General features: G+C 38.4%; 2 protein-coding genes across 2 annotated transcripts; both read right to left on the bottom strand.

Moving 5' to 3' along the window:
• Nucleotides 1-10,520: 10,520 nt before the first annotated feature.
• Nucleotides 10,521-14,279, bottom strand: LOC148823763 (uncharacterized). The gene is made up of 4 exons (XM_088928126.1): nucleotides 14,016-14,279; nucleotides 11,923-12,354; nucleotides 11,591-11,657; nucleotides 10,521-10,612 (listed from the first exon to the last, which is right to left on the bottom strand). The coding sequence occupies exons 1-4, from the start codon at nucleotides 14,277-14,279 to the stop codon at nucleotides 10,521-10,523; spliced, it is 855 nt and encodes a 284-aa protein (XP_088784252.1).
• A 12,674-nt stretch (nucleotides 14,280-26,953) lies between these two features.
• LOC148823762 (deoxyribonuclease-2-alpha-like) lies at nucleotides 26,954-66,105 on the bottom strand. The gene is made up of 8 exons (XM_088928125.1): nucleotides 65,878-66,105; nucleotides 65,116-65,337; nucleotides 63,671-63,735; nucleotides 62,631-62,727; nucleotides 44,733-44,817; nucleotides 29,963-30,127; nucleotides 29,206-29,397; nucleotides 26,954-27,291 (listed from the first exon to the last, which is right to left on the bottom strand). The coding sequence occupies exons 1-8, from the start codon at nucleotides 66,103-66,105 to the stop codon at nucleotides 26,954-26,956; spliced, it is 1,392 nt and encodes a 463-aa protein (XP_088784251.1).
• Between the last annotated feature and the right edge of the window lie 5,984 nt (nucleotides 66,106-72,089).

The following is a 72,089-nucleotide window of genomic DNA, read 5'->3' as shown; positions in this document are numbered from 1 at the left end:
GGCAAAGTTTTTACCATTATGGGCTTGGGTTTCACTGCTATCCTGCTGACAGATTAATTTGAAAATCAAATTGGATTACTACTATTCTGGTTTCTGTACTTTACAGGTGTCTGTCTGAAATTAAGATATAGATACAAAAGAAACATTTCTGAAAGCAAACCGTGACAAGACTGATATTAGCTCAACGGCTGAAAAATTAATGCTATAATATTGATATGTGCCATTATTTTTTTGTGTATTATGTGTACTACTGTAAGGAGCTTTGAGGGTTATTTAAAAACACTCATAAATTAACATTATACTATTATTATTGTCCTTCAATGCATAGTCATGAGAATTGTGAAGAGAGAAAATCTTGCAATACTACACTCACCACTCTGGGCAAGATGTCAAATTTGCCAAGCATGAACTGCAACTAATAGCACCAATGATCGTGAGAGACGCTGACACATCGAGGCCACTCTGCGTGGCCTCTATGAACTGGGCTGTTAAATCTACACAAGAGCTAATGCTGAATTCAAACAATTCTAATTCCTTAATGCCATATCCTCTTCATTAAAGTCCAGGCACTACTGTTTTGTAAATCCTTTAGTCACCTCAAAATTGATACCCAAAATATAAACAAATAATTGTTCCACATAGACATGGAATACTTGTTTATTCTGAAATATAACTGTTCTATCTACATACACTTCACACTTTAAACTATAAATCCCACCATTTTCTAACTGCTTTTTCCAATACAGGGTTGCAGGGGAGCTGCAGCTTATCCTGGCATGCAGTGAGCGCAAGGTGGTACAGTATACACGCTGGAGGGGACAGCAGTCTATCACAGGACACACACAGATAGACACACACAACCTCACACCAAGGCCAACTGTCCCAGAAACCAATTAAACTACCAGCGTGTCTTTGGACTGTGGGGGGAAACCCACGCAAACATGGGGAGAACATACAAACTCCACGCAGACAGCACCCCAGGTCTGGAATTGAACCCAGGGCCCCAGTGCTACATGGCAGAAGCGCTATCCACTCCACAGCCATGCTGGCCCTTTATATAGATTTTAATTTTCTTTTGATTGTGTTCCAGAGTACTTATTCTCAGTAGTCATAAAGGTAAGACACTGCATACTGAAAAATTATTTTATTTTCTTAAATGTAGCACAAAAGGGACAACAGTGAACACTAAATCCCTGATCCACCCCTCTTCATATTATACTCACTGGATATATATGGCATACAGTATATATGGGGAAACAGCCAAGTCCTGTCAGCTGCAAATGGGCAGGGATGTTTTTGGTAACATTTGGTAGAAAACAGACCTCTTGCTCTTTGAGTAAGCAAAACATGCTGCTATCTGGAACCCGATTCTGTGATTTTTTTTAAGGAGCATATTTGTGATTTTTAAAGTGGGCCTTAGTTTCTGATCATTAATATTCACGTTTGTTTTAGGTAAGATGATTGTCACTATCGTTGTTGCTGTGTTGAGAGAGGTTAATGTTACAAATTACTGCCAGAATTACTTCAGTATACAAACTACCAAGAACAGAAAAACGCAAGAGAGGTTACAGACACAAGTGGGCTGCTCAAGTGACCGTATTCATTAGGTTGCTAGTAGCTAGTAGTTTACTGATGAATCATGTGAAACTGTCTCTTGTACTGTAGGAATCCCAGGAACAGGTTTATCTCTAGAACAAATCTGATAGCTTGTCCCAGAGACAGTTCACCCTCTCAATGCATGACGTCATCCTGGCGCCCAAAAGCTGACACCAAACAAATAGCAGGTTTAAGCAATATTGAGTCAGAAGTTCCTACAGTACCTTCTGGCCTCCTTCTGGGTCCAGAGAATGCACACACGCTACATACTCCTGCATGGCCTGTTCTTTGCTCATGTCCCCGAGCTGCTTCCAGGCCTGCCTGCAACATCACAGCACAATGTGTAACCCATCAGCAGCCTTACAGAGCCCAGCTGGTAGAAACCACACTCTTAACAGCTTTTCAGTAGGACAAATGTTTTGTTTTCTATTTTTAATACAGTTCGGCAAGGAGACTGTCAATGCTAGAACTCATCTTCTCGGGTACGTAATCTAGTCACAGTCTATCCCATAAATTGACTGACAGATGTTACTTGTCTAGGATGTTACTTAGCCTTTAACAACTGAAATCCTACTTACAGTCCCTGGTCTGTTGGGTTTCTTACAATCACTGTAAAAGTTCGCACATTTACCTTTCTTTTTTTCTGGACAACACTGAAACCTATATTTAGTGTGGGTTTTGTGGACTCGCACGGATTTGTCTCTTGCCTCGTGTAACTTAAAATGAGTTTGTGCACAATACTTTAGCTATCACTTACTAAAAGGAATACATATTCAACAACTGAAAAGGTATCAATGAGAAGAAGCAAACTTTAAGAATATGATTAGCTAGTCATCATGTGAACAGAGGATAACAATGGCTGTTTCAAACAGCAAATACACTGGAATTTAACTGTATTCCTATTTTAAATTCACAGTGGCAATATGCTCACTGTGTGGAAAATGATTCCATTTATTTTTTAAATGTGCTTGATATGATATATATAGATATATATTGTATTACCCTGTTCATTTATGCCAACTGCTTATTTCTAAATTTTGCATATAAATAATGTATATAACTCAGTATACGTGGCCAGTAGGTTTGTCAGTAATACAAAATGTTTGGGGACTACCAGGAGAAATAATGTCACAGGTGCAATGTAGTACTACAAGGAGGTACTGTAGATGGATTATGCTTATAATCACAACGTAGTTCTACAAACAATTATCTAAGAAGACAGTTTCCAATTAAACCAGTTTAACTGTAGTTCATTCAAACTTACCATTTCCTTTGTCCTTCAAAGTCAAAGAAGCCTGGTTTTGCTGTGTTACATGTTCCAACTTTGACCTGAAAAGTCAAACCAGACAGAATTTGAAATCTGAAAAAAAGTTTTATCACATACAATTAATTTACAGTTTCTATTGCTAGAAAGCATCATCATAAAGTGCTTAACAAATTTTAGTCCAAGCGGCAAACATTGTACTGTATCAAGATTATGAAAACAATGTTTGAGGTCATTCTGCAGGAAATACAGGACTGAATTTAAAAATGGCAGTAAGAAGGTGAAAACTTTTTTTAAAAAATCTTATTTTAAGCACTTTCTACAAATTTCAGGAATTAAGAGAAACAAAAAATAAGCACTGAAGTGATAAAATATAACAATAATTATTCAAGACAAAACTGGTTAAAGAATTTATTAAGCGATGTCGATCTCATGAAGCAGAGCAAGTCCTGAACTTCTATTCTCCTGTACGTCACAAGAGCTTGCTGCCATCAGCAGCACGGAAATAGAACATTTTGAGATTATGCTCAAAATGAGAATGTGTCCTTGGAAACACAGTGTGTGATGTCATTGCCTTTATAGTTGCTCATTTTATTCCATTTAAATAGGTCAGCATGTCTCAGATAGGCGTATTTGGCTCAAATAAGGATTAACGTTCAAATATGAATTTGCATTCACAGACTGGATTCACATCTTGTTACTGCTACTTCCAAATTCTCCAGACCAGAGCTGCTTTCCCATCTGATTCATACACATTTAGAAGCTTACAATCATAGTACGTATCCCTGTGTCGCATGTTTTTATCATGCCAGTGAAAACTATATTTTTGGTGTCCACCCAAATATCTTTTAAAATGGCTGTGTAAAGTATTTATTTCTGCACTTTTCTATATCTGATGTCACGCGAGAGCTTGTTAACGATTTTTAAAGCACTTTCATATTCCTCACATTAAAATTGCGAATTTAAACAGGTATCATCCGAGTCTTCTGCCGATCAGATCTTGGTCCTAATAAGTCTTTGACTGACGACTTCAAGATGTCATGAGGAAACTGCTTCTTGCCAGTTGTTGTCTTGAAGATGTAAAGTGGGAACTTTCCCCCGTCACAGACTTCAAGAAAAGCAACAACAAGCCAACCCGTTGTTGCGCACAAATCGCGACTTCAGAAAAGTCGTTTTGTACACTTCTATTCAACGTTCGTCAATTAAAACGATCCCTTGGGAAACTAGAAAATATTGCTAGTGGTTTCTACATCCAAACGTACTCAGTACTTTATAAACACGAAGGTTATCCCCCATTGTCACCAACTACATGACAGAAACTGATTATGCACATGCTGAGTGCACATTTGGAAGGTTTCAAACTAATTGATCCTGAGCCCGAAAACACATCAAACACGCCTTTGCTGCAGTTTATTAAAGAGTTGCCAAAGGTTTGGGGTTGCTTTACCTGTTTATACCTGGCGTACAGGTAAAGCAGCTGTTCTCTGCTCGCTGTCTGCACCAGTCCACGGAGCCGCTCATCTGCCGCTTCAAACTCGGCTTCGAGCTCTGTCTCTTCCAGGCGATACCCCAGGTCACCAGCACCGCAACCTTCCTCCCCGAGACCCGTCTGAGTCCGAATCTGAACCACCGAGCGGCTCTCCTGTGTCCGGCCGAGCCGGGTCGGTACCTGAACCCGTAGCAGAGTCGGGGGAAGACGATGGAGAGCGAGACGCCATATTTGGAGTATGTGCTATAAATATAAATGTTATGATCGTAGTTTGTATTTCTCGAATAATCTAAATCGATCTCCAGGAACACAAATTATATTAAAATTACTCTCTCATGCAGACAGTACCAAGATGCTGGCTAATCGTTTCAGGACTTGTTGCTCACCGCGGGGAGGTCGGCAAGATGGCGACCAGTTCGCACGTGTTTTGTTAAGCGCTGAAAAATTTGGAGTCTTTTTCCCTTAAACTGTTGGTGAAAGGAGAAAATTTGCTTTGATTTGGATGTCTATGATTTTTGACTAACTTTATGTCAATTTTTGGAGAGTTTTAATTTTATTTCTAACCCAAAAAAAGTTAAAACTTGGATACGATTTTTTTTCTTTCCTCTGAATTGCACTACTGGAAAAAAAAACCCCGTTATTTTAGGATGGATTCGATCTCTGAAAAAAGCACTGGTGGAAAGAAGCGAAAAGAGAAGGACGTTTCGAAAATGCCGCGGCCTTCAGGAGGGCAGGTGCACCCTGCAGCAGGGGCGAGCGGCGGAGCCGGGGCGCCCCCGAGGCCGAGCACTCGTCCGCCCTCGACAGCGAGAGGAGCTCCGGAGAGCCGCAGCTGGAACAGCTGCTCGACTCCGACTGAGACATTGAGCCCGACACTCCGGAAAAGCCCCTCATGAAGAGGATGAAAGACGAGCCGTCTCTGCTGGAAATGCAGAATAACATCGTGGTGCTTCTCTCCAGGAAGATTAATGAGAGAACAGATCATCTGGAGGCATTGATTCGAAACAACACGATGACAGTTGCTGCCTTACAAAAGTCAGTGGACTTCGCGTTGGAGGAGGTGAGAGACTTAAGATCAGATATGAAAGCAGTGAAGGAAGTGGTTAAAACAAATGCACACATACTGTTGTCAATCTTAGAACTAAAGAAATGTAAGAATGTGTTGCAAAGTTGTGATGAGGCAGGTAATGTGGTGGGGCAGTTTGGCTTGAGCAGTCTGTTGATGGTGGAGAAAAGATGTCTGGGATTGTTTTGGTGATTTTCAATGATGTGAGAGAAGTAGGTGGATCTAGCAGACTCTATAGTAACCTTATATTCAGATAAGTAATCTCTCCAAACCTGATAATGTACATGTAGGCCGGAAAGACGCCACCTACGCTCAAGTTTGCGAGAGGCTGCCTTCATGGATCGCAGATGGTCATTGTACCAGGGGGCAGGGCGTCAGGGGTTTTCGTGATTTGACAAAACGAAAGGCTATTTTTTTTGTACTGCAAGAGGTTTAATGCAGATTTTTATTTTTTACAAGAGACGCACGCTTGTTCTTCGGATTTGAATTTTTGGAAGAGTCAATGGGGGAGTGATGTCTGGTTATCATTTGGTAGTAATCATTCTGCGGGGGTTGCAATATTAAAGGGTAAATTTAAAGGTAAAATTATTAGTGGTAGAGTTCATCATTTGGGCAGATGGATAATTCTTGTAGTGGCTCTTAATGGGAAAATGTTTTTGCTGGGGAATATATATGCTTTTAATAATGAACAATATAGCAGAGACTTGTTTCTTGAAGTTGAAGAAGAAGTGAATAAGGTGAAGGACAAGTTCCAGGATATTGAAATTATTTTAGGGGGTGATTTTAACACAGTCTTTGATGTTAAGTTGGATAGATACCCTGTACCTGCTAGATCTCCCCCTCCTGATATGGAGTTGCACAGGTTATGTCAAGGCTTAGGAATTAGTGATATATGGAGATGTAAACATCCAGGACTAAAGGAGTTCACGTGGTGTAACAAGGACAGATCTAAACAATCAAGAATAGATTTTTGGTTAAGTTCAAATGCATTAGAAGGACAGATTAACAAGGTTTCTATTGAACCATCAGTACTATCTGACCATAAAGCAATTTATCTTTCTGTTAACTTGAGTAACAATGAGGATTCTAAAGTCCCTAAGACTTATTGGAAACTCAATAATATGATTTTGGAAAATGACAGCTTTAAAATGGAAATGAAGGAAATTATACAAACATATTGGAGGCGAGCTCAATTAACAAATTCATATAGCCAAAACTGGGAATTTATGAAGTATAAGATAAGATTGATTGCTATAAAAAGAAGTAAAGAAGCTGTCCGCTCTAATAAAATAAAGGAAGAGGAAGTTATTAAGGCAATTTGTGATCTTACTGATGACAGCAATACTGATCAAACAGATGTTTGTAAATTAATTGGACTGCAAGCTGAACTGGATGAACTATACATAGAAAAAGCAAAAGGAGCTTTTGTTAGATCCAGGAGACGATGGTTGGAGGAAGGCGAAAAAAACTCAAAATACTTCTATAATTTGGAAAAAAAGAATGGAGATTATACATCTCTTAGTAAACTTAACATAGATGGCTGTGAAACTCAAAATCCTGTAGAAATTTCAAGATATGTATCAGATTTGTATGGTAAGTTATATACTAGTAAGGCATGTTCTACAGAAAAAATGTGTGATTTTCTGAACTCATTAAAAGAAGACTTTAAAACTATAGACGAAGGGTTTAAAGCCATCTGTGATAAAGAGATATCCATCTTTGAAATTAAGAAAGTTATTAATAAGCTCAAGGTTAACAAATCTCCTGGTAATGATGGCCTTACCACTGGATTTTATAAGACCTTTCGAGATGATTTGGCTGAATTTCTTCTTCTGGTATTTAAGGAGTCAATTGACAAGGGAGTCTTACCAACCTCGATGACTCAGGGCTTAATAACCATAACTCCAAAACCAGATAAAGATCATTTGTTGATAGATAATTGGCGGCCTATCACTTTGATTAATAATGATGGAAAGATTCCTGCTTCTGTTTTTGCAGAGAGACTGAAAACAGGCCTTGACTCAATTATTGATGAGTCACAGTCGGGTTTCATGAAAGGAAGACATATATGTAATAATATTCGTTTGGTGTTGGACCTTGTAGACTATGGTGAACTTATTAGTCAGGATAGCTTTGTTCTATTTGTGGACTTTTATAAGGCTTTTGACACAATTGAACATTCTTTTATTTTTGAAACTCTCAAAACTGGAGAAACTGGTGAGTATTTTCAAAAGGTAATTAGAACTTTGTACAATCAAGGTAACAGCTCTGTTAAATTGGCTCATGGAACTTCTCATAGATTTAGAATTGGTAGGGGAATTCGACAAGGATGTCCCATAAGCCCATTCTTATTCCTGCTGGTCACACAAGTTATGGCTATTCATATAAAACAAGATGTGTTTCAGGGTATTCAAATACAGGATAGAGAGATTAAGTGTTCCCAATTAGCTGATGACACAACGCTATTTTTAAGAAACCATGCAGAGATTGAGAAGGCAATTAAGTGTATAAATGTTTTTTCCTCTGTTTCTGGTCTTTCTCTTAATTTAAAAAAATGTGAACTGATGGCTCTTGGGAACTGTGATGTTTCATCTATATGTAATATTCCTGTAAAAGATGTAGTTAAATATCTAGGTATGAAGATTTCCAAAAATCCAAAAATTAGAAATGATCTAAACTTTTCTCCAATTATGCATTCATTTGAAAAAAAACTTGACTTATGGTTGTTAAGAGACCTTTCTTTAAATGGTCGAATACTTTTGTCTAAATCTGAGGGTTTATCTAGATTAGTTTATGCTTCACTGGTTCTGGACGTACCACCTGCAACTATTAGGAAAATTGACTCCAAACTTTTCAAATTTATCTGGAGGAATAAACCCCATTATCTTAAAAGAGAAATGATTTGTCGTCCACAGGCAGAAGGGGGCTTAAATGCTTTAGACTTTAGGACATCTAATGCTATTTTTAAGATTAAATGGATACAAAACTATTTAGAAAATAAGCAAAGTATATGGCATATAATCCCCAATCTGATATTTCAAGAAGTAGGGGGTCTAGAGTTTTTACTAAAGTGTAACTTTGACATAGGAAAAATCCCCTTGAAACTTGCCAGTTTTCATAAACAAGTACTTCTGACGTGGTCACTTATGTATAAACATAACTTTTCCCCACATAGATTTACTATCTGGAACAACAAATATATAAAAATTAGAAATAAAACCTTATTTTTTGAAAACTGGGTCAAGAATGATATAATTTGGATTAAACAATTAATCAAGGCTAATGGTAAAATATATAGTTACACCGAGTTTGTTAATAGATACAATATTTCTATTACTTTGGATCAGTATTTTACTGTAATTAATGCGATTTCTGGGGAAATATGAACTCTTTTAAGGAGTTGTAATAGTAGTCCTTTAGAAACATTGGAAGAATTTACAGCTCATGTTAGACTACAAGGAAAGGATATTGTGAATTGTGGATGTAATAACCAATTTTTGAGATCCCTGTTAAAAAATGATAATTTACTTGCGACTACAATATATTGGAATTCTGCATTTGGAAAACGCATTGATTGGAGAAAAATTTGGATGATGCCCAATAAATATTGTATAACCAGTAAAATTAAGGAGGTTTCATACAAAATAATTAATCAAATTTACCCAGTTAAAACTCTTCTTACCCAACGATTTAAAATTAATATAGATGACAAATGTGTTTTTTGTGACAATAGCCCTGAAACTATTCAGCATTTGTTTTGGTTATGTCCCAGGGTAAAAATGTTCTGGACTAAGTTGCAGAATTATATTAAAAAAGAGACCAATATTGATATTTGTTTTGTTGAAAAAGATATTATGTTAAGTTTCAGCCCCAGTGAAAACAATAGAAAAATTTCGTTTGTAATAAATTTAATTATTATACTGGCACGTTATCACATACATAAAATGAAGTGGTCTGGGAGGTACCCTGTGTTTGAGTATTTTAAAATGGAAGTAAAGGGGTATTTGCAGACTATTTCGAAATGCAAAAATATGAAAGCGGTGCGGACATTATTTTTATTTAATTTGTTTAATCTTTTTTCATAACTTGAATTGATGTAGTAGTATGTACCCCTGATGCTATTTTTGTTTTGAATTGTTATATGTACTCTTGTTTGTATTGTAATGTTTGTTCTTTTGTTAAGCATAAATAAAAATTTAAAAAAATTTAAAAGAAAAGCAAAAAAAAAAAACTTGTTGCTCACCGCGGTCCGTTTACCGTTCGCTCCCCTAAGCGGTCCGAAGGGAAACCAAAGACGCAGAGTACATAAGTTCCTAGTTCTATATATACAGTATAGATGGAAAAAAGAAACGCAACATTTTCTGGAATGAGAATACTATAGTTATAGCTTATGTACTTTCACAAAAAGTTGTCAATTTGTTTTAAGCCCTCTGACCAGCAATACAGCTTGTGCAGTGAGGCATTGCAACTTGCCAATCACACAAAAGTTCATTAGGTGCACTTGTTGTTGCACAGTAGAACGTTGATAGTTCATCTGGCTTGCTTGGTTTTTCAGTAGCTAATTCAGTGGCTAAGTCATTCACGTAACTCGTCTAACCCTTTCTTCAAGGACATCAGGATATCGGCGTCCACATCATAGTTGGGTAGTTTGTTCCAGGCCCCAAACCCTTTGAATAAAAATATGCATTTCCCTGTTTGGTAGATTATTTAAACCTCTTATATTTAAAAAAAATTCAAATAGTTTCCCCTAGTTCGTGTTTCACTACTCAATCTTATGAAGTGCACTACTGTAGGTCAGTAGCTTTGAGGATTTTGAATAGTTTGAATAGTTACTTGCTATAACTATGAATAGAATTATGAAGGCTAAGACTGTTTTATTTTTTTAATGGTGTAGTACACCAATAAGATATTTACAGACAACATTAAAACTAACAAACCATTTTGTGATTTAGTTGAAAAGTGTCTGGTCATGGATGTGGCAGTGTGCTCACCTATTTGAATAACACAACATTATACAAAAACATGAATGCAATTATTTTTATTTCAGAAACAGTAGATCAGCTAGGCAAATGAGGTTCCCATCATTAGAACTCCTTTTTTGATTCTTACAGGAAGGCTCTGGATAAAGCGGTCGACATCTTCGACAGCAAAGATGGTTTTTTTGGCATCTTCCTGGAGTTTGGAATTACAGGGATCCCTGGAAACACAGAGTGGTTTGACATGTCACTGTTCGAGTTTCTTTATTCCATGGCAGCGGGTCAGATAGACTTTGGATACAGTTCTTCCCAGCGGAATCTTAATGTCAGGTTTATTCAATAAGAAGCTATTTGATTAAAGGTGTGTGGTAATTTGGCTATTAGACAACTGTTTTTCAGTCATTTCAATCACATTCATAACTATAATTCCTCTTATCTTCTATTGGACTATTCACCCCTGATCTGTACTATTACCTGTCCCTTAACCAGTTCAATACATGAATTTCCCTAAATGCCTATTGCCTTTAATTTAAGAAGAACACTATCAAAAGCATCTTTAAAATCTAATCATATCATTTTGTACGTTCTGCGTGTTTACTGCTGTGACTTGTTTGAAGAATTTTAACAAGTTGGTAAAGGAAGAATGACCTTTTCTAAAACCATATTGACTACTGCTAGGGTCTTCATATGAGCGATCCTGTTGTTTAGTTCTAAAGTGGTTTTCATAACTTTACTTGTAAAAGAAGTAAGACGTATTAGCTTATATCTTGTCATATAAGTCACATTTAGTCATATTTACTATACCGAGAGATACTGTAGAAGGGAATGAGGTAGGGCACTGAAAATGGAGAAAACAGAGTACTGTTGAAGAGCACTGCCAAAGATTGATGCACTGGACAATGGACTATTTAGAAGAAGAGAGATCAGGTAAGAGTAGAGCTGCACAGTTAACCACTAGATCAGAGTGGAGTTTAGAGTTCTGCCTCACCATTCCCATGGAGGTAGCAGTGTCAATAAAAAGTGACATTTGCAGAAGACTAAGGCCAATTTGTGTAAAAATCAGTTTGTTATTAAAGGATTCTAAATTTAGGATGAATTCCCCCATTCTACATAAATTCCATCCAATGTCTAATTCTGAACCACACTGGTCACTAATGTGCTACACAAAATAAAATCACAGTCACAAACTAAATACTCACCATCTGGAGTGTTCTGAGGCTTGTTCCTACTGAATCTGTCCAAACTAAAAACTTCTTTTTTGAAGAACTATGAGCACACAAAGAAAACAATTAAGGAATATTTCTTCCACAGGTATTATAATTGAACTGTTACGTACTGTATTGATCTTGATAAATTTGTAGTCATTATTCATACAGAATATTCAGCATTGGCCACCATAGCAGTTGCTATTCTTGTTGATTGCAATTAATAGAAATGTCATTCTATTCCAATAATTTCTGTAGTGCTAATATTAAAAATACAATAATGCCCAAATTAATTAATAATTAAAGTTTGGGTAACTAATCCATACCTTGTGTTTTTGAGGCTTGTTGTACTCATCAGGCACTTTAAAAGGTCCAAAGCTTTCACAGCTCCCACGTCCACTGGATGTTCCCTGGGCTCTTAAGTTTTCCAAAGATGGATTTGTTTCATTCTGAATTCTGAAGTCTTTTGACCTATTACCCATGATCTTATGCTTTATCATGGAGCCAAACTTTTTCAAAGGATGTTTCTTGACTTTCTGGCTCACATTCACATCTTCATCCGGCGTATTAACTGCAAAGGGGATGTTGCTGAGCGAGAGAAGCCCTTCGCTCTCAGACGTTTTGGTCAGTTGCATTGGGGTCATGTAATGTTTTGCTATGTCAATGCGCAGACCACTCTTGCTTTGGGCTGGACTGACATTTTTGTCCTTATTAAGGCTGGGATTGTACACATACCAAGATGAGTGTCCAGGCAACTCCTGTCACAAAAAAACAAAAAGTTACAGTTCAGTGATTGTTGTTTCAGTTTTAGAAGTAAATCAAAACAAGTAACACTTCTCTTACGGAAAAAAAGATAAGGATTATGGGGTGTGTATATGATTTTAGCACTGACGTTAACACTAGAATAAAGGCAAACAATGAAATATAAAATAATCAGTTTAAAATAATCAGACATCAGTTTGGAAATGTAGACAATACTGTGAGCAAGTCTCTCTATAACAGCAATAACTCACCTGATTGCTTTTGTACTAATTTAATAAGAAAGTGATAAAGCTGAAATCCACAGACAGGTGAGTTTGGTACTGTACGTACGCTATGAACTGACAATAGGGATATTTCTGAGATGTTATACAATATTAGGGAAAACAAATCTGGATTTGTAGTTTTATTGCATTGTAAAGGAAAATGCACAACATAACTATAATCATATTTACAAAATGAGTTCCATCTTCCAGTACTTTCTACACAAATGTCTGTTAATTAGGTACAGAACAGGTCCATCCTACTTTGGTAAGAGAAATTTTTACAGGTTTGGAACTGTTGGTCATACCTCATCAACCACATCATGCGAAGAGGACTCCAGAAGTCGTGTTTTCATACTGTCTGGCCTCGAGGAGCTCTTCCTAGTCTTCTTAACTTTGTTCCCTGAAACCTTACACTGCTGTACTACTTCTTGATCCTGGACTCTTTGAGCCAAATAATCTCCAGGCTTCTCTGGGGTCTCAGAAGCAGAGCAACCTTTTTTCTTATTAGAACAAGGTGTCACACCAACAGCTTCTCCTAGGGAACGCGATGAGCAGGGCTTATCCATAGTGTCTTCTGGCTGGAAACTGTTTTCAAAAACACTTTGGACTGTTGGAGAAAAGCCCTTTGGAGACTTTTTCATAGAAGACTGTAGTTTTTTACTTCTGACTGTAGTTACATTTGTGTCCACAATTTTGTCCTGTGTGGACTCACTGGTTTTCTGAGAAATGAGAGATTGTGAAGATGGAATTGAACACCCGCTTCGTAAACCATGAATTGCAATAGTTTCTTTAGCCACACAACAGGCCATTTCCTTGATCATTTCTGGATTCTCTGAGGCAATTCCTACTTGTAACACTTTCTTGTTGCCATTGGATTCCATCAGTTTGCTGTAAACAGAGCTAACAGTTTTCTTGATGGCTTGCTGTGATGGAAAATGTCCTTCAGCCTTTGGTTCACTGATGGTTAGAGTGGAAACCTTTGACAATTCCTTCAGCGCATCTTTGGTGAGTTTCAGTGCCAGGTCCCTGACCTGAGACTCAGACAGCTCTTCCAATTCCCCAGAATAATCTTCTGGTTTGGGGAATCCAGGGCGAATTTTCAAAAGCAGTTTTGCAATGATATCTTTCAATACATCTATTCGACCAATAACAGGTGAAGGTTCTAACTGGTTCGTTTTGGTGCACATGAGCTGCTCAGTGCTCCGGGTTTCCATATCAATGGCAGCTTGAGGAGTACTGGACTCAGGGCTGGAACAGTTTAGCTGAATTTCCTTTAGCAGATTATCTGTGACTCCATGTACTATCTCAGAAGAAACAAGAGAAATTTCAGAAGACTGAGCACTGGGTGTTGCCTCTTTGTTGTGCTCACTAGTGATTCTAATATCACTCATCACCTCATCAACCTTCACATCATGCGAAGAGGACTCCAGAGGTTGTGTTTTCATACAGTCTGGCCTCGAGGAGCTCTTCTTAGTCTTCTTAACTGTCTTCCCTGATGCCTTACACTGCTGTACTCCTTCTACATCCTGGACTCTTTGAACCAGATAATCTCCAGGCTTGTCTGGGGTCTCAGAAGCTAAGCAATCTTTTTTCTTATTAGAACAAGGTGTCACACCAACAGCTTCTCCTAGGGAACGTGATGAGCAGGGCTTATCCATAGTGTCTTCTGGCTGGAAACTGTTTTCAAAACCACTTGGGACTGTTGGAGAAAAGCCTTTTGGAGACTTTGTCATAGAAGACTGCAGTTTTTTACTTCTGACTGTTCGACCAATAACAGGTGAAGGTTCTAACTGGTCCGTTTTGGTACACATGAGCTGCTCAGTGCTCCGGGTTTCCATATCAATGGCAGCTTGAGGAGTACTGGACTCAGGGCTGGAACAGTTTAGCTGAATTTCCTTTAGCAGATTATTTGTGACTCCATGTACTATTTCAGAAGAAACAAGAGAAACTTCAGAAGACTGAGCACTGGGTGTTGCCTCTTTGTTGTGCTCACTAGTGATTCTAATATCACCCATCACCTCATCAACGATCTCACTTGCTTCTCTGCTAATACTGGTTTCTGGTGAAAGGGATGAACATCGGGAAGCTGAATGTGTCAGCTTGGAAATGTTGGTCACCATAGAGCTGATTATGGTTTTGACCACTGTCTCATTTCTGGAGGCTACAGCTTTCTGTAGAACTTGTTGGGATCCAGTTTGACACAGCAATTCATTGTGAACAGAGCTGGCAACCTGCTGAATCTTGTGTGGTTCATGAAACACATCATTATCCTGTTTCACAACTGTTATCTCCTGGTTTTCGGACAAGTCCTGCAACACACTGTCAAAGAGGTCCACAGCTATCTGACTCAGCAAAGACACAGACATCTTCCCTGGGATTTCTGTAGAAGTTTCCTCTTTTATCAAAGTAGGGTATATCTGTAATAGCAGCTGTGTTATGATGTTTTCCACAGTCTCAGTACACACTAAAGTCATATTAAGTGATTCTGTTGATTTAGCCATAGAACTTTCCTGGAGCCCAACTGAGGAAACCGGTTCAATATTCAACGGTTCTACAGGGACACTGAGTGGTTTGATTTCAGAACTGTTTTCAAGGTGGGAGTCTCTTTTCAGTTCCTCAGAAGAACTCTTCTCAATTTCTGATGTCACCCTGGCTGCTGGTATATTACCTATGGTAACAAAGAGCTTTTCATTTAATGATAGTAAAACAAAATATCAGAAAGTATGTAGAATTGAAACAAAAACTAAATTATATTGAGAAGTAACGAATGACAGGCATCACAAAATATTTGAGTATAAAGCTTCATGTTCCTGTAAAACTATTACATCTTGGAGCTCAGGTAACTACATACAAACAAGCAGCCATATTCACAGATACTGTATATATGGCTACTGAATATATGGCTATATTCACTCATTCTCTCATTCATAGTCATGGCCTACACTATCTTAGTCTAAATACATCAAAAACTTTTAAAAGATACAAGAGATAGAAAATCAAGGTACTGTATATTTACAATACAACACAAGAATTACCCCCAACTTATATTGTGTTAACATCTTACAATATACTGTAGCAATCAATACATTTGTATTTTTTTCTATCGTTCATAGTTTCAGTTCTGTTTTCACATCTTTCTATGAGAAATTGCTCAATATTACACATATCTTTGAAATAACACATATATTGGGAGCTATATTTTAATAATCTTATGTGTATAAACACAATTTTTAAGTGTCCATTTCTGTAATTGTTCCAATTTACAGTATAGAAACGCAGTATATTCAAGAAACAAGTTAAAGTGCAGTCACTACATTTTTTAACTTGTACTTCATAGCAACTAAAAGGTTAATACACTATTAAATGATTTGATTTGATTTCCTTCTTACCTTGATTTTCACTGTCTTCAGGCTTCATTGATAAATCACACACAGCAGACAAAACATCCATGACAGACTTTACAAGCAAGCTGGAAAGCTGATTAATTGCATCATGGTACATCTGTGAACTGGGCACTGATGGTTCAGTACTTTTCTGTGGTCTGTGATCCTTGGCAGTCAGAGACACTTTCTCTGAAATCCTTTGGGAAGACTTAAATTCCGGATTTGTATCACAATCTTGAAAAAGTGAAACATCTTTCTCATTTTCGTCAAAAGTTGGAGAATCGGGAAAACTGAGGCACTGCTTCAACAGCTTTTTCACTGATTTCTCAGTAAATGAATACAACAACTGCATAGAAAGCTCTGAGGACTTTGGATGGGATAAATCCTGAACAACTAGATGGCTCTTTAAAGTTGGATCTGAATTAGATTTGTGAGCTGTGCCGAATTGTACTGCAATTCCCGATTTCAAAATTAAATGGAAAACATTTTTGACAAGTTCTTCTGAAAATACACGCAGAGATCCATTCGAGACAAGTTGTTCCACTTTCCTTTCAATAGGACTCATTGTAGAACTCTCTGTGGAGGTCCTGACTTGGTCCTTAGGCTATTCTGAAACCCTTGTCTGCAGTGGGGGGAGATTGTGCTTTGCTGTGGCTCCTGGTACTTGAGATGCACAGGACACCTCTTCAGCTGAAAGCTTTTCAATGTTCAAGTTAACATTATTGGAGTGGGTTTGAAATGCTATATTCTCAGTGACGAGACCAGCTGCACACTCTGATTTCTTTTGGCTTACTCTAGACTTGCTTTTTGTATCTGAGGCCTCCATTACATCAAGTTCGCCCATAATAATGTCAACAATACCCATGGCAACAATTTCAGTGTCAGACACTGCAGACTCTGCACATGCTATGTGTTCTGCTGAGAAGTCAAGCTTTGGTGAAATGAGAGGGCTTGGCTGGTCTCCTTCCTCAACATTGTCAAGTGTTGTTTTCTCTGAGCCTCTCTTTTGTTCTGCAGCATTTAAGCTGTTTTGATCTGTAAATGAATCTTCTATCTCATTGCTTTTGCAAGGAAGTTCCATGAACTCTTGTTCACCCAGTCCCATGTCATTTGAAGTAGAGGGTTTCTTCCAAACCCAGGACCGGGGAACTCGATTGCTTTTACATGTCAATTCATTTTCTTGTTCTGCTGTAGGAGTAGGTTGATCCTTAAGTTTTGATGAAGCATCAGTCAGGGCTCTATAGGGAGTGTCCCGATTCATGACTTCTGTGTCATCTGTATAAGAATCAATCACCATCCCAGGCACATTTATGGGTGGGAAACGTTTAACAGAATATTCTCTGCGGTTACTTTTAGTGTACTCTTTAGTGTACTCGTCTTGGTGGCCATGGACTATTTTACGAAGTGGCCGGAGGCCTACGCCCTCCCGGACCAGAGTGCCCCCACGGTGGCCGATGCACTACTGGAGGGGATGTTTGCCAGGCTGGGGGTGCCGGAGGAGTTACACAGTGACCAGGGGTGTAAGTTCGAGTCCCAGGTCTTCGCCAGAGTGTGCCAGCGCCTGGGGATCACTAAGACGCGGACCACCCCGCTGCATCCCCAGAGCGACGGTTTGGTGGAGCGGTTTAATCGGACGCTCGCCACCCAGCTGGCCACCCTGGTGTCCCAGCACCAACGGGACTGGGACCGCCACCTCCCCCTTGCGGTCTGGGCGTATCGGACCGCGGTCCAGGAATACACCGGGTGCACCCCGGCCTCGCTCATGCTGGGCCGGGAAATGCGAACCCCGGTGGACCTGGTCTTTGGCCCGCCGCCCGGAGACGGGTCGGCACCGCCGGCTGGACCGGACTACGAGTGGGACCTGCGGCAGCGGATGCGGCGGGTGCACAGCTTTGCACGGACCCACCTGACTCAGATGGGGGTCCGGCAGAAGCGGCACTACGACCTGCGCTGCAGGGGGCCTGCCTTCCAGCCCAGGGACTCAGCCCTAAGCTGGCGCTGTCGTGGGAGGGGCCCGCTGAGGTACTCGGGGTGGTGGGCGAGGTCTGCTACCGTGTCCGGTTGCGAAGAGTGGTGGGAGAGTGGTGGTCCTGCACCGAGGCCGCCTGGCCCCCTACCGGGCCCGGGAGGAGGAGCCGTGGGGGAGGCTCCACACTTATAAGTGTATAGCGTGTTGTTAAGTAATTACCACCCTAAAGATGTGTACGTGTTCCGTCAGTCTCCTCATGTGCATGTATATCCTGTGTTTGGTTTTGTGGTTGTTAATGAATAAAGCTATCGCTTGGTTTGTTAATCACGTCTCCACTGGTCCTTTGTTCTGAAAAGAACCTGTAAACGCTACAGTATATTGTAAATACAGTAGGTTTTATAGTCTTATAAAACACTTTTTTTCTAAGCGTTTTATAATGCTAATCTTGCACTCTGCTGTGTCCTAGTTCCTTTCAGTTGGGCTTCACTGGTGAAATAAGGATGAAAACATCCTCTCTCTGCCCAGTCTTGCTTTTTGGCGGTTGATGTGTCTGTTCTAGATATGTCTAAAACGGCACCTAATCTGCAGGAAGAAGCTGTTAAATTGGTAAACTGGTATCTGTAGCTGTGTAGCTGCAGAAAGGGATTGAAAACGCACCGACAGAAACTTTTTAAAAACAAATCTGGGCGCGACGGTAGGATGACGTCACAACGGAACGGCCATTTCACGAGGTTCCTAACTCCTCAGCCTCGAGATGTGTTCTGGTTGTTTTCGGTTTGGCTGAAGGTATTTGTACCGTAGCAATGCCGTGCTTTAAATTTCATACTTGGTTATTTAAGATCCCTGTTTATAAGAATAGGTGTGTTAACCCCTCTGTATTCTAGCTAGATTTCACTCTGGAATTCTTAATCTGGCCTTCCTAAAGTTTTTCCTTAAAACAATTGGTGAAGACATTTCTCACTTTTCAACCACTTTTCATCTGTAGCTCCAAGGAACTGCTGGTATAGTGGTGGACAATGCGTGATGGACTTTGGGATCCTTTGGGATGGAAAAGAAGTGTAGAAATGCAATTTTAATTATGGTCAATTATGGTATTGCAGCCATTTATAGTTATACAGGTCTTGTCCTCAATATTTTCAGTCACAGCAGCATGACACATGGAATATTATCCATCCATTGTCTAATCACTTGATCCAATTCAATGCTGTGGAGAAGGGCTCTGCAATTACCAGAGGTCAGTTTCTTCATTTCTGTTGCAGTGTGAGAGCAAAGAAAATTACAGTCATCAACAATTATACTGCTTATCTGTTTAGTTGCAAGAGGATTATCCTTTCTTTTGGACAGAATCTGCATTCGGATTTGTGACCAAGATTACATAATACAAATGCCAAAGCTTGGAACGTCTGAAAAAGACTCAGTGGATGACAGAGGGATCAAATTTGCTAACTAAATGTGTGTTCACTGATTGATCTGCAGAGCCACACGGTCAGGCTGGGTGCAATAAGATGTGGATACAGTCCTTCAAATTCAAATCCCTAGTAAAAAAAGAGAATACAATCCATTTTATCCAGCAGCCATATCACTCTGCAACTCACAACTGGCAACCCACTGAAGCTCAGCAGGTGTGAGCCTGGTCAGTACCTGGTTGTGAGACCTCCTGGCAAAAACTAAGGTTGCTGCTGGAAGAGGTGTTAGTGGGGCCAGCAGGGGGCGCTCACCCTGCAGTCTATGTGGGTCCTAATGCCCCAGTATAGTGACGGGGACACTATACTGTAAACAGGCGCCGTCCTTCGGATGAGACATAAAACCGAGGTCCTGACTCTCTGTGGTCATTAAAAATCCCAGGGCGTTTCTTGAAAAGAGTAGGGGTGTAGGATCTCCCATTGGCCCTTACCAGTCATGACCTCCTAGTAATCCCCATCTATGAATTGGCTTCATTACTCTGCTCTCCTCCCCACTGATAGCTGATGTGTGGTGAGTGTTCTGGTGCACTTTGGCTGCCGTCGCATCATCCAGGTGGATGCTGCACATTGGTGGTGGTGGAGGGGAGTCCCCATTACCTGTAAAGCGCTTTGAATGGAGTGTCCAGAAAAGCGCTATATAAGTGTAAGCAATTATTATTATTATTATTATTTTAATACCCTGAATGTATGAAATAAGCACATGCTTGTTTTTAGCCTAGTCTTGCTGACAATCACATTGCTGGTCTGATCACCTGCAGGATACGAGAACTCCGTTTCTATAATATTTTGTCTTTGAAGAACTGGCATCTGATTCATTTCCAGTAGTCTCTCTCATTACTTGACTGTCTGTTGGGAACTGTTAGTCCTGCTTGTGTTTATTCTGCAGTCTGGTGAACAACAGGTCGTGAAATTAAGATCTATTTGATTAATTGTCTTTTATCCACCCTTTATCAGAAGGCTGCTTATTCCTGTTTAAGGGTTTGCTGACCAGGAGTCTATCCCAGAATACCAGAGGTGTAACTCGGCATTAGTAGTATACTTGTCCCCTTGTAGGGTACATACACAAACACACAGGGCGATGTAGACATTCCAGTGAACCGAACAAGCATGTGTTGAAGATGGAAGATGGAGGGAATCACCCAAAGGAAGATTATGTGAAAGCAGGGAGAAGACGCAAACCCCCTACATAAGGTGCACACGTCTGGAATCAAATTCAATGACCCCCAAACACGTTCACCAATTTTATTTCTAAAAAGATAACTTTCTGCATTATGATAAATGATGAATGCACCTTCGTGTTTATTAAAATATTATTCTAAATGATTTTTAAAAATGGTGTTATTTTTATGTAAGAACTGTTTCAATCAAACGCACTAAAAAAATCAATATTTTAGGAAATGTTGGAAAAGGAAAAGATGGTTGAAAAGTATGGAAGCCCGTTTCCGCCAGGGAGTCAAAAAAACGCGCTATGGTATCTCAGAATTCCGATTTAGTATCTCAGAATTGCGACTTAGTAACTCAGAATTCCGACAGTATCTCAGAATTGCGACTTGGCAAATCAGAATTGCGACTTAGTATCTCAGAATTCCGACAGTATCTAAGAATTGCGACTTAGTAACTCAGAATTCCGACTTAGTATTTCAGAATTGTGACTTAGCAACTCAGAATTGCGACTTAGTATCTCAGAATTCCGACAGTATCTCAGAATTCCGACTTAGTATCTCAGAATTGCGACTTAGCAACTCAGAATTCCGACTTAGTAACTCAGAACTCCGACTAAGTAACTCAGAATTCTGACTTTATATCTCACATTTGCGACTTCGAAACAGCCCATATTTCATTGTCTGTCCTTTTGTTATTGTAACGGATTCGGGTTCTAGGGCTTGTGCCCTCGCCGCTCCCACCCTAGTTTGTGCCTCACTGCATTGGCTCGAACCCAGGTCCTGCCAACTGAGGTACTTTCTGAGTTGCTAAGTCGCAATTCTGAGTTGCTAAGTCGCAATTCTGAGTTGCTAAGTCGGAATTCTGAGTTACTAAGTCGGAATTCTGAGATACCATAGCGCGTTTTTTTTACTCCCTGGCGGAAACAGGCTTCCATAGAAAAGCCTGGAATGCAATTGTAATCCTCACTTAAGGGGAGCCGGGTTTTAGAACTGGCTATAGTTGCTCACGGACATAGCGTTGGCTTTATGAACTACAACTCCCATAATGCAATACTCAAGTTTACGTCACAGTCCCTATTCTGCCTGGCTGTGGTGACCTCTAGCGGGGCCCTCTCAGTTCTGGCAGCTTTACCGTTGATCGTGTGCACTCACCGGCGCGCGCAAGAGGAACTCACACACAGTTTCCTTTTTTAAAGTTTATTTTCTACAAAAATAGAAAAAAACATGGGAGGGTTTCCAGAGATATGTACAAGTCAGGTTTACAGCAGGCTGGTAGCGAGAGTCTGACTCCTACCCTCGTACATGTTGTTTTCCCCTGTTTAAGACGTTTACTATAACACCATTTAAACGCGACACAACATAACAACTCAACTCACTAAGAACTTAACTCACAACACACAGACAGTTTTCATCTAGCGACTTCACACAGTTAGCTAACGAAGTTCAATTTCGTCTCTGATAACCCGCAGAGCCCGAATACACTTTTGATACTCTTAAAACAAATATAAACGCGTAAACCTTAAACCGAAACTATGACATCAGTAAACATAAATTTACAGACCTTTTAAAAAAGCCTTATTACTTCAGATCTTACCTAAAAAATTAGAAAGAGCCATGGGAGAGTTTCCAGAGATACGTACAAGTCAGGCGTACAGCAGGCTGGTAGCGAGGGTCTACCAGCCTGCACGAGGCGCTGTTCCCGATTCCCGGGCCCAGCTGCTCATCACCTGGTTGCACAAGCTTTGACTTTTCATTTTCATTACTATATTTTCACGTTGTGTTTTTCATACCACTACCGAAAAAAAAAAACATATTTTAGAGGAAGATGTCAGCTTGATTAAACAAATATTGCTCCTTAAGCCTAGTTCCTTACTGTGCTAATTCTGCCACCTACTGGACAAGGTAATAAATAAAACAAGGAGAAAATCATAGAATATAACACCCACACAACAGGCCAGCCAAGTAAAGGGTGTAAGATGACCAGGGGAAGGGTCATTCATAACAGGTATTTTCGGAATGACCTACTTAAAATACTAGATATGGACCTCAGTAAAATGGCTGCCAAAAAGAATCAGCTGACCGGTATATGGAAAGGGTCTACCCTGAGAAACAATGAGACACAGCTGAGCCGCATCAGGAACCGAAATTGAAGTGAAATATAAGTGAATATAAGAACAGGGCGGAAGCCGATCAGGTGAATGCGGTTTGGAGGAAGAGAGAGGAAAGAGGTTTATGATAAAGATCGGACTAATGAATAACGGACTACTGAAAGGAGAAAAGGTTTATGGTTTTTGGATTGCGGATAGTGGATAAGGATACATCGCGGATTGGCTTTATTACGGATTTTAGTAACTCGGATCGGAACAGGATTAAGAGAGCGGATTACGGACTGGATTTGGAAGATAATTGGAGGAAGAAACGCCACGAAACTCAGGAAAGAAAAGTGTGGTGTGAGTACTTCTCTCATTTACATAAACTTTCCCCCGGAGGCACCACAAGGGATATCTGAAGGACTGAAAAGAAGTGCACTGATTGTCACATTATCTAAGGTTGTCTTTTAAAATGTACTTGTATTCCATTAACAGCATCTATTGCATTGCCCGAGAAAATTAGAAATTACTGTATGTAATCTGTTTGAATTGGGTTCCTATGAAAAAGACTTGTGAAGAAACCCAGCTGGGACTCAAAACCCTTGGTATCTTGTCAGAAGAAGAGAATGCAATGTGCCCCAAGCAGTATGATTTTCAAAACCCAGATTTAGTACCAGAAACAAATAATTTGTAGCTATTTTATAAGAACCTTTCATCTCGTGTTTTAATTGTAATACAGTGTAGTAAAATGCACAATGGTTTGGTTTTGGGAGAGAGAAGGAATAGGAGGGAGAGAGGTAAGAAGGGAAAGCAAACGAAAGAAAAGTCCAGAATAGGCTGTAGAAAAAATGAGAATAGAATATGACATATTCCAAGGTGAAGTCAAAACAAAAATAAGACCTTAAAAAGAAATCAACCTATCACTGTTTGCTGGGAGAATGGATGAATCCTGTCTAATGCTCAGCTTACACTCTGTTAATAGCAATAAAAGACAATGTTAGTCCTCCGTGGTTAACCTACATTTATGCTGTTGCTTTAAAACAGATAACAACGGAAGAACTGAATGACATGGCGGAGAATATAGTGGCGTGGGTGGCAGTGTCCATTATCAGAGTGCTGCTCCCAGCCATCTCCCTGTACAATGAAAAGAGGAGCCGGAGAAGAGTCTCTTAATCACCTGCTGCAGATCTAATAACCTTGCCTCTGAATTGTGGATGGTGTTCTTGAATGTGTCAACTCTCCCTTGTCAGCAAATAAGCCAATAAGAAAGAATTCCCACCCCAAAGACTGTGCGTCTTAATCAATCTGCAGACTCAGAGGCTGACAGTGAGATTTTACAGGTTGTCTCTAAAAGCTTGAACCACTTTCACTGTATGTATTGAGTCAGTGTCAGTTTACGGTCTCCATATTAAATGAGATGTAAAGTCTCAAATTGCACTTAATGAGTATGTTTTCTTTAGTGTTTTAATGAAACTTTCTGGTAGCAGAATGTGTGTAGCGTTTTTTGCAATGGAATGCACAGCAGCACTGTTTCAGAAGGATATACAAAAGGTAAAATGTACTGTAATATTGTGGTAAAATAGTTGATAGCTGAATGGATATGATTTAAAATTACAGTGGTTTCCAGTAGTAAAATAATGTTAAAAGGAAAGAATTCTATAAAGGTAATGAAGGTTTTAATCCATCCATTTTCTAACTGCATTATCCACTACAGGGTTGCAGGGGAGCCAGAGGCATGATTTACCCTGAACTGGACACCTGTCCATCACAGCGCACACTCACACCAGGGACAATTTTCACAAAAGCCAATTACCTGAAGACAACCCAAGCAAACACATGTAGAACATACAAACCCCAGGTATGAGGATGAACTCATGGCCCCAGTGCTCTGAGACAGCACCACTGCACCACTTTTTTATGCTACTATATTCCAGTTAAATACCAGTGTTTACTGTTGCTTATTTTAGCCTGGAAGAGATACATTATGATCATTTGATACTGGCAAATATTCTTGTAGCACAAGGAAAGCGGTACAAACACTATATTTCCACTAGGGGGAACAGTAGGTTTTTGGACTAAACTGTCCTGCTTTGGCAACACTGTATATTTATGGTATATAAATTAGTTATTTCTGGATAATCACTTCAGGAACTCACTTTATCCCCTGAACAGTAGTCACTGTAAATATAATTTGTCTTTTATTTCCCAAAACAATTCAATATTTACCACTGTACTGCATACAGTATTTAGCCTCTAGAATTTAATTTGCTCAATGTTAGTCTTGAAGCATGTAGTTAGTACTGTATAGGTACTATCATTTAACAGCATTCATGAGATACATTCAAACAGAATATTAATTCCATATATTCAATTGAATCTTTCAAAGAGAACAACCATTTCCCTGCAAAATTAGGCTTTTCTCTGTCACTTCTCAGGTGGCTCCGACAATCAGCTGCCGTTAAATTGTGGCTGTGGGCATCTGTTTCAGTGGAGTGTCTACTCCCTCTTTAAGTGTGATATTAGAAATACATCTTTTTTTGCTCAAAAACTGCTTTTTACAAATTAAAGATACGGCTATAAACTAATATGACGTTTTGGCTGTGAAGTCTTCTTAAGGTGTGTGGAGACACATCTGAAGAAGGCTTCACAGCCGAAACGTTGTGTTTTCTCTCTTCTCTTTTCAGCATGGAATAAACCCATTGTTCCTTTACAGACTACGCATGCTGACGCAGCTACCCACCTGCACTACTATAAACGAATATAGCATACAATGGCATCTAATTATAACAACTTATACTTGGGATTTTTTAAAGAATCTTTTGTTTTTAATCCACAGCATAATATTACATTATGAAAGACAGTTTTGTGCAGAAAAAAAAGCACCTTTACATTTTACTTTATTTATTTAAAAACTAAGAGCTTCTTTTTAAGTGGTAAGAATGGTAAATTGTGCCATGTGAAGTTCATTTTTCGGTTTCCACTGTCTACATTCCCGGGCACGGCTTATATGTGGGTTAATATTTACCTATCGGATTAAAATAACACAATTGAAACAGGATGAGGAAATGTGCACACACTCCTCTGACATACTCATGAGAGAGAGTCTTTCCCCGCTTGACATGCTTTGAGCTTATAAAAGAGAGATCACCCACTGGAGAAGAACACGACTGTGAGTGACATCACTGTGAGGTCATAGGCATTGAGCAGGTCAGAAAATCAAGACTGCAAGGGGAGACTCAATCCTACCCAACATTAGAGACATGCCTGCTTTTGCAAGTGCTAGCTTGATAATGGTTTAAGTTCCTCAGATATTTTTTAACTTCAGGTAGGTGTATGGCCTTTGACTTAAAAATCAGTAAATCATTAAAGAATGCTGTAAGGTTTAATAGACTTAAGATATTCTTACCAGATTGAAACACCAGCACGGCACTGTAACCTTATTCTTTATAAAAATGTGAACATAAACTCTCTCTTTTAAACTGTACAGGCCTATTACAAAGCCAGTCGAAGTGGACAGCTCCACAGAGTAAACAGTCATATAATCCAATGCTTCAAGTTGATCAATAATGTAGTAACTGTACTGTATATGAAGATGTGGTGATTGTTTTTATTTAACCTTATCCACCTGTTCTGAAAAGCATAGGTTGTCTTGTGTTTTGCAATACGTAGTCTGTGGTGTTATTGATTTAGCTAGTAAAAATATATATATTACTCATCCATTGTGTGGTTTCTGTGTAAAGTGTTGTCAGCATTACACTATTAATGTATTACAATACTGCTGTGAAAACAAACTTATTGATTATGTTTAAAAGACACTGGAGATCACTTGCATTTGCAATATTTTGAGAAAAGTGTAGTGTTGAAAGCTAATACACACGTATATTCCCCCCCGATATATTCAGTACTTCATTCAAAAAATGTTTTTTTAGATGCATGACTTCCTCATGATACATATCCTTTCTAAATACATTTTACTTTTGCTATTAAGGTCAGTACTGAATAGTTTAGGAACATGTAAAGGTTTATTCCATGCTGAAAAGAGAAGAAAAGAAACAATATTTCAGCTGTAGAGTCTTCTTCAGGTGTCAGTTCCCGTTTCTTTTCTTCTCTTTTGCAGCCTACGCGTGTTGACGCACTACCTACTTGAGCTACTGCAGAGTTTTCTTACATATTACTTACCACCATTTGCTTTGACTTGGAAAAACTATGCAGTATCTTTTGAAAAGCAGCCCTTTCTTGTTCGTCTATTTCTGCCAGCCACGTGTTACTGGCAGTCCTCAAATGTGTCAACTACTGTGAGGAAGGCCTTCCACACTCCAGGCCTGCTTGTGCACACAGCCCCGCCTCCTCTTCTCGTTTGACTGATCTCTCGGTTCGTGTCCGCGATGCAGGTCCAGTGCGGACCCCCGCCCTTCGTCACACACCACTTGGAGTGGTCCACCATGATGCCGAAAGGCCTGGCCTCTGGCAGCTGCATCGTCGTCACGTTGTACACCTTGTGCACCACGGAGCAATTCGGCAGCAGAGGCCGATGAAGCTTCCCCCAACTTTTGGCAAAGAAGTCGTCTCCTAAATAGTTAACCAGCAAACCCGAGTAGAGATCTGAAACGGAACAGAGTCACAGGTTCCATGTTAGAATCTGTCCCAGGCACACTTTCTACCCAAGAACAAGTGAATGTGTATTTCTCCCCCCCCTCTCTGAATGCTGTACTGTACTGGCTGCTACCCAGAACGTTCTTTTTTAAATCAACACCACCAATATACAGTAGATCAAGTGTGAAGTGTGACATATTGCTTTTGAAGGGCGGTGTTTAAAACTTACTGGATTGTTCCTTTTCTACATAACATTTTTTTAAATGTATTTAAATAAAATATGACAACCGTTTCCAATAACCTTTAAAGTAACAGCAGAATGAGATCCTTGGATCAATTAATCAATTTCTTTTCAAAACTAGTTGAGATTAATGGAACAAACTGCACATGTTATTTAAGTCCTGGTTCCTTTCAAGAAACAGCAGGATGAGATCCTTGAATCAACTACTAAGAAATTAGCTAAATGGGCCAAATGTAACCTCTCGTGTTCTTAGGTATTAAATGGTATCTAAAGAAGCTACACAAGTTATATTTTTATCCTTTCTTGTGTTTAAATCAACATACCAAGAGAAAAACATTTGTTTTAGATTGTTGTATGAATAAAAGATTGAAATATTCTATTAATCAATTTGCTCAAGAATTGGGCTTTACAGAATGTTAATAAAGCACCTACAAACTACCTCAGACACAAATCCTAAACCTAAATTACTACTGAATATAAATGAATGCTTTACTAACATCCCATAAAATCTCTGTTGAAAGAAAGCGATGCTATGAAACCTTAAATCTAAAGTGTAACCGCAGAACCATGTAGGAAAGTTCAGTTGCCAGGTGGCAGATTGAGAAAGTTTCACCAAAACGAAGTCTGCTTTTTTATATAAATACATCTTCAATTGGGAAAGGCTTTGACTAAAAATAAACTGGATATTGTTCCAACAAAATCTTTGTGAGAAAGTGGGTCTTGCTGGCTAGAAACGGCCAACATACAATAGAGTTAGACTTTGTAAAAATTAAATAAATTCAGATTCTGAGAGGCTCAATAAGTGCTTGTTCAGAGTAAATCAGACACTGTTGACCGAGTTTCAGCAGTGATACATAATTCACTGAATACCAACACCAACACAACAAGATTGGGCACTTTGGGATATCCAAGCGATCTCAAACGCGTCCAATAACTGCAACCTCTATGACCTTGTAGTGTTGTCAGTGAAAGAAACATCATTGGTACAACTTATGCCAACTCCGACACTTAGCATCACTGTGGGGCTGTTATAGCACATATTTTGAAGGAATAAGTACATTTCGTCATCTATTCCAAGCTGGTACTGGTCTGGAACTGTGATAATTCATTTGTGATTTTAAAATGTAGAGGCATGCAAAAAATTAGTTAACCAGCAAACTATTGATTCCAAATATCTAAAATGAGAAAAATAACTGATGTGACATTTTCACTTCTCCAGGAACAAACTGCAATAATGAAGCACAGAGATTGTATATGGATCATGGCAACTGTGTTGTTCACTACTGTTTCTGTATTTTGAATTGGAGAATAGTTTCTAAAGAAGCGATCAGTTGGGAAAAAACCGTGATCCATAGACTTTACTGATTTTTTTGTTTTGCAGACTCTAGCTCTGCCTTGGCTTTCTTTTTCTGAACACTGACAGGTTTTGTGCCTTCGCAATGTTGTTTTCCCCCCATCTCACACATTGTTTGAGCAGCTTTTGAAAAGAAATGCGAATGAAGGGGGATGTCTGAAGTAAGTTGTAGAACAGAAAAATACGTTTTGTTTAATCTTAAAACCAATATCTGGCATTGGTATGGGTGGTAGTGCCATTTGCATAAGGGAAATTTCAGATCGACTTGCATTTATCAGAAACTTCATGAAAAGGAATTGAGATTCGAGAGGGAAGAAGTGGTGCTCACCGTCGTTAAATCTAGAGTATTTTGCAAAGCTGGTGAAAGTTTCCCCTGCTAAAGATGTCAGGGGCAGCTGCTTAAACCAAGGCTCTTTCCTGGGATAGCATGTTCTCTGAGCCACACACTGAAGGTCTCTGTGGAAGGTTTGGGGGATGTGATAGTCAAAAGAGTATACATGGATATACTGGAGTTGCACAGCTGTAGAGACAAGAATGAAAAATAACCAAGAGTAAGTATGGCATTTTCATACATCCAGGTCAAATGCCCCCTTTCTTTTTCCATTAGTTTGGAGAGTTACCTTTATTTATTTTCATTTGTTAAACTATCCTCCAAGTTCTAAAATGTTGACATACATTTTCAGCAGCCACAATACACATCATTTAGATTCAATTAGAAAGTCTAAGGCTATTTCGATATTTATTTTCATCTGTATACACAATGAGGTGTAAGTCTATTAGTGTCCACCTATTCTCAGGGTTATATTAAGCGTTCATATGTAATTGAACCACCAACAGAAAATAACAGAATAGACTGGTTTTTGCCCCACAGGTAAATTTAGAATAGGAAAAGAAAAGGTGCACCAAACCAGAACAAAAACTGCAAATAACCAATACTTGAATCTTAAAATCTGGAAAAATTGTACCAAAGGCTTTCAGAAAGTGATAGACAGCTGCGATGTCAATGCCATGGACATACTAAAGCTCAGCAATCAAAGTTGTTCAAGAAAAGCTTCACACAGCTGTATGTACATGTGAACACCTACCTATGTCCTTGAAGGTGCTGTATGTGTAAGTCCCGCAGAAGAAGGTCTGTGCATTTTCATGCCCACTGGAGGGCCAGAATGATGTAGAATGATTTTTCACATCTGGAAGCTCCGGGGTGCTGTGAACCAGCCACACTCCTGTCTGTCTGTCTAACATCACAATCCCTGAAAAAGGTCACACAAGATACATTCAAATCTCAAAATTTGATCGTTTTTGATCCGTCTGGTTTTTCAGTTTCAATGTTTTTAAAGGACAAGTCTGCTCTTTTTGAACAGAGTCCATTATCAAGCCTGCTCCCAGCTGACGAAGTCAATTAATCAATTCAGATCAAAAGTCAGATTAAGAGAATTGAAAACCATAGTCCAAAATAGGACTATTCTTAATCCTATTAATTATTTTCAGTTCTCTTGAACTGACAATTGGCCATGAAGTATGTAGATTTATTTCTTAATCTCAACAATTTAATTTACTGTATTCATTTAGAAATGGGCTACTGTAAATTCAATTCAATAGAAACCTAGAGCCCAAAACAAGCATCTTTAGTTTTGTTTTACCCAGCAGATGAATCTTTTATTATAAACATCAGTATTATATTGACTTACAGAAGTGTTTTTAAACTCAGTGATTTTCACCAGGAGAAAAAGCTCTGATGGCAACAGATTTGTTCTTAGCTTATGTGATGCCTCAGTCAAAGAAATGTAAATGGGAAAAAAAATAATGAACAAAAACAAGATGGAAATATATACTTTAAAGCTTTATGATTCAAGTTTTAAAACCAGAAAACACAGAAAGCTTGTGTTGGTATTCTTCAGACACAGTATATACTTCGGACGTTCCATCATGTCTTGACCATACACAGTAAATCATCAAATAAATGTTTTCTACTGAATCAATGATTTGGACAAAATCTGCAGAATCACACATGTAAATGTTCTACCCTGAAATAGTGTAAATTTTAAAATATTTTATTTTAGATATATATAAAATGAACAATTCACATCCTGCATATGTAGCAAACATTGCACTTGGCTTTAATCATAGGAATAAGCAAGCAAACCCAGCAAGTATTACAGATACAATTATATTGTTTGTTGTGCTGTCTGTGATGTTTTTTCCCCCCCCCATTTTCTGTGTCCTTCTGTCTTGTACAGATGCAGCCATTCAAAATGGGTGGGGTATTTCACGGCATACCCCGGTGGGCGTGTCGCGGTATCACGCGGTATCACGCGGTTAATCGACGTCATTTGACGTCATGCCGGAAACTATCCAGCATCACCTTGTAAAACCGCCAGGGGGAGCTTAACCTCTCATGTACAGCATTTGAGCTTTTAATTTTGAACTGTGTATTACAGCATGTTAATCATCAGTCATTAAAATGTTGGTATATTTTATGAAAGCAAGATTGCTCAGTTGGACAAAAGTACACAACCTACCTTTATCAGAAATATTTATGCATCAAAGCCTTTACCGAAGATATTACTAATAGTATTAATAATGAATGACTTTGGACAAGCTGTATACTCAAAGTATAATTTCTTTAGCACATTTGTACAAGCGCTTGGAATCTGCCCAAGCCATACTTTGTCAGGCATTTTGTTTTACTTCAACGGGCATAAAAACTCCCTTGCTTTTAACAGGGCGTTTCATAATTTCTAACTACGAAAATGATTTAAAATGCGACACTTATCATTCAACTAGAGCTCAAAATATCACAAGGATCCTCAAGAGCACAGCAAAGACTGTATTAAAAGATACTTGTATGAGATACATGAGAATCCAGGCTTTTTTTATCAATGCTTTCTTTTCCGTATACCAGATTTTATGGAACCACTTCAGAAGGGTGTCAGCCAGTCAGATTCCAGGAATCGGTACTTTAAAGGAAAAATACACACCGGTATTCCATTTCTCCCTAAACATTTCAAGCATCAAAGTATTTAACTAGCATGTGAAATAGCGTGTGAAAAAGTGGTAGTTTTAAGCTTTTCTGCTAATATAATATGGAATCGCGTATCTAAAGAATTTAATAACGATATGATTATATTCGTGTACTGCGACAGGGCTGTGTAGGGCTGTTTCGCCTCTCTCTTCATGTGACTTCCCTTGTAGCCTACTGGTCTACGTGCCCGCTTACCAACTCACGGGTTGTGTGTTCAAATCCAGCTGGTGCTGGACTTTTCTCTTAACAAACATTTCTTCGAAAAAATAGAATAGCGATATTATGGACAATCAATTGACTTTTATATTTCAAAATATCACAACATGATCGATTCTAAGTCATTTTTGATAACAATGAATAGTCACCTTCTTCCCTTCTGACAACGGTCCCTGCTTCTGCTTCCTGCTTCTATTGTGTGTGTGTGTGTGTAATAGAGTAAATTTTTATAGAGAAATGGAGGCTGGACAGTATGCGATACAATATAAACATTTATATTGATTTAAATCGTGTTTTGATTTAAATCGCAAACGCGTGTTTAATTATATGTGTTTTTTTAATCATAATCAGGCTAATGCAACATAAATTGATACAGTATCTCTGTCTTCTAGGTATCTTAATAAACTTTCAGCATAGCTTTCTACCCGTTTAGATTTATATTTCTTGGGATTTTGGGATCAAACGTGGAAGGATTAGATTGTAATCGTTTTTATTTTTCAAATACGTTTTAGAAAAGTGTAATCTATACCTGCCCAGACTGTACGCCTTCCTAAACCCCGCCTTTCACTAGTGTCCTGCTCTTCCCCGCGCACCCCAGCCGGGCGCTCTTCGGCCTGTGACCGGGACGAATGTATATTTTAATATTTACACCCGGCGCGGTACCGAGGGAGCGTCTGCATTTATAACTTACAGATGCAGCCATTCAAAATGAGTGAGGTATTTCGCGGCATACCCCGGTGGGCGTGTCGCAGTATCACGCGGTATGACGCAGTTAACGTGGTGTCACGTGGTTAACTATCCGGCGTCGCCTTGTAAAACCGCCAGGGGGAGCTTAACTCTCATGTACAGCTTTCGAGCCTTTAATTTTGAACTGTGTATTACAGCATGTTAATCATCAGTCATTAAAATGTTGGTATATTTTATGAAAGCAAGATTGCTCAGTTGGACAAAAGTACACAACCTACCTTTATCAGAAATATTTATGCATCAAAGCCTTTACTGAAGATATTACTAATAGTATTAATAATGGATGACTTTGGACAAGCTGTATACTCAAAGTATAATTTCTTTAGCACATTTGTACAAGCGCTTGGAATCTGTCCAAGCCATACTTTGTCAGGCATTTTGTTTTACTTCAACGGGCATAAAAACTTCCTTGCTTTTAACAGGGCGTTTCATAATTTCTAACTACGAAAATGATTTAAAATGCGACACCTATCATTCAACTAGAGCTTAAAATATCACAAGGATCCTCAACAGCACAGCAAAGAGTGTATTAAAAGACACTTGTATTTATCAACGCTTTCTTTTCCGTATACCAGATTTTATGGAACCACTTCAGAGGGGTGTCAGCCAGTCAGATTCCAGGAATCGGCACTTTAAAGGAAAAATACACACCAGTATTCCATTTCTCCCTAACGATTTTAAGCATCGAAGTATTTAACTAGCATGTGAAATAGCGTGTGAAAAAGTGGTAGTTTTAAGCTTTTCTGCTAATATAATATGGAATTGCGTATCTAAAGAATTTAATAACGGTATTCGTGTGCTGCGACAGGGCTGTGTAGGGCTGTTTCGCCTGCCTATTCATGCAAGCTGTCTTGTAGCCGACTGGTCTAGGTGCGTGACTACCAGCTGGCAGGTTGTGTGTTCAAATCCAGCTGGTGCTGGACTTTTCTTTTAACAAACATTTCTTCGAAAAAATAGAATAGCGATATTATGGACAATCAATTGACTTTTATATTTCAATATATCGCAACATGATCGATATTTGCGATATTTTGAACATATCTTCCCTTCTGACAGCGGTTCCTGCTTCTATTGTGTGTGTGTGTGCAACAGAGTAAATTTTTATAGAGAAATGGAGGCTGGACAGTATGCGTTACAATATAAACATTTATATTGATTTAAATCGTGTTCTGATTTAAATCGCAAACGCGTGTTTAATTATATGTGTTTTTTAATCATAATCAGGCTAATGCAACATAAATTGATACAGTATCTTTGTCTTCTAAGTATCTTAATAAACTTTCAGCATAGCTTTCTACCCGTTTAGATTTATATTTCTTGGGATTTTGGGATCAAACGTGGAAGGATTAGATTATAATCGTTTTTATTTGTCAAATACGTGATTGTATTTCTGAATGTTATGTGACACCTACAGTAGTTCACTGCTTTAAATACATCGAATTAAGAAAGTTATGTGTAGCACTTTAGATCTTTTTTCTGAACCAGGGAAAATCTGATCATGTTTCTCTATAACAATAATAAAAAACTTTATTTTACATATCGCCTTTAAAAGTGGCATCTCAAAGCAATACAGTAGATCGAAAAACAGTTAAAAGGGACCAAATTAAATACCAGACAATCGCAAACGCGTTTTCAATAAAATTATTTTATTCATTCAGCAGTTTGTGAGAGGGACATCCAGCAGGGGAGACACACCCACCGGTTTTCATTGACAAAATTGTTTTTTTTCAATTCCTCTTGTCTAACAGGAATGTTTTGTTTGTGGACAGACTGTTAGACAAGAGGAAAAGACCGCCTCCTCCTACGAAGCATTAATCGCGTATCTAAGGAAAATTGCAGTATACCTTTGTTCATGCACATCATTATACAGTACAGTATCTCAATTTGTATTTCGATAAAAAAAATCGTTTGCCCAGCCACTACTGTTGTTATTGTTTTTATCCTGTAAAGCGTTTCCTTTTTCTGCGTTTTCCATTTCTTTTTTCTGATCACTCGCTTTCTGGATACACATCTCACCTGTCCTGTTCTTTGTTTTCCTGGTTTGCTGATTATGCCTGCTGCGGTCCACTCCTACCCTCACACCTAAAGAATACTATTTTAAATTTCTTGGCGCAGTTCATTAACCCTTGTATGTGCTGTCCGCGCCAAAAATGCAATTAAAAAAAAGTCAAAAAACGCGCTCAAAATACAATTTATAGCTTAATAAGATACACTCCACAGGCAAAATTAAAGACAAAATTAAAGACGATTAAAATCTGTAATCTTTCCACTTGTACTGTGAGTCATCGGACAGTTTCTGCTTTGTGTAAGGATGGTGAGAAAGCTGTGCTCAATGTATTTAAGGGACTTAAAAGTTAAAGGAGATGCTTAATATTGCTTGACTAATTTTAAAAACCAAGTTATAAATGCAGACGCTCCCTCGGTGCCGCGCCGGGTGTAAATATCAAAGTATACATTCCCAACAAGAATTGTACCCATCTTTCATGCAAATAAAACACCTTGAATTGAATTGAATTGAGGGAGAGAGGGGGGTAGTGGGACAGAGATACTGTAGACAGACTCAAGGCAAATAAGATACTTATGGGTACGCAGGCATTCACGACAGCAACATACAAAACGTTTGCACGTACTGTATAGTTAAGTTATTACTTGGTTTTCAAAATGCAACGAAATACAATATTGTTGTTGCTGCTGTTCTGGTTGTTTTTATCCCGTAAAGCGTTTTGAGAAGCCACCTTTAAAGGCGATATATACTGTAAAACCGCTGATTCTTATGGAATGTGTTCCGCAGGAGATTCAAATTTTTATTTATTTATTTTTTAATCGCGTATCTTAGGAAATCTCAGTATAACTTTGTTCATGAACAGTGGCATGTTACATTATCATTCGTTTTTTTAACAAGGCTCGCCAGCTAATGTGAATTGAAACCTGTCTTGCTAGTTTTTAAAGTCGTGCATGTGTAAACTGTACTAGAGGGCATGCAAGTTACTCTGCCCCTTTCAGCTGCAGGGAGTCCCTCTGCTGCAACACACAGCAGACAGAACGGGAGACTATTGCCTTTCATATCTGACACCAGTGAAGTAAAAGGGGTGTCTAAAGGGGTGATTTCAGACCACATTTTAGTTACTTTATTTTGTTTACTTTTAACATTTCTGTAATTTACAGTAGATGTCACAATAGAAGCCCGAAGCCTATTATACTCAGTCTAGCCTTGGATCCTCTGAGTCCCATGACTCAGTCTTGTCTGCTTTCCTAGAATAAAACCAGTTAAGTCTTGTGTACTATGCAATTTATATTTTCCGATTCCATGCATTCCCTTAATGTTTAGAGTTTACTATATTCTCCAGACTCAAACACATAAGTACTAATAGCTCTGTCCCTTTAGGAGACTCTTTGCAGTACTGTGTCCCACTACCCCCATGAATTCTTTAGGTTGGGTCTAATATTTTCCAGTAATATACAGAATGGGATACAAAATGCTGTCAGGCAGGTAACAGAAAAGAGAAAAATATAAATATTTCCATTTTACAGACGTTCACACATTTATAACATTTTGGCTCAATAAAAAGCTAACCCAATAATTAAATGTGATAAAGTATAGTTTGGATGTTTATACATTCATGTTAATCGTATTCTTGATTTATTTCATGTTTCATTTGCTAACTTAGAGCATATTGTGCAATGAAGAATAAAATAGCTGCATGACAAGTGACTTCCTTCTCTCAGTGGAAATTAAAAGGTAGCCTGATAAATTATAATAAGACAGTAAGAAAGGTTCCAATCAGGAGGAGACAATTCTTTCCATTTTTTTGTTTGATTGCTGGTAGCAAACTGATCTGAGGATCTACTCCAGCTCTTTCTCTTTTTATCATACAGTAAATCTTATTTTCTTGCTTTCTGAAACACAATATAACAAAAAATAACCTCACAAACTCAAAGAAAAAATCCTTGCTCCCCCCCCTTCCCTTGGCAGTACTTCCTCCCATGCTTTTAACTAAGGGCATCTAAAATACTGTCAAACAGCTACAATGGTATCTCTGTACAAGGCTTTGACTGTGTCAATCACAGCACCTACCATTCCCTTACCAGCAACAACATGGATTCTAACACTCAGACATTAAAAAAAGTCAGGCCAAGAGAGAAAATACCGAGCTTTACAACATGCGGTACCAGTAACATTTTACCCACAGTAGACTCACCAACCAGATGTGTTTCAGTTTCTGTGATAAGCCTAGATTAATCATATCCTCTCCTCTAGTAGGAGCACCAAGTGTAAACATGTAACGCCCCTATTAAAAATAATGGCAAAACAGAAGTTCACTCTTTCTAGAACATACCTTCCTATGGACACTCCTAAAATGTATAAAATAGTGTCCACAGCATCTCATAATAGAGGCAAATGGGGAACTACAAACTCATTTCATACAATGCCATCCATGAGGGGTTAAATACACCCTGAGAGAAATTAATTTCTGGATAATTCAACGGCTGTGATTTCTGGAATATGTATTATCCCAAATATTTTCAAAAGAAATTGAATCATTTCAATGAATCTGTGCCATTCAAGTACCTGCTCCAGACAGTAACCACTGCTAAGGGTTTATATGAAGCTTGCATTAAAAGACTTTAAAAAAATGTCATGTTCCCATAAAAAAGTCATGCCTTGGAGTATAGACCCCCAAAGGAATGCCATAGACTCAAACTGCAAAATAAACACATACAGAAAGAAAGTATTTGTATTGTAATTGCAAATCCTGGTATGAGTGATTGGTATGACTTTCCTCATTACAAATCTCTTATTAGAATTTAAATTTCTCTGTAACTCCAGGTCAGAACAGAGAAAATGTAACTGCCTTAAGGAGTTTACGATTATGAAAAATAGAAGGATAAGCATGATACGTATGTCTTCTGTCATTTTCTAAGTCATGTTACTGAGCACCAAATCTTATTGAGAATATGAATCCATTTAAGGTTTATACCATTAAAGTAAAGGTTTATTCCATGCTGAAAATGTTTGTACCAGACTTTTTTGAGGCCTGTTTAATTGTGTCTGAAGTCTGATGTTGTAAATTTTATTGTTAAAAAGATCCATGAAAATGTCACTACTAAAGTTAGCTGGTACTGTTGGTATTGTAAGTGGCAAGTAGAGCTCATATTTTAGATTTTGTGTAGTTTCTAGCTTTGAACTGTGTGTTGGATGCACATGAATTGAAGGAATGGGCAAACATAGCTGATGTGGATCCACAGAGCCAGCATATTAAGATGTTTATAATTAGAGGCAATTTGTTTAAATAACTAGGTATGGATACTGATGTGCAAGAGAGGTGGAAAGGCTGTTTCCTTAAGCCAGCCCTATAAAATGTTTTATTCTCAGTGAGATGCTGCCATTTCATAGTGGGTTTCTAACACTGTGTATAGTTCCATCCACACAGTGCCTTTACTTCCATCCATTTCTAATCTCTTTATCCAGTACAGAGGATTTGGAGCCTATCCCAGTAAGCGACGGACACAAGGCAGAATACACCCTGGACATAGCGCCAGTCCATCACAGGACAGACAGACACAAACACACACACACCAGGGCCAGTTTAAATCTAACCTCAGAACCTTTCTTTTCAGAAGACTTAGTGTCTGTATCTGCTTCATTTTCTAATTTTGGTAGCACCTCTAACTGCTTGTCTTTCTTATATGCATTTACTTTGTAATCTGTGGTCCTTTTATCTGTTTTTACATCTACTGTATTGCTTTGAGATGCCACCTTTAATGGTGATATATCAAATAAAGTTTTTTATTATTGTTATAGGGAAACATGATCAGATTTAAAAAGATCTAAAGTATACTAGTTTGTCACTCTTCTCATTCCCTTTGCTAAATGACTTTTCATACTAATCTGATCAATCTAACTGCCAGTTTTCTGTGCTTTCTCTATCCTGCTAGATTTCCAATTATTCTGAAAATTTTCATCTTGAAATAACTCATTTCTAAATACCTTTTCACTGTTAACATCTTGCAGCAACTCTGCGACAAAATATACACTCTGACAGTTCATCCTGCTACCAACATTAAATAGAACAAATCTTAAGATTTCTATATTTATGTCTTTATTTAGTGGTTTCATTAGTGACAAAGGCTAAACTTTCTTGGAAAAATGTCTTTTATGTGTTGCGGAAAAAACTGACTCGCTTTAACAAAATATGTTTACAAATCCTTTCACCTGGCATTTTCGTAGTTAGAAATTATGGAACGCTCTGTTAAAAGCAAGGGAGTTTTTATGTCCGTTGCAGTTCTTTTGCAACATGAATATAATTATATCGTTATTAATTTCTTGAGATACGCGATTCCATATTATATTCCCTTTTAATCAAATTCTAAAAGTATGCTTGTTGACTCCGGTATCGCGTTAGTTAAAGACTTCGATGCTTAAAATGTTTAGGGAGAAATGGAAAACTGGTGTGTATGTTTTCTTTAAAGTACCGAGACCAGCCATATACTGTATGTTTAAGTTCCAAAATTAATATCGTTTATGGACTTCACACGCGTTGCAGTATGCTCCTATTCTTTTTATGCTCAGGCACTAAGATCTCCCTTCTGCTTTGTGTAAGGATGGTATCAAAAGCAATCTTAAGTGGTGAGAAAGCTGTGCTCAATGTATTTAAGGGACTTAAATGTAAAAGGAGATGCTTCATATTGCTTGACTAATTTTAAAAACTAAGTTATAAATGCAGACGCTCCCTCGGTGCGCTGCTCTGGTGCGCCGGCTCTTACACAGTGCCTGTCTGCCGTAAGCGTTACAATATACATACCCAACACTGCTTGTACCCATCTGTCATGCAAATAAAACACCTTGAATTGAATTGAATTGAGGGGAGAGGGGGGGAATACTAAAGACAATACTGGCTCAATACCAATACGGGCTTTGACGTGCTAATGCGTTGGTTTAACAGTCCGGGTGTGGCAGGCTTCCAATGTCAACTCGACTCGATTGGAAGACAATGAACGTATTTTAGCCCTAAATGAATTAATAGCAAACATGGTTTACATAAAATACATTTTTCCAAGAAAGTTTATAATAATACGATCTATAGTTGAAATCTGAGCCTACTTTAAAAATAAAGGAAAAGCATTTTCAGAGAGCAATCACGCTGTGTTTATGTAGAAAAAGCGATTAGGTTTATGAGCAATCTAATTACCTATTCGCTTAAAACGCTATATAAAATAAAGTTTATTTAGAGATGAATGATCAGTGTCGCAGTTTAAATAATGGGAGTCAGGAAACTAACACACAGCGCCACCGGATTTAATAACGCAATAAAAACGCTATAAAATAATGTGACTAGACACAGAAAAAGTTTACAGCACAGTACAATAATAAATGCTGACCATGACTTTAGAAGCATAAATTACCTTACACTCAATTTAAACACAAGCTGTCTTTCTGTATGAACCTCTAAGCTGGTTCATACAGAAAATGTAGAAATGCATTAGCCTGATTATGATTAAAAAACACACATAATTAAACACGCGTTTGCGATTTAAATCAGAACACTACCCCCCTCTCTCCCTCAATTCAATTCAATTCAAGGTGTTTTATTTGCATGACAGATGGGTACAATTCTTGTTGGGAATGTATACTTTGATATTTACACCCGGCGCGGCACCGAGGGAGCGTCTGCATTTATAACTTGGTTTTTAAAATTAGTCAAGCAATATGAAGCATCTCCTTTAACTTTTAAGTCCCTTAAATACATTGAGCACAGCTTTCTCACCATCCTTACACAAAGCAGAAACTGTCCGATGACTCACAGTACAAGTGGAAAGATTACAGATTTTAATCGTCTTTAATTTTGTCTTTAATTTTGCCTGTGGAGTGTATCTTATTAAGCTATAAATTGTATTTTGAGTGCGTTTTTTGACTTTTTTTTAATTGCATTTTCGGCGCGGACAGCACATACAAGGGTTAATGAACTGCGCCAAGAAATTTAAAATAGTATTCTTTAGGTGTGAGGGTAGGAGTGGACCGCAGCAGGCATAATCAGCAAACCAGGAAAACAAAGAACAGGACAGGTGAGATGTGTATCCAGAAAGCGAGTGATCAGAAAAAGGAAATGGAAAACGCAGAAAAAGGAAACGCTTTACAGGATAAAAACAATAACAACAGTAGTGGCTGGGCAAACGATTTTTTTTATCGAAATACAAATTGAGATACTGTACTGTATAATGATGTGCATGAACAAAGGTATACTGCAAAGTTTCCTTAGATACGCGATTAATGCTTCGTAGGAGGAGGCGGTCTTTTCCTCTTGTCTAACAGTCTGTCCACAAACAAAACATTCCTGTTAGACAAGAGGAATTGAAAAAAAAACAATTTTGTCAATGAAAACTGGTGTGTGTGTCTCTCCCTGCTGGATGTCCCTCTCACAAACTGCTGAATGAATAAAATAATTTTATTGAAAACGCGTTTGCGATTGTCTGGTATTTAATTTGGTCCCTTTTAACTGTTTTTCGATCTACTGTATTGCTTTGAGATGCCACTTTTAAAGGCGATATGTAAAATAAAGTTTTTTATTATTGTTATAGAGAAACATGATCAGATTTTCCCTGGTTCAGAAAAAAGATCTAAAGTGCTACACATAACTTTCTTAATTCGATGTATTTAAAGCAGTGAACTACTGTAGGTGTCACATAACATTCAGAAATACAATCACGTATTTGACAAATAAAAACGATTATAATCTAATCCTTCCACGTTTGATCCCAAAATCCCAAGAAATATAAATCTTGACGGGTAGAAAGCTATGCTGAAAGTTTATTAAGATACTTAGAAGACAAAGATACTGTATCAATTTATGTTGCATTAGCCTGATTATGATTAAAAAACACATATAATTAAACACGCGTTTGCGATTTAAATCAGAACACGATTTAAATCAATATAAATGTTTATATTGTAACGCATACTGTCCAGCCTCCATTTCTCTATAAAAATTTACTCTGTTGCACACACACACACAATAGAAGTAGGAACCGCTGTCAGAAGGGAAGATATGTTCAAAATATCGCAAATATCGATCATGTTGCGATATTTTGAAATATAAAAGTCAATTGATTGTCCATAATATCGCTATTCTATTTTTTTGAAGAAATGTTTGTTAAAAGAAATGTCCAGCACCAGCTGGATTCGAACACACAACCTGCCAGCTGGTAGTCACGCACCTAGACCAGTCGGCTACAAGACAGCTCGCATGAACAGGCAGGCGAAACAGCCCTACACAGCCCTGTCGCAGCACACGAATACCGTTATTAAATTCTTTAGATACGTGATTCCATATTATATTCCCTTTTAAGCAAATTCTAAAAGTATGCTTGTTGACTCCGGTATCACGTTAGTTAAAGACTTCAAAGCTTAAAATGTTTAGGGAGAAATGGAATACTGGTGTGTATTTTTTTCTTTAAAGTACCAAGACCAGCTATATACTGTATGTTTATGTTCCAAAATTAATATCGTTTATGGCCTTCACACGCGTTACAGTATGCTCCTATTCTTTTTATGCTCAGCTACTAAGATTTCCCTTCAGTGGTAAAATTCAATATCTACAACGGGCACAGCAAAGACGTTTACTGTAAGTCTTTCTACAACAGACCAACGGACCACGAGTGCCCCTGTTGGTCAACCAATCACGTACTGCGGTGCCACGCGTCATCTTGCGTCACACTGAGCGACGCCACCTGCGGTACGTGTCTGTAACGCGCACTTTGAATGGCTGCATCTGTAGTTTTTAAAATTAGTCAAGCAATATGAAGCATCTCCTTTTACTTTTAAGTCCCTTAAATACATTGAGCACAGCTTTCTCACCACTTAAGATTACTATCCTTACACAAAGCAGAAACTTTCCGATGACATACGGTACAAGTGGAAAGATTACAGATTTTAATCGTCTTTAATTTTGTTACGTTATACGTTTTAGGAACGTTTCATCTAAACAAACACCACAAAACTATTCTCGATTGTATTTCTGAATGTTATGTTACACCTACAGTAGTTCACTGCTTTAAATACATCGAATTAAGAATGTTAGGTGTAGCACTTTAGATCTTTTTTTCTGAACCAGGGAAAATCTGATCATGTTTCTCTATAACAATAATAAAAAACTTTATTTTACATATCACCTTTAAAAGTGGCATCTCAAAGCAATACAGTAGATCGAAAAACAGTTAAAAGGGACCAAAGTAAATACCAGACAAACGCAAACGCGTTTTTAATAAAATGCTTTTATTCATTCAGCAGAGAGTGAGAGGGACATCCAGCAGAGAGAGACACACACACCGGATTCCATTGACAAAAAGTAATTGTTTTTTTTACATGTTTTGTTTGTGGACAGACTGTCCACAAACGTGAGACTGTCTTTCTCAGACTTACATCCCCGAATGTCCCCCGCCCCGGTCAACAATCCTAGGAAGGCTAGGTGCCTTTTGCCGAAGTCGGGAGACATTGGAGGCTTGCCACACCCGGACTGTTAAACCAACCCATTAGCATGTCAAAGCCCATTGAGGACCCGGGCGCAATAATTGTTTTGTCCCTTGATTTACTGATCTGCATTAATTATGGAAATCGAGTTCCTGCTCTGTGCAGACGACCTGGTCCCGCTGTCGCCCACAGAACAGAGGCTGCGCCAGAACCTGGCACTGCTGTAGCAGCACTGTCAGACCTGGGCGCCGACAGTCAATCTGGACAAGACCAGAGTTATGGTTTTCCAGAAAAAAAGCCAGACCTCAGGGAAACAGGTACAAATTCACACTTAACAACACATTAACACCTAACAACGGGAGCAGGGACGAATTAGGCCAGTACCCACTATTGTTAAACATACAGAAAAGGATATTAAAGTATTGAATATTAGTATTGGCTTTAGTATTAGCCATACAGAACATTAAAGTGCCACTTTTCCATTCAGCGGGCGCCTGAGCCGCTGTGTCCTATCTTCTGACAGTCGCCATTTACTCTATCTCACACACACTCACACACACACACACACACACACACACACACACACACACAATAGAAGCAGGAAGCAGAAGCAGGGACCGTTGTAAGAAGGGAAGAAGGCGACTATTCATTGTTATCAAAAATGACTTAGAATCGATCATGTTGTGATATTTTGAAATATAAAAGTCAATTGATTGTCCATAATATCGCTATTCTATTTTTTCGAAGAAATGTTTGTTAAAAGAAAAATCCAGCACCAGCTGGATTTGAACACACAACCCGTGAGTTGGTAATCAGGCACGTAGACCAGTAGGCTACAAGGGAAGTCGCATGAAGAGAGAGGCGAAACAGCCCTACACAGCCCTGTCGCAGTACACGGATATAATCATATCGTTATTAAATTCTTTAGATACGCGATTCCATATTATATTCCCTTTTAAGCAAATTCTAAAAGTATGCTTGTTGACTCCGGTATCTCTTTAGTTAAGGACTTCGATGCTTAAAATGTTTAGGGAGAAATGGAATACTGGTGTGTATTTTTCTTTAAAGTACCAAGACCAGCCATATACTGTATGTTTATGTTCCAAAATTAATATCGTTTATGGCCTTCACACGCGTTACAGTATGCTCCTATTCTTTTTATGCTCAGCTACTAAGATTTCCCTTCAGTGGTAAAATTCAATATCTACAACGGGCACAGCAAAGACGTTTACTGTAAGTCTTTCTACGACAGACCAACGGACCACGAGGGCCCCTGTCGGTCAGCCAATCACGTACTGCGGTGCCGCGCGTCATCTTGCGTCACAATGCGCGACGCCACCTGCAGTACGTGTCTGTAACGTGCACTTTGAATGGCTGCATCTGTACATTATAAAATGTTACTTACCTTTGCTGTGTCCAAAAGATGAAGGAGCAGGTTTAAATGACTTTGGAGGTTGATCGTTGTATAGAAGATACCCAAAGTCCACAGTCTTTTAGGAAGGAATATAAAAAATATCAATACAAAGTCTGTATTTGTATTGCACAAAAGGCTTTTGAATTATAAGAGAAGCCTGTGAAAATAAACAGATCGAAAAGACAATGTATATCCTGACCTCACTTTCTGGGAGATGACACAGATTATATATAAAGGTTTCTTACCTTTTTATGAATGTAGGACAAAAAAGGCTGCAAAGTCTGCCCCACTGCACTCTTGGAGTCATTTACCAATTTCTTCCCATATACCCAGCCATTGGTATGGTCATCCATGTAGAGGTATCGCAGACCTCTTCCTTCATCGTGGTCTGGCAGCTTATACAGAATAAACCTGTATGATTCCAAAAACACATAAAAGAGTATTACATACTGTATACTGCTCTAGAACTGTGACACTGTACAATGTGTCCTGGGTGTTGGACAGACAGTGTTAACTGTTGTGATCACTAGAAAATAAAAAGGGCACTTAAACAATACTAGTGTCTGTTGCCAGTCTGTGGGTGCACTGGTGCTTCTGGGAGATGAACAGAACCTGTGGCAAGAGAAGATGGGTCAAGCAGCCTTGATCATTTCTAGGTGATGTAGTGGCCTACAAAGCGAAAATAGCTCTTGTTTTTAGGGGTCGCCCATGTTTGACATGAGCATTGTGGCAAGACTAGAATAATCTTATGCGATTAGAGCTCATTTTCTGCATTTTAAACCAGCAGAGCTCTGTAGAATTGAACTGCAGCAGTTGACAAAGAGTCAACAGTTGACTAAAAGAAGCGAGGCAAGGCAAGCATCTCACAAACATTACTCTCCTCAAGAATACATTCTGGTGAATCGTTTCAAAACGAACTATTGAAAGGAAAAAAAAACTTTAAAATCCAATAGTAATTTCTTTATGACAAAAAAAAATCATAGACAATGTACCCTGGATTTACAGATGCAGCCATTCAAAGTGCGCAGCACAGGCACGTACTGGGGATAATTGGCTACGTCATTGCGCATCGTGATGGGAGATGACGCAGAATACCGCGGTACGTGATTGGTTGACCGACAGGGGCACTCGTGGTGCGTTGGTCGGTCGTAGAAAGATTTAAATGTCTTTACTGTGCCCGTTTAAGTATTGAATATTTATATGGAATTTTACCACTGAAGGGAAATCTTAGTAGCTGAGCATAAAAAAGAATAGGAGCATACTGTAACGCGTGTGAAAGCCATAACCGATATTAATTTTGGAACATAAACATACAGTATATGGCTGGTCTCGGTACTTTAAAGAAAAAATACACACCAGTATTCCATTTCTCCCTAAACATTTTAAGCATCGAAGTCTTTAACCAACATGATACCGGAGTCAACAAGCATACTTTTAGAATTTGATTAAAATGGAATATAATATGGAATCGCGTATCTAAAGAAATTAATAACGATATAATTATATTCATGTACCGCAACACAAGAATAGTACATGCTGTACGATGTCTGTTGATAATGTTTCTGTAGGGCTTTTTCAACACTCCTCATGTGACCTTGCCAGTGGCGCTGTGGGTTAGGTTCCCGACTCACACATCACATGTTGGGTGTTTGAATCCAGCCAGAGCCATTACTTTTTTTTTTAACAAACATTTCTTTGAAAAAATAAAATAGGGTTAGTGTTAGGGTTACTGTCAAACTAAATCAACAATTGATTTAAGGACGATCTGTCAAAGTGCAATGAAATACAATATTGTTGTTGTTATTGTTGTTTTTATCCTGTAAAGCGTTTTGAGAAGCCACCTTTAAAGGCGCTATATAAAAGCGCTGATTCTTATGGAATGTGTTTTCTTTCTTCTTTTTTTCAGCATGGAATAAACCTATTACTTGATTCTTATGGATGCCCGGTTCCGCCGGGGATTAAAAAAAAAACCCCATGGAATCGCGTACAGTATCTAAGGAAATAGCAGTATAACCTTATTCATGCACAAATAGTGGCATATTACATTATTAAATTTGGGTGTCTCCTCTTGCCAGAAACCTATAAATTGCATTTTGAGTGCGGTTTTTGACTTTTTTTAAATTTTTTAAATTACAACCCATAAATAAAGCTGATACTGTTTAGACTTTTAATTATTTAAAACTGTATTACAGCAGCACAATGCACAATGCAAAGTAAATCGCTATCTTTGTCTTCTGTGTAATAATGTTCACCTCTCTGTCCAGCAAATTAACAATAGTAATAATAATGAACTTTATTGTATATGGCGCCTTTAAAGGTGGCTCCTCAAAGCGCTTTACAGGATAAAAACAATAACAACAATACTGTTAGGCTGGGCAAACAATTTTTTTAAAAAAAGACATACAAAATGAGATATAAAGATGTGTTCCGGCTTAGACATTAACGAAGAGCATAATGAAGGTCATAAAGGTCATAAACGATATTAATTTTGGAACATCAATATATTATGTAAACTGTATGTTGCTGTTATTGGTATTTTAAAGAAAAAATACTGTAAAATCCTGGGTTCGGTACAATGTTTCAGGCATTCATGTGAAGGACAACAGAGCTTTCACTGGCCGATTATCAAACTTTATTGATAAATCAAAAACAAAAACTATCCGACCAAACCAGAAAAAGAAAAAAAGAATAACGGACACAGCGCGAGCCTGCATTCTCTCCTCAGCCGTCCACACCACACTTTTCCCTGGGTCAGAGATTAAATAAAACTTCACTCGCACCAAACAAATGACCACACACTGAACACTGAACATGTTAACCCAAATATGTCTCACAATACTTTTATGGTACATTACTTTGCTAAAATGTATTTAAAAATAAAAACGATTACAAACACCAGCAGAGAGAGAGACACACACAGTTCTTCATTGTCAAAAAGTAATTGTTTTTTACTTTGTCAGCACCCAGACAAACGCAAACGCGTTATTAATGAAATGCTTTTATTCATTCTTAATCGAACTCACAAGTTGTCATCTGCTGTTGAAGCTCTGTGACACTAGACTCACACATGGCTAGACTTGACTATTTAACCATGAGATTATGTTTATGTTTATTAATCTTCCTTGTTATGCACTGAGAATGATAAGCACCCCAAACACAAGGGCGGCGTAGCGGTCGGCTCTGGCTTTCCCATCTATACCGATGCACTGCAAGTACAACCCCCCCTCCTTCTCTTGAGTGATGGGCAACAGTTGGATATCTGGGAGAATTGTTCGTTCCACTGGCGTCTGTGAATTCCGCTGTGTAAACGGTGCTTCCTGAGGGGAGATAGATGGCGGGGACAGCGTCAGCCAGGTCCTGGGCGGTGGTGAGCAGAGAAGCCAGATGGAGTGTCCTGAGGCGGTGTGTGCTCTGGGGGGGGCAGAGCTTCCGCCAGGCATTGCAACCTGCGCAGTGGGGGGAGGCACTCACCGGGAGACAGCTGCTCAAGCGTTTGACTGCAGGTACACACTGTCTCCGGCTTCTGCATCTTCAGGAGTGTCTCTAACCTCCCAATCCTCCCCTGTAATGCGTCGCACTGCTCCCGGTGCTGCCGAAAAGTCTCCATACAGGTGCTGCCTCTACAGGCTGGCACCCTTGAAAGCTGCACGTATGCGACTTCAATTAACACCAGTATTAAATGTATTACACTGTATTAATCAAGCCTTGTTTCCTTGATAATAGTTGATCTGTTCTTGCATATTGACATAGAACTTGAACCTTATTGCATGTACATGTACTGGTACAATGGAATCCTTACTTACAGAAAGTTAGGATAGTTATGATCGGGTGTGAATGAGGAATGTTGAATGGTATTGAATAGTTTGACTTTTGTGAAGGCAAATCCATGAGAATATTTTGTGCTCTAATCCTGCAATTAACATGATAAATCAAGTTAAAATAAGTTCCCAGATGCTTCCCTAATTAATCTACTGTTCTTATCATAGTTTACTACAGTAAGCAACACTAGATCATAACCTTGTCGTGTGGTTTGGTAAGCCTTCAAACTAATTTTCTTGAAACACATAATTACAATACACTGTATAATAGCAGAATAACAATAACATCTTTTAACTGGATTTGATTGCTTTCAGAGTTCTTTTATAAGGATTGTGCCTTTGTTTCTAAGGTTAACACTGTCCTTTCATTACAGAAATATCATGAGGTCCAAGCAAATAAACACACATGCACATATAAGTGACAAGTAATAGGTTTATTCCATGATGAAAAGAGAAAAGAGAAAACACAACGTTTCAGCTGTGAAGCCTTCTTCAGGTGTGCAGGTGTGCCTTCTTCTTTAGCACACCTGAAGAAGGCTTCACAGCCGAAACGTGTTTCTCTCTTCTCTTTTCAGCATGGAATAAACCTATTACTTGTTCCTTTGAAGACTACACATGCTGACGCAGCTACCCACCTGAACTACTTGCACATATAAGTGTTTGCAAGCCTGTATCTATATATTCCTGGTAATATGCTTCTATTAATGTAGTAAGAAAGCAATCAGAAGAACTGTTTATAAAGTATTCTTGGTAAAACTCATCAAATCATCTCACTTTTAAATAACTTTAAAAAGTTGCCTGATCACTTTCTTCTTGCCCCTCTTTTGATAAAGAGGTATTGTTGGTTTTTTTTAGGATAATGAAATCATTGTGAGAAAGATGTTTTAAAGAATTCTACAGGATATTTTAGCAAGTTAGCGAGATAACACTAGTAAGGACCCTGATAATTAGATACTAATTATTTTTGTTTGGAAGTGTATCTTAGCATTTCATAGAACAGCACAGCATGGCATAGAAAGTGATGCATTTGTATCACTATATTACGAATATTCTTTCAAAAACATAATCAATTTTTCTATATTAAACTATAATAAAAATTCTATAATAAAATCAGTATAAAATTAACACGGATTTATTGTTTATTAGATTTAATGTCTGCTAAAGACTTATAATTATTAATTATAAAAGACCATGTTATGGCAATTAGAATTTCGAAAGTAGTGGAGTATAAGTGGCTCAGCACTGGGAATACACGTTCTTTGATGGGCTGGAAAAGTCCTGTACATCACTGTGTAAGGTCAATAGGTGTATGACTGTGTAAGAGAGGTTGGACAAACCTGGGGTCAAAGGTCATGGGCGTGAGCAGAAATGTACAGATAAAATCGCCAATTCTAATTTGGGTGGGTATAAAATTACCACTACTACTACTACTACTACTACTACTAACCAGGCAGCACAGTAGTACAGTGGTTAGCATTGCTATCTTACAGCACTGGGGCCCTGGGCTTGATTTTGGACTCAGGATGCCATCTGTGAAGAAATTGTCTTTTCTCCCAGGGTTTCCTCTGGGTGCTCCAGTTTCCTCCCCCCGTCCAAAAATATACTGGTTGGCTGATTGGCTTCTGAGAAAAGATTAGCTCTAGTGTGAGCTTCAGTGTCTGTATCTGCCCTGCGATTAATTGACTTCCGGTCCAATGTGTCACCTTCCTTGTGCCCATTGCTTCCAGGGATACAAACATCAGTATCATCTTTATCATTGCCACTACTAAATTAAACACAATGTACCTCACAACTGGCAGCCCACTAAAGCTCAGCAGCTGTGAACCTGGTCAGTATCTGGATGGGAGATCTCCTGGGAAAGCTAAGGTTGCTGCTGGAAGAGGTGTAAGTGGGGCCAGCAGGGGGTGCTCACGCTGCAGTCTATGTGAGTCCTAATGCCCCAGTATAGTGACGGGGACACTATACTTTAAAAAGGCACTGTCCTTGGGATGAGACATAAAACCGAGGTCCTGACTCTCTGTGGTCATTGAAAATCCCAGGGCGTTTCTCGAAAAGAGTATAGGTGTTACCCCAGCATCCTGGCCAAATTTCCCATTGGCCCTTACCAGTCATGGCCTCCTAAGAATCCCCATCTTTGAATTGGCTTCATTACTCCGCTCTCCTCCCCACTAAATAGCTGGTGTGTGGTGAGTGTTCTGTGTACACTTTGGCTTCACATTGGTGGTGGTGGACGAGAGTCCCCAATACCTGGAAAGAGCTTTGAGTGGAGTGTCCAGAAAAGCACTATAAAAGTGTAAGGAATTATTATTATTATTGACCTTTTCAAAGTACTGTGTTAACGGTAATAACTTGCAATCCATCATCTACTGACTCTTCATAAATCGCTAACTGCTGTTCATTGCAAGTATGAATGAATAGAATGTGATCTGTTATCTCGGTCTGTTGTAATATCTCTTTGTGTGTCCACACAGGAGCCCTACACTTTGACCAGACTCAGGGTTTCTGGCTCAGTCACAGTGTCCCCCACTTCCCTCCATTCCCAGAAAGGGGGTACAGCTGGCCGTCCTCAGGGAAACTGAACGGCCGGAATGCGCTCTGTATCACTTACAAATCTACACAATTCCCTCAGATAGGTGCGCAACATCCACTATAAAGTCACTGGGGAGCCAGAGCCTATCCCAGCAAGCAAAGGGGAAAAGGCAGGATACACACTGGACAGGATGCCAGGACATCACAGTGCATACAGAGCCAAAAACACACAGTGCTTACCCAAGAGTCAATTTTCCCAAAAGCCAATTAACCCAACTAGTCTGTTGTTTTTGGACTGTGGGACCAAAAACTGGAGCACCCAGAGGAAACCCCTGCAAACACAGGGAGAACATACAAACTGCACATTTGTAGTTCACATCTGTAGGGCAGAAACACATGTTGCGCTTCTAAAACTGTCTTGCTACAAGGGCTTTCCAATCACTACCAGTAGCTCTTTTATGTTGTTCTGTTGTGATTGTTATTAAAACATAAAAAGTTCTGAAAGAACTTAATTGGAAAGCAAAGCACTGAAAACCATTTAGTAAGGGGAAATGTTTCATTATACAATGTGAAAATGGCAGTAAAATTAAATTCCAGACCGGTAAGAGCTTTTTTTTTACTTTTCACAGAGTGTTTCCTTTCTCTTTAAGCCAAGAAAGAGCCCTGTCTGGAGAGCCATTGTAGATGCTGTTAAATGCCTTATATTTCTACTTTGTTGACATACTTGAGGGTTGTCTTTTACAGACATCTACACTGGTTGGGCTGCTCAAGTTTTAAAGACTACTCTGTTGACGGAAACCTGGCAACGAAAAGAGCATGAACTGCCTTCGAACTGCTCCCTTCCTGAACACGTTTTAAATATCAGAAGAATTAAACTGCCGGGACCTGTGGAGTTCTGCTCTCACTTTGATCATGCCAAGTGGTGTGTATCCCAGAAGGATGGAGACCAGTGGATCTGCACTGGAGATCTAAACAGAGAGGACTGCCAGTAGTGGAAAAGTGGAGGACTTATTTGCTCACAAAACCCTGTTATCTACCACGCTTTCAGGGGGGCTGTGTCCTGGTTTGTTAGGTGCAGAGACATGTTTAAGCTGTAAGAGGGGGAATGTTTGACCCTGTTGTTGCAATTCAGTTACGCTGACTCTTTCTGTATCTATTTGTTGCAGATGCAGAGCAGTGTTAATTGCGCTCAGGTTTAGCAAATGCTGTTTGATATTTTGAAGCTAATGTTTGCTGAAAAGCAAGAAAAAAAGTTGCTCAAATGCAAATGTGCTTCTTTCCAGAACAACTAAAATGTATAGGTTTAAACATGGGTTGATGGCTAACACAAAAGAAACACCCAACGACTGCAATTATCAATCCATTCATCTATTATCAGAAAGCAGCTTTTTTCCTGTGAAGTGTAGTGGCAAAGCTCTTCATTTAAAATAAGAGGACACTGGTTGTAAATGTCAATCAGAATTATGTTGCGCAAATGTTTTTTCTTTATAGGTTTGGTTGGGTTACCACCAGCAGTTCTGTGAAATCTTTCCTCATTTTGTGCTTTTGTCTTCTGTTGTGCGAATCCCATCTACAGCCAATAAATGATGGTGCTCGCAGCTCTGAATATATTAAGATTAGTGGAATTCCTGGTCTACCAGCACTCTTTTGTTGTGTGCATCTAATCTATAATCAATAAGTTAAGATAACAGCATATTATTTGCTGAGGTACGCAGATATTCCTGACTTCCATTGTTGGTGGAGCTGGGTCATATTTGCCTGGGAAAAAATGTGCACAACATGATTTCTTCTAAAAAAAACGTTTCTACTAGCATCTTGTGCTGTGTTCCTCAAATGTCTTATTTTTCCTGTTGGCACTGTTTTTCTTCCCGTTTTCTTCTACCACCTTACAGTGCGCTCACAAATTATTGTCACCCTTAATGAAGAACAAAAAACCCCATATAAAATAAACAGCACAGATAATGACTTATATTTTATATACCCCAAAACTGGGTAAACTAGTGAAAAACATTGATTTTGTTTTCTCTCAAACATTTCTTAGTTGATTTTTAAATGGTGTGTTTAGGATCACTGTCATGCTGGGAGGTCCACCAGAGACCAAATCATGCTGTAGCTTTCTGGCATAGGCAGCCAGATTTTTGCCCAGAATATCCTGATATTTAGTAGAGATCATGATACCTTTGTCCTTAACAAGGGCCCCAGTGGCATCACAACCACCCCACAACATCAATGTTCCACCCCCATATTTCACAGTGAATATACGTTTTTTTGTGTGAGTATGCATCCCTCTCCAACGCCAAACGTACTGGTGGTGTGAGTGGCCACACCCTTCAATTTTGGTCTCACCTGACCATAGCACTGGGTTCTAGTCAAAGTCCCAATGGCATTTGGCAAACTCCAGACACTTCAGTTTGTTTCTTGTTATCAATTCCTTCTGGCAACCCTTCCAAATAGCTTTTTGGCATGGATGTACCATCTAATTATTGATTTAGAGACTCAAGGACTCCAAGATGCAACCAGACTCTGCAGTTCTCCAGCTGTGACCCTTGGTTTCTTTACCATTTGTGAAGATTAATACTAATTTGTCTCTTAATTTGTCACTTCTTTGCCTTTCCCCATGGTGGTGGATGGCCAAAGTTTTTATTATGTGTGTTTACCTCTTTTTATACCCTGGTGAAACAGCAAGTCCAGAAAATGTTCCTTTTGACTGAGTTATATTTAAAAAAGCAGAACTTCATTTCAGATTTTATTTAGTTCAGTTTTCTTAAAGAAAAGTGGGGGATCTAATAATTTTGACATTAATGTTCCTGGAAAAAACATGTATTACTCATTTTAAATATTTGTTTTGAAATAATTCCCATTGTCTGGGCATAAGATAGACTCATTATCTGTGCTGTGTATTTTATACAGCTTATTTTGTTTAACTTTATCAAGGGTGCCAATAATTCTTGAGCCCACTGTACCTGCTTAGATAAATAGAATCACTATTACACACCAAGAAAAACACTCAAAACACTAACTTCTGTTCTTGGAAGTATAGTGTTCAGTCCAATTTTAATGCATCACTGATATTTGAAGAAAGTGAAAACCGCTTTGCACTGTTTGGAGATGATTGCCAAGATCATCCAGGTGGATGCTGCACATTGGTGGTGGCGGAGGGGAGTCCCCATTACCTGTAAAGTGCAATATACTGTAAGTGTAAGCAATTAATTATTGAGCTTAATTTTGTGGGTCTGTCTAAACAAAATTCCAAGTAGGATCAGATTTCAAATATTGCTCTGACAAAGTGTAAACCCAGAAAAAACTCCCCTTATGCAAAACTGGGTGAAGGGACTTATACCTTGATCACAGCTGCTTCCTCAATGTGCGGTTTTAAACTTCCAATTTTGATAAAGTTCTAGCCCAGGAATGTTAAAAGGTTACAAGCGAGAGAAAGATATTCTGCCCATCTTTTCTGTTTGGTTGATAACTATTGATAAAAGATTCTTTGTAACACTCCTGTGATTTGGATTGCACAGCATGTCTTTTCCATCACAGACTTCAATTTCATTCTCTCCCCCCATGTTGAATGTGAAGTACTGTAGCTGCCCGAGTCCAAATTCTCAGTTCTTTTCAGGATTTTGAATACTCAAGTCTCCACATCTTCAATCCTCCAGCCAAAAGTGATAAAGTTGTTTTAACCTCTCAGTTTACAACACAATACTGTACCTTTCAATGTGGGAGTTATTCCGGTTTCTCTTCCTTAGACTGTTTCCAATGTCAATTATTGTAATGATCTTCTAATATAAGGACTCCTACATTTTATCTTTAGCTTTTAGACATGCTCATTTCTAATATACAATGAAGTCATTGTTCTCTGTATTAAAAAACAATATGAATACAAGCTAATAAAAGGAAGACTGAAATAGCGGTTTGAGACAAGCCAGCCTCTTCAGACCTCATTAGGCCCCAGCATATGGACAAGCCACAACAGAAAGGAAATACTGCAGAAAAAATTTAAGTCACAAGCTGCCCCACCACCAACAACAACAACAAAATCCTCCCATAGAACTATTTATAAACTGTACCAAACCTAGGCTAATTGACACCATGTGAGAATGTGCCTCTCACCCTTAACTAATTTGCTAATTCACCCCCACGTGGGTCTATGTACACATGATTGAGGCTTGAACCCCCTCAGCTGAAACTAGTGCATCAACACTGCTGACCCACCACACTGTTGTATTTGAGAGCTTCCTTAAATAGAGGTGAAATGTGCTCTCACTGTCCTATTCAAATTCTTTGGTTCCTGAAATGAATAGTAGCACAGATGTAAAGAAAGAACAACTGGATACAGCAATCGCTCAGCAGGTCTTTTTAAGCCTATGTGAGTTGCACTGATCGGGCAAAATCACTGTCCATGCTCATATGTCCTCGCATGTTGGGAGTTAGGATACAGAATTTTTTTTTATTGAATTAAAACCCTGTTGTGGTGAAAGAACATCAAGACTGTTATAAAATGAACACTCATTGGAATGTTATTTTGTTTCACAAATGTAGCAATAGCATTTGTGATGATATTATTTTAAACTGCTTTAATGATGTCAAAATAATCAAAGTACCTAACTGAGAAATTCTGCTCTAGATCATAGTCTGATTTACAGTGTCCTTTCACGTATCTAATACTGGATATACCGGAAAATCAGAACTGCAAATAGTTCCTTGTCTTTCAAGGTCAATTGCAAAATGCCTTTTTTGGCATTCTGTGCATTCTTTTAGGCAAGTTTTGGTCTGGCAACACTTTCGGGTTTCGTGGCCTGAATTGGAGAAGTGAGAAAACTGAAGTAGCTGCCTGTATTGTCTCTCCTTAGTCTTGAAAGACTAAAACCTGCTTCAAGGCCACACTCATGGTAAGTGTCTGGTTTTCTTTCATTAGTTTTGAAAATTGAATTAGAATGTTCCGTGATTGAATTTAGTCACACAAGAAGTATCGTTCACAAGCCGTGTTCACTCACCCTCTGCAGTACGAGTTGGGGATTGTCTTGCTTAAGTTGGCATCTGGGCTCCTAACTTTAGCCTTTAGTTATGTAGCCTTTGAGTCCCTTATTACTCCATCATTATTGCATTGTTATTTTTGCAGCTATTAACATCAAGCCTACATTTCATTTTCTACCATTGTGGTAGTTCTGGACTTAAAAACTAGAAAATGACTATGGGATGGCTTTATTGGAAATCTCTCAAGAATTCACATACACTTTTACCTTTGTTTGTTGGGAATGAAAGCATAATAGAAAATGCTGAATGTCCATTTAATGACTGATCGCATAGCACTACATCCATATTGCACTACAATAAATGACACATTAATCCAAGAAAGAACTGCACTGTAACTTATAGACCATAAATAGACTTAAATAGACCATAAATGCTGTGTATGAAGTGAAGTGTGAACTGAAATGTCTTTCTTCACCAAATATTACTTTGTCTTGTGTGCCAGCCTTAAGCATGAGATACAGTACAAGCTGGAAAGGTTTGACTCAACATGAATACATTTGTTACTACATGCAAATTTGTCTTGAAAGTTAAGCTTCTAGGTTTGAAAAAATGATGGGCATTTTATAATGAAGAAAACAGTTTGGTACTGATTTATTATTGCATTTTTCTGTAAAATTCGATGGTTTGATTGTAGACAATTGAGAAGGACAAACCAGATTTCTTGAGCCCTTGTTTCCATTAGGATGCCGTTTGGATGCTGCTGATCTGGCCGCTGATGATATTTGTACACAGTGGGCTCACTGCTGGTGCAGCCGTGTCCTGCAGGAACGAGCAGGGGGAGTCTGTGGACTGGTGAGTGGTTTTTCTGCCTTTACTAATTCCCCAGTATACATGCAACAGCAAAGAGGTGTAAATTGTAATAAACAGTAGATGGACACATTCTTTCATTGCGTGTATTAAACATTACAATTTAGAATAAATAAAAGCTGAAAAAAGAGAACCAGCTTAAAGCATGTGTGTCCAGCTATAGTTCTGGATGCCATGATCCAGCAGATCTCGGGTTGCATTGGAGTGGACTCCGCTGAAGGGAATTACCCCCAATTGCTCGCGGAATGGTGACGTTCCACATTCTAACGTATCAAGGCGGAGAGAAGTTGCCATGGAGAATAAAACATTCACGTATTAGCAAAATTGAACTTTTTTTAAGTTTTAGAGCTCATAATATTGTAACGCATACGGCCACCATTGGTTGTGAGAGCCGGCTTACCAGCGCGGTGACGTCACCGCCCTTCCCTGTGAATAGCAGGGACCGCAGCCGCCGGGCTGATGGGAGATTTCCCTTTAATTCAGCTGGCTGGGTCCCTGTTGAGTGACGCCGGAGGCCCGGGTTCGAGTCCCCGATGGTGGGGGTTCGACCTGAGGCGGCAGAGGAGAGGGCGCATACCCACATGAACACCGGAGCGCTACAATTTTTTTGAAAAAACAAACTTCATTAGGCTACTTTAGATTCAAACTGTATGTATTCTACGTACGAAGTTTTGACATAAAGCTTTTATTTCGTCACCCCCATTTCGACTGATGTATATTTATTCATTTACCTGCTTTGTATTCTGTACACGGAGTATTTAATGGTGCTCGTATTTAATAGTACAAGCTTTGAGGTATAGCCAAGTTTACCTTATTTAGTTGAATGAAAGCGTTATGTTCCTCGTACTGTCATTTTTGTACTGGGACAGACGATATGAAATGTATTTAATGGTACACAGCTTGGAATAAGCAGCAATATTGCCAGTGATTCCTTAGTTTACTTCGCCTGTTATGAATCGAGGTTAAGTTTTCAACATGAATGAACACAGTGTCACTACATTTGTACAGGGATTGACGAGATAAAATTCAATTTAATCAAACTGCAAGCGGACAACGAAAAAATTAACAGCCGACTTGGATTTTGACCCTCCTGAGCCGTGTGACAAAACAGTGACATCACGCGAGGGTGCTTTTTACCTTTTTGTACTAGTGCGCCCTTTAATACTGGCGCACTTGAAGTTCACACTTGCGCTACATCACAGAAGTGCGGACTTGTAGAAATGGCTTAGGGCGCAGGTCGAGAACTGGGACATGGCTTTTATCTCTGAAGCACCCAGAGATTTGGGGAAGGACATTAAACCGTTGTGGCTAAGCAAATAATTAGATTAATTGGGTAGGTAAGAGCCGAGTTGGAATTGAAGATTCATTTAACTGGTGAATAATTGAATACTGGAGTCACACCTGAAGAAGGCTCCACGGCCGAAACGTTGTTCTCTTTCTTCTTTTTTTCAGCATGGAATAAACCTATTACTTGTTCCTTTGCAGCCTACTCATGCTGACGCAGCTACCCACCTGAACTATCAATGTAACATTACTTTTTCACAACAATTTTATTATCAGAGAACAGATTATTTGATCAGAAATAGTTCCAGTTTCCTGTTTGATTGTTGTACTGTCTTTTGATTGTTTGAATCTTAATTTATGCATTTGTACACTTACGTTTTAAGTTGCTTTAAAAATAATGAGGTAGTGAACACCCCACCTACCTTGACAGGTAACAAACTCTTTGTTTTGTTTTTCTCACATAAAAATGTAGGAGAAAAATGTTTGACACTTCCAATTTTTGTTTAACCTGTTATTAACATTGACACATTTAGCCAATTTCCTCCTCCTTAAACATTTGTTATATCTCTGCAGCAGAACATAGCAGGAGCCTGGTTCAGGTCTTAAATTGAAGGTAACCCCCTTGGCATTGAATGTGAACAGTCAAATTTCTTATATTTCTTAATGTGTCCACTCAGCAGACAAACATATGAAAAAAAAACAGGAGGCGAAAATGTTTTTTTGGTCTTCAGAGGTCAGATTTTTCAACTATATGCATGTCAAGGGCCTGGGAATGATTTGAAAACCTTGTTCTAGGTGACTACTAGCTTGGATACAAATCTGGGAAAAATTGATCAATTAGAAAAAATTCTACATCATGTTTTGTGAAGACTGAACCTGGAATGAAATTTCACGCCTATAATAAAAAATCATAAAAATATTGAAAATAAGAATAATAACCATTGCAATTGCTATAAAAACCATTAGACACTGCTAGAGAGCCTTTATCTGCTGTTATGCAATGGAAAAAAACCTCAGAGTTGCCTTCTGCTGTGAAAAAAAGGAGCACTGATAAGAAACTGATTGATTACCCCTTCTGAGTCAATGATTGACAGCTAAAAGGCAGGCGGAATGCAGCTGGAGGCTTCTAGAGGAAGCCTTACCCCCATAGGGCTCTAAATGGCTGAAAATACAATGAATGACAGTGGTTTTTCCCAATCAGATCGCCTTAGTTCTAGCGGTCGTTCTTCAAACATTTACTACGAAGTCAATAACCTTCAAGAGTTAAACTGGAGATAAACTAGTCTGGGTTATTTTGGATATATATCATGCTTCAGAATAAGGTAAAAACATGGAATATATATACTGTATATATACGCTGGTTTTTGCTTTTGCTGTTTTGTTGGTAAAAATGTATGATATTGACATGCTGTGCTAGCCGGGTGTTTTTATTGGGATTCTGCTAGTTCATTAATTTATTGGTTTATTGCATAACAGTGTCATATCTGTGGAAACAAACTTTATGGTTTTGTTGTGATGATATTGGAGAATACGTGCATGTGAGAAAATTTGTGGAGCAGTTAAAAAAAATGTTGTTTATCTTGCGTTTATCTTAAAAATAAAAAGTGTCATCTGGGGGGACAGGCGTGGTCACCAGTGACCACGATCCGGGCAAACAGGTTTTTTCAATTTTTTTATTGATATCACATTACATTATAAATTATAGAGCTTAACTTTCTGTATGCATCATATGAAAAAAAATGACAGAAAACCTCTACAACATGTTCATTGACATAACGATGTACTATTCAGTACTGGAATTTATTTTTTTGTTTAGATATTTTTTCTATTTATAGAACACTGCATTAATAATTATTGAACTTAATTTTCTATGTGTGCTTCATATGAAAGAAACTGACCGAAATAACATCATATGTTCACTGACATATTGATGTACTGTACACATGTATGCATAGCCCGTGGGGTGTGATTAACGGGCATTTCGACTTATGTAAATTTCTAGTTACGTAAGGGTTTCTGGAACGGAACTATTATGTAACTCGAGGTTTGTCTGTACATTTTTGTCTCTATCCTTAAGCTCTAGAATGTTACTGTGAAATTAAGACATTTGGGTCTTCAATTCATAGACTGAAACAGACACCTGTTGCAAAAAAACCGACCTAGGACCTCAAGCACTTAACTACCACTATGTGCTCAAGTTGCCTTTTCTCACAAAAACTCTGAAATGGACAATGCGACTCAATTCTAATTGCATCTTGTATCTAATGGCTCTTTGAACCTCTTCAGTTGGAGTTTGGATCCACAGTACAGAAACTACCATTGTTAAGTCAGTTAATGATTTTCCAGTGGCTTCTGGATCACTTAATGTGCTCTTTATTCAACTAAAATGCTGCTGGTGTCAATCACAGTCCCACACTGGATCACATGGAAACTTATCTTGGGATATCTGGCACATCCCTTCCTTGGTTTAGCTCTTATTTATCAATACCACAACCAGAAACAAATTCATCAATCCTAGTTAAAAGTGCACTAACCCGAGGTATTACATAGAGATTTGTACTGGAAACTTAACTATTTAATATTTATACACTGGCTCTTGGGCAAAGTTTTTACCATTATGGGCTTGGGTTTCACTGCTATCCTGCTGACAGATTAATTTGAAAATCAAATTGGATTACTACTATTCTGGTTTCTGTACTTTACAGGTGTCTGTCTGAAATTAAGATATAGATACAAAAGAAACATTTCTGAAAGCAAACCGTGACAAGACTGATATTAGCTCAACAGCTGAAAAATTAATGCTATAATATTGATATGTGCCATTATTTTTTTGTGTATTATGTGTACTACTGTAAGGAGCTTTGAGGGTTATTTAAAAACACTCATAAATTAACATTATACTATTATTATTGTCCTTCAATGCATAGTCATGAGAATTGTGAAGAGAGAAAATCTTGCAATACTGCACTCACCACTCTGGGCAAGATGTCAAATTTGCCAAGCATGAACTGCAACTAATAGCACCAATGATCGTAAGAGACGCTGACACATCGAGGCCACTCTGCGTGGCCTCTATGAACTGGGCTGTTAAATCTACACAAGAGCTAATGCTGAATTCAAACAACTTAATTCCTTAATGCCATATCCTCTTCATTAAAATCCAGGCACTACTGTTTTGTAAATCCTTTAGTCACCTCAAAATTGATACCCAAAATATAAACAAATAATTGTTCCACATAGACATGGAATACTTGTTTATTCTAAAATATAACTGTTCTATCTACATACTCTTCACACTTTAAACTATAAATCCCACCATTTTCTAACTGCTTTTTCCAATACAGGGTTGCAGGGAGCTGCAGCTTATCCTGGCATGCAGTGAGCGCAAGGTGGTACAGTATACACGCTGGAGGGGACAGCAGTCTATCACAGGACACACACAGATAGACACACACAACCTCACACCAAGGCCAACTGTCCCAGAAACCAATTAAACTACCAGCGTGTCTTTGGACTGTGGGGGGAAACCCACGCAAACATGGGGAGAACATACAAACTCCACGCAGACAGCACCCCAGGTCTGGAATTGAACCCAGGGCCCCAGTGCTACATGGCAGAAGCGCTATCCACTCCACAGCCATGCTGGCCCTTTATATAGATTTTAATTTTCTTTTGATTGTGTTCCAGAGTACTTATTCTCAGTAGTCATAAAGGTAAGACACTGCATACTGAAAAATTATTTTATTTTCTTAAATGTAGCACAAAAGGGACAACAGTGAACACTAAATCCCTGATCCACCCCTCTTCATATTATACTCACTGGATATATATGGCATACAGTATATATGGGGAAACAGCCAAGTCCTGTCAGCTGCAAATGGGCAGGGATGTTTTTGGTAACATTTGGTAGAAAACAGACCTCTTGCTCTTTGAGTAAGCAAAACATGCTGCTATCTGGAACCCGATTCTGTGATTTTTTTTAAGGAGCATATTTGTGATTTTTAAAGTGGGCCTTAGTTTCTGATCATTAATATTCACGTTTGTTTTAGGTAAGATGATTGTCACTATCGTTGTTGCTGTGTTGAGAGAGGTTAATGTTACAAATTACTGCCAGAATTACTTCAGTATACAAACTACCAAGAACAGAAAAACGCAAGAGAGGTTACAGACACAAGTGGGCTGCTCAAGTGACCGTATTCATTAGGTTGCTAGTAGCTAGTAGTTTACTGATGAATCATGTGAAACTGTCTCTTGTACTGTAGGAATCCCAGGAACAGGTTTATCTCTAGAACAAATCTGATAGCTTGTCCCAGAGACAGTTCACCCTCTCAATGCATGACGTCATTCTGGCGCCCAAAAGCTGACACCAAACAAATAGCAGGTTTAAGCAATATTGAGTCAGAAGTTCCTACAGTACCTTCTGGCCTCCTTCTGGGTCCAGAGAATGCACACACGCTACATACTCCTGCATGGCCTGTTCTTTGCTCATGTCCCCGAGCTGCTTCCAGGCCTGCCTGCAACATCACAGCACAATGTGTAACCCATCAGCAGCCTTACAGAGCCCAGCTGGTAGAAACCACACTCTTAACAGCTTTTCAGTAGGACAAATGTTTTGTTTTCTATTTTTAATACAGTTCGGCAAGGAGACTGTCAATGCTAGAACTCATCTTCTCGGGTACGTAATCTAGTCACAGTCTATCCCATAAATTGACAGACAGATGTTACTTGTCTAGGATGTTACTTAGCCTTTAACAACTGAAATCCTACTTACAGTCCCTGGTCTGTTGGGTTTCTTACAATCACTGTAAAAGTTCGCACATTTACCTTTCTTTTTTTCTGGACAACACTGAAACCTATATTTAGTGTGGGTTTTGTGGACTCGCACAGATTTGTCTCTTGCCTCGTGTAACTTAAAATGAGTTTGTGCACAATACTTTAGCTATCGCTTACTAAAAGGAATACATATTCAACAACTGAAAAGGTATCAATGAGAAGAAGCAAACTTTAAGAATATGATTAGCTAGTCATCATGTGAACAGAGGATAACAATGGCTGTTTCAAACAGCAAATACACTGGAATTTAACTGTATTCCTATTTTAAATTCACAGTGGCAATATGCTCACTGTGTGGAAAATGATTCCATTTATTTTTTAAATGTGCTTGATATGATATATATAGATATATATTGTATTACCCTGTTCATTTATGCCAACTGCTTATTTCTAAATTTTGCATATAAATAATGTATATAACTCAGTATACATGGCCAGTAGGTTTGTCAGTAATACAAAATGTTTGGGGACTACCAGGAGAAATAATGTCACAGGTGCAATGTAGTACTACAAGGAGGTACTGTAGATGGATTATGCTTATAATCACAACGTAGTTCTACAAACAATTATCTAAGAAGACAGTTTCCAATTAAACCAGTTTAACTGTAGTTCATTCAAACTTACCATTTCCTTTGTCCTTCAAAGTCAAAGAAGCCTGGTTTTGCTGTGTTACATGTTCCAACTTTGACCTGAAAAGTCAAACCAGACAGAATTTGAAATCTGAAAAAAAGTTTTATCACATACAATTAATTTACAGTTTCTATTGCTAGAAAGCATCATCATAAAGTGCTTAACAAATTTTAGTCCAAGCGGCAAACATTGTACTGTATCAAGATTATGAAAACAATGTTTGAGGTCATTCTGCAGGAAATACAGGACTGAATTTAAAAATGGCAGTAAGAAGGTGAAAACTTTTTTTAAAAAATCTTATTTTAAGCACTTTCTACAAATTTCAGGAATTAAGAGAAACAAAAAATAAGCACTGAAGTGATAAAATATAACAATAATTATTTAAGACAAAACTGGTTAAAGAATTTATTAAGCGATGTCGATCTCATGAAGCAGAGCAAGTCCTGAACTTCTATTCTCCTGTACGTCACAAGAGCTTGCTGCCATCAGCAGCACGGAAATAGAACATTTTGAGATTATGCTCAAAATGAGAATGTGTCCTTGGAAACACAGTGTGTGATGTCATTGCCTTTATAGTTGCTCATTTTATTCCATTTAAATAGGTCAGCATGTCTCAGATAGGCGTATTTGGCTCAAATAAGGATTAACGTTCAAATATGAATTTGCATTCACAGACTGGATTCACATCTTGTTACTGCTAGTTCCAAATTCTCCAGACCAGAGCTGCTTTCCCATCTGATTCATACACATTTAGTAGCTTACAATCATAGTACGTATCCCTGTGTCGCATGTTTTTATCATGCCAGTGAAAACTCTATTATTGGTGTCCACCCAAATATCTTTTAAAATGGCTGTGTAAAAGTATTTATTTCTGCACTTTTATATATCTGATGTCACGCGAGAGCTTGTTAACGATTTTTAAAGCACTTTCATATTCCTCACATTAAAATTGCGAATTTAAACAGGTATCATCCGAGTCTTCTGCCGATCAGATCTTGGTCCTAATAAGTCTTTGACTGACAACTTCAAGATGTCATGAGGAAACTGCTTCTTGCCAGTTGTTGTCTTGAAGATGTAAAGTGGGAACTTTCCCCCGTCACAGACTTCAAGAAAAGCAACAAGCCAACCCGTTGTTGCGCACAAATCGCGACTTCAGAAAAGTCGTTTTGTACACTTCTATTCAACGTTCGTCAGTTAAAACGATCCCTTGGGAAACTAGAAAATATTGCTAGTGGTTTCTACATCCAAACGTACTCAGTACTTTATAAACACGAAGGTTATCCCCCATTGTCACCAACTATATGACAGAAACTGATTATGCACATGCTGAGTGCACATTTGGAAGGTTTCAAACTAATTGATCCTGAGCCCGAAAACACATCAAACACGCCTTTGCTGCAGTTTATTAAAGAGTTGCCAAAGGTTTGGGGTTGCTTTACCTGTTTATACCTGGCGTACAGGTAAAGCAGCTGTTCTCTGCTCGCTGTCTGCACCAGTCCACGGAGCCGCTCAGCTGCCGCTTCAAACTCGGCTTCGAGCTCTGTCTCTTCCAGGCGATACCCCAGGTCACCAGCACCGCAACCTTCCTCCCCGAGACCCGTCTGAGTCCGAATCTGAACCACCGAGCGGCTCTCCTGTGTCCGGCCGAGCCGGGTCGGTACCTGAACCCGTAGCAGAGTCGGGGGAAGACGATGGAGAGCGAGACGCCATATTTGGAGTATGTGCTATAAATATAAATGTTATGATCGTAGTTTGTATTTCTCGAATAATCTAAATCGATCTTCAGGAACACAAATTATATTAAAATTACTCTCTCATGCAGACAGTACCAAGATGCTGGCTAATCGTTTCAGGACTTGTTGCTCACCGCGGAGAGGTCGGCAAGATGGCGACCAGTTCGCACGTGTTTTGTTAAGCGCTGAAAAATTCTTTTTGAGAAGGGTCTTTTTCCCTTAAACTGTTGGTGAAAGGAGAAAATTTGCTTTGATTTGGATGTCTATGATTTTTGACTAACTTTATGTCAATTTTTGGAGAGTTTTAATTTTATTTCTAACCCAAAAAGTTAAAACTTGGATACGATTTTTTTTTCTTTCCTCTGAATTGCACTACTGGAAAAAAAACCCGTTATTTTAGGATGGATTCGATCTCTGAAAAAAGCACTGGTGGAAAAAAGCGAAAAGAGAAGGACGTTTAGAAAATGCCGCGGCCTTCAGGAGGGCAGGTGCACCCTGCAGCAGGGGCGAGCGGCGGAGCCGGGGCGCCCCCGAGGCCGAGCACTCGTCCGCCCTCGACAGCGAGAGGAGCTCCGGAGAGCCGCAGCTGGAACAGCTGCTCGACTCCGACTGAGACATTGAGCCCGACACTCCGGAAAAGCCCCTCATGAAGAGGATGAAAGACGAGCCGTCTCTGCTGGAAATGCAGAATAACATCGTGGTGCTTCTCTCCAGGAAGATTAATGAGAGAGCAGATCATCTGGAGGCATTGATTCGAAAGAACACGATGACAGTTGCTGCCTTACAAAAGTCAGTGGACTTCGCGTTGGAGGAGGTGAGAGACTTAAGATCAGATATGAAAGCAGTGAAGGAAGTGGTTAAAACAAATGCACACATACTGTTGTCAATCTTAGAACTAAAGAAATGTAAGAATGTGTTGCAAAGTTGTGATGAGGCAGGTAATGTGGTGGGGCAGTTTGGCTTGAGCAGTGTGTTGATGGTGGAGAAAAGATGTCTGGGATTGTTTTGGTGATTTTCAATGATGTGAGAGAAGTAGGTGGATCTAGCAGACTCTATAGTAACCTTATATTCAGATAAGTAACCTCTCCAAACCTGATAATGTACATGTAGGCCGGAAAGACGCCACCTACGCTCAAGTTTGCGAGAGGCTGCCTTCATGGATCGCAGATGGTCATTGTACCAGGGGGCAGGGCGTCAGGGGTTTTCGTGATTTGACAAAACGAAAGGCTATTTTTTTTGTACTGCAAGAGGTTTAATGCAGATTTTTATTTTTTACAAGAGACGCACGCTTGTTCTTCGGATTTGAATTTTTGGAAGAGTCAATGGGGGAGTGATGTCTGGTTATCATTTGGTAGTAATCAATCTGCGGGGGTTGCAATATTAAAGGGTAAATTTAAAGGTAAATTTATTAGTAGTAGAGTTCATCATTTGGGCAGATGGATAATTCTTGTAGTGGCTCTTAATGGGAAAATGTTTTTGCTGGGGAATATATATGCTTTTAATAATGAACAATATAGCAGAGACTTGTTTCTTGAAGTTGAAGAAGAAGTGAATAAGGTGAAGGACAAGTTCCAGGATATTGAAATTATTTTAGGGGGTGATTTTAACACAGTCTTTGATGTTAAGTTGGATAGATACCCTGTACCTGCTAGATCTCCCCCTCCTGATATGGAGTTGCACAGGTTATGTCAAGGCTTAGGAATTAGTGATATATGGAGATGTAAACATCCAGGACTAAAGGAGTTCACGTGGTGTAACAAGGACAGATCTAAACAATCAAGAATAGATTTTTGGTTAAGTTCAAATGCATTAGAAGGACAGATTAACAAGGTTTCTATTGAACCATTAGTACTATCTGACCATAAAGCAATTTATCTTTCTGTTAACTTGAGTAACAATGAGGATTCTAAAGTCCCTAAGACTTATTGGAAACTCAATAATATGATTTTGGAAAATGACAGCTTTAAAATGGAAATGAAGGAAATTATACAAACATATTGGAGGCGAGCTCAATTAACAAATTCATATAGCCAAAACTGGGAATTTATGAAGTATAAGATAAGATTGATTGCTATAAAAAGAAGTAAAGAAGCTGTCCGCTCTAATAAAATAAAGGAAGAGGAAGTTATTAAGGCAATTTGTGATCTTACTGATGACAGCAATACTGATCAAACAGATGTTTGTAAATTAATTGGACTGCAAGCTGAACTGGATGAACTATACATAGAAAAAGCAAAAGGAGCTTTTGTTAGATCCAGGAGACGATGGTTGGAGGAAGGCGAAAAAAACTCAAAATACTTCTATAATTTGGAAAACAAGAATGGAGATTATACATCTCTTAGTAAACTTAACATAGATGGCTGTGAAACTCAAAATCCTGTAGAAATTTCAAGATATGTATCAGATTTGTATGGTAAGTTATATACTAGTAAGGCATGTTCTACAGAAAAAATGTGTGATTTTCTGAACTCATTAAAAGAAGACTTTAAAACTATAGACGAAGGGTTTAAAGCCATCTGTGATAAAGAGATATCCATCTTTGAAATTAAGAAAGTTATTAATAAGCTCAAGGTTAACAAATCTCCTGGTAATGATGGCCTTACCACTGGATTTTATAAGACCTTTCGAGATGATTTGGCTGAATTTCTTCTTCTGGTGTTTAAGGAGTCAATTGACAAGGGAGTCTTACCAACCTCGATGACTCAGGGCTTAATAACCATAACTCCAAAACCAGATAAAGATCATTTGTTGATAGATAATTGGCGGCCTATCACTTTGATTAATAATGATGGAAAGATTCCTGCTTCTGTTTTTGCAGAGAGACTGAAAACAGGCCTTGACTCAATTATTGATGAGTCACAGTCGGGTTTCATGAAAGGAAGACATATATGTAATAATATTCGTTTGGTGTTGGACCTTGTAGACTATGGTGAACTTATTAGTCAGGATAGCTTTGTTCTATTTGTGGACTTTTATAAGGCTTTTGACACAATTGAACATTCTTTTATTTTTGAAACTCTCCATTTTTTTGGCTTTGGTGAGTATTTTCAAAAGGTAATTAGAACTTTGTACAATCAAGGTAACAGCTCTGTTAAATTGGCTCATGGAACTTCTCATAGATTTAGAATTGGTAGGGGAATTCGACAAGGATGTCCCATAAGCCCATTCTTATTCCTGCTGGTCACACAAGTTATGGCTATTCATATAAAACAAGATGTGTTTCAGGGTATTCAAATACAGGATAGAGAGATTAAGTGTTCCCAATTAGCTGATGACACAACGCTATTTTTAAGAAACCATGCAGAGATTGAGAAGGCAATTAAGTGTATAAATGTTTTTTCCTCTGTTTCTGGTCTTTCTCTTAATTTAAAAAAATGTGAACTGATGGCTCTTGGGAACTGTGATGTTTCATCTATATGTAATATTCCTGTAAAAGATGTAGTTAAATATCTAGGTATGAAGATTTCCAAAAATCCAAAAATTAGAAATGATCTAAACTTTTCTCCAATTATGCATTCATTTGAAAAAAAACTTGACTTATGGTTGTTAAGAGACCTTTCTTTAAATGGTCGAATACTTTTGTCTAAATCTGAGGGTTTATCTAGATTAGTTTATGCTTCACTGGTTCTGGACGTACCACCTGCAACTATTAGGAAAATTGACTCCAAACTTTTCAAATTTATCTGGAGGAATAAACCCCATTATCTTAAAAGAGAAATGATTTGTTGTCCACAGGCAGAAGGGGGCTTAAATGCTTTAGACTTTAGGACATCTAATGCTATTTTTAAGATTAAATGGATACAAAACTATTTAGAAAATAAGCAAAGTATATGGCATATAATCCCCAATCTGATATTTCAAGAAGTAGGGGGTCTAGAGTTTTTACTAAAGTGTAACTTTGACATTGGAAAAATCCCCTTGAAACTTGCCAGTTTTCATAAACAAGTACTTCTGACGTGGTCACTTATGTATAAACAACTTTTCCCCACATAGATTTACTATCTGGAACAACAAATATATAAAAATTAGAAATAAAACCTTATTTTTTGAAAACTGGGTCAAGAATGATATAATTTGGATTAAACAATTAATCAAGGCTGATGGTAAAATATATAGTTACACCGAGTTTGTTAATAGATACAATATTTCTATTACTTTGGATCAGTATTTTACTGTAATTAATGCGATTTCTGGGGAAATATGAACTCTTTTAAGGAATTGTAATAGTAGTCCTTTAGAAACATTGGAAGAATTTACAGCTCATATTAGACTACAAGGAAAGGATATTGCGAATTGTGGATGTAATAACCAATTTTTGAGATCCCTGTTAAAAAATGATAATTTACTTGCGACTTCAATATATTGGAATTCTGCATTTGGAAAACGCATTGATTGGAGAAAAATTTGGATGATGCCCAATAAATATTGTATAACCAGTAAAATTAAGGAGGTTTCATACAAAATAATTCATCAAATTTACCCAGTTAAAACTCTTCTTACCCAACGATTTAAAATTAATATAGATGACAAATGTGTTTTTTGTGACAATAGCCCTGAAACTATTCAGCATTTGTTTTGGTTATGTCCCAGGGTAAAAATGTTCTGGACTAAGTTGCAGAATTATATTAAAAAAGAGACCAATATTGATATTTGTTTTGTTGAAAAAGATATCATGTTAAGTTTCAGCCCCAATGAAAACAATAGAAAAATTTCGTTTGTAATAAATTTAATTATTATACTGGCACGTTATCACATACATAAAATGAAGTGGTCTGGGAGGTACCCTGTGTTTGAGTATTTTAAAATGGAAGTAAAGGGGTATTTGGAGACTATTTCGAAATGCAAAAATATGAAAGCGGTGCGGACATTATTTTTATTTAATTTGTTTAATCTTTTTTCATAACTTGAATTGATGTAGTAGTATGTACCCCTAACGATATTTTTGTTTTGAATTGTTATATGTACTCTTGTTTGTATTGTAATGTTTGTTCTTTTGTTAAGCATAAATAAAAATTTAAAAAAATTTAAAAGAAAAGCAAAAAAAAAAACTTGTTGCTCACCGCGGTCCGTTTACCGTTCGCTCCCCTAAGCGGTCCGAAGGGAAACCAAAGACGCAGAGTACATAAGTTCCTAGTTCTATATATACAGTATAGATGGAAAAAAGAAACGCAACATTTTCTGGAATGAGAATATTATAGTTATAGCTTATGTACTTTCACAAAAAGTTGTCAATTTGTTTTAAGCCCTCTGACCAGCAATACAGCTTGTGCAGTGAGGCATTGCAACTTGCCAATCACACAAAAGTTCATTAGGTGCACTTGTTGTTGCACAGTAGAACGTTGATAGTTCATCTGGCTTGCTTGGTTTTTCAGTAGCTAATTCAGTGGCTAAGTCATTCACGTAACTCGTCTAACCCTTTCTTCAAGGACATCAGGATATCGGCGTCCACATCATAGTTGGGTAGTTTGTTCCAGGCCCCAAACCCTTTGAATAAAAATATGCATTTCCCTGTTTGGTAGATTATTTAAACCTCTTATATTTAAAAAAAATTCAAATAGTTTCCCCTAGTTCGTGTTTCACTACTCAATCTTATGAAGTGCACTACTGTAGGTCAGTAGCTTTGAGGATTTTGAATAGTTTGAATAGTTACTTGCTATAACTATGAATAGAATTATGAAAGCTAAGACTGTTTTATTTTTTTAATGGTGTAGTACACCAATAAGATATTTACAGACAACATTAAAACTAACAAACCATTTTGTGATTTAGTTGAAAAGTGTCTGGTCATGGATGTGGTAGTGTGCTCACCTATTTGAATAACACAACATTATACAAAAACATGAATGCAATTATTTTTATTTCAGAAACAGTAGATCAGCTAGGCAAATGAGGTTCCCATCATTAGAACTCCTTTTTTGATTCTTACAGGAAGGCTCTGGATAAAGCGGTCGACATCTTCGACAGCAAAGATGTTTTTTTTGGCATCTTCCTGGAGTTTGGAATTACAGGGATCCCTGGAAACACAGAGTGGTTTGACATGTCACTGTTCGAGTTTCTTTATTCCATGGCAGCGGGTCAGATAGACTTTGGATACAGTTCTTCCCAGCGGCATCTTAATGTCAGGTTTATTCAATAAGAAGCTATTTGATTAAAGGTGTGTGGTAATTTGGCTATTAGACAACTGTTTTTCAGTCATTTCAATCACATTCATAACTCTAATTCCTCTCATCTTCTATTGGACTATTCACCCCTGATCTGTACTATTACCTGTCCCTTAACCAGTTCAATACATGAATTTCCCTAAATGCCTATTGCCTTTAATTTAAGAAGAACACTATCAAAAGCATCTTTAAAATCTAATCATATCATTTTGTACGTTCTGTGTGTTTACTGCTGTGACTTGTTTGAAGAATTTTAACAAGTTGGTAAAGGAAGAATGACCTTTTCTAAAACCATATTGCTAGGGTCTTATTTTCATATGAGCGATCCTGTTGTTTAGTTCTAAAGTGGTTTTCATAACTTTACTTGTAAAAGAAGTAAGACTTATTAGCTTATATCTTGTCATATAAGTCACATTTAGTCATATTTACTATACCGAGAGATACTGTAGAAGGGAATGAGGGAGGGCACTGAAAATGGAGAAAACAGAGTACTGTTGAAGAGGACTGCCAAAGATCGAT

This window comes from Atractosteus spatula, chromosome 11, assembly GCF_055471065.1.
Source record: "Atractosteus spatula isolate fAtrSpa1 chromosome 11, fAtrSpa1.hap1, whole genome shotgun sequence".
In the NCBI taxonomy this organism is placed as follows: Eukaryota; Metazoa; Chordata; class Actinopteri; order Semionotiformes; family Lepisosteidae; genus Atractosteus; species Atractosteus spatula.
This window is presented reverse-complemented; position numbering and strand designations above follow the sequence as displayed.

Bases quoted from the DNA above. Each gene is read 5' to 3' on its own strand.
- LOC148823763 (XM_088928126.1), bottom strand. From the start codon at position 14,279: ATGGATAAGCCCTGCTCATCACGTTCCCTAGGAGAAGCTGTTGGTGTG. The intron at 11,658-11,922 runs GTATGGATTAGT...GTGTGCTCATAG, and splicing joins ACAAGCCTCAAAAACACAAG to TTCTTCAAAAAAGAAGTTTT. The intron at 10,613-11,590 runs GTGAGTATTTAG...CTGTGTTTCCAG, and splicing joins GCCTCAGAACACTCCAGATG to GGATCCCTGTAATTCCAAAC.
- LOC148823762 (XM_088928125.1), bottom strand. From the start codon at position 66,105: ATGTTATTCTGCATTTCCAGCAGAGACGGCTCGTCTTTCATCCTCTTC. The intron at 30,128-44,732 runs GTAAGTAACATT...GACCTTTTTCAG, and splicing joins ATCTTTTGGACACAGCAAAG to GGATTGTGATGTTAGACAGA. The intron at 27,292-29,205 runs GTGAGCACCACT...GTTCCGTTTCAG, and splicing joins ATACTCTAGATTTAACGACG to ATCTCTACTCGGGTTTGCTG.